The sequence below is a fragment of the Ictalurus furcatus genome, chromosome 27 (assembly GCF_023375685.1).
Source record: "Ictalurus furcatus strain D&B chromosome 27, Billie_1.0, whole genome shotgun sequence".
NCBI classification, from domain to species: domain Eukaryota; kingdom Metazoa; phylum Chordata; class Actinopteri; order Siluriformes; family Ictaluridae; genus Ictalurus; species Ictalurus furcatus.
Genome location: NC_071281.1, coordinates 9,063,623 through 9,135,711, shown reverse-complemented (window position 1 = coordinate 9,135,711; position 72,089 = coordinate 9,063,623). Strand labels below are relative to the sequence as shown.

At 38.7% G+C, this 72,089-nt stretch overlaps 1 protein-coding gene and 2 long non-coding RNA genes across 4 annotated transcripts; all 3 read right to left on the bottom strand.

Moving 5' to 3' along the window:
* Positions 1-25,998: 25,998 nt before the first annotated feature.
* hsd17b12b (hydroxysteroid (17-beta) dehydrogenase 12b) lies at positions 25,999-48,984 on the bottom strand. 2 transcript variants are annotated; one of them, XM_053616954.1, is made up of 11 exons: positions 48,645-48,976; positions 40,811-40,857; positions 40,154-40,229; positions 36,149-36,256; positions 35,760-35,824; positions 34,554-34,598; positions 33,247-33,281; positions 32,361-32,442; positions 28,923-28,988; positions 28,307-28,456; positions 25,999-26,373 (listed from the first exon to the last, which is right to left on the bottom strand). In XM_053616954.1, the coding sequence occupies exons 1-11, from the start codon at positions 48,814-48,816 to the stop codon at positions 26,266-26,268; spliced, it is 954 nt and encodes a 317-aa protein (XP_053472929.1). In that variant the 5' UTR covers positions 48,817-48,976; the 3' UTR covers positions 25,999-26,265. The 2 variants fall into 2 exon arrangements, with proteins under 2 accessions (XP_053472929.1, XP_053472930.1); XM_053616955.1 differs by lacking the exon at positions 36,149-36,256 and having other exon boundaries at positions 48,645-48,984.
* LOC128602862 (uncharacterized) lies at positions 41,697-48,148 on the bottom strand. The gene is made up of 2 exons (XR_008384906.1): positions 47,143-48,148; positions 41,697-46,817 (listed from the first exon to the last, which is right to left on the bottom strand). It is a non-coding gene; the product is annotated as an uncharacterized LOC128602862 (long non-coding RNA).
* A 9,656-nt stretch (positions 48,985-58,640) lies between the features above and the next one.
* LOC128602960 (uncharacterized) lies at positions 58,641-62,006 on the bottom strand. Its single transcript, XR_008384920.1, has 2 exons — positions 61,605-62,006; positions 58,641-58,915 (listed from the first exon to the last, which is right to left on the bottom strand). It is a non-coding gene; the product is annotated as an uncharacterized LOC128602960 (long non-coding RNA).
* Between the last annotated feature and the right edge of the window lie 10,083 nt (positions 62,007-72,089).

Below are 72,089 nucleotides of genomic sequence, written 5' to 3'. Positions count from 1 at the left end.
CGTCCCCTCAGTGTATCTCGACCATTTCCACCACTGGCTATACAGTAGCTGTTTTCTAAGATAGAATGTCATGAGACCCCCCCCCCCCCCCCAAACACCCTCAAATCCTACCTCCACCACCCCCAACCACCCCCAAGTCCCCGTCCCCGTCCCCATCCCCGTCCCCATCCCCCCCCCCCCCAAATAATACTCTATCATTTTGGGAAAGATAAAGATAGAGGTCTGAAAAACCTCACTGCCTAATTTCCTGTTCAGTTCTGACACCTCTGATCATAATGTTCCTTATCACTCATCCCATAGAATCTCATCTCCCATCCAAACAATACTGTAGATTTCCTTTGTCAGCAATCTCAAGATGAAAAGAGCACAAAAAGGGGGGAGGGAATCCACAGAAACACATTTCCTTTATATTAAAATACAAAACATGATAGTTGGCAGTCTAACTGGCATATGATTGAAGATGTGTGAGAACGGGGACTGCTTTGAAATTCGTTTTCCCATTATGCAGGTGTATTTATTCATGAAGCCGTCCAGGGTGTTGATTTCACAAGATGAAACCAAGTTCTATCTGCACTGATGGCTAAACGTTTGTGACAAGCCCATCAGCAGAAAGACTCTGTAGCTCATCACCTGTGATACGACCTCAAAACACTAGTACTAGATCCCTCTATTAGCCAAAAATACAAGTATTGGAACCTTTCAAAGCAATAGGCTGAATTTGGACATTACGCACAAAAATTTTAATTTTTCACTCCAACAGCTGCTGAGAATACTCACTTTTTTAATCTGTAAAAATAACTCTAATTAGAAACTAGTAGAAAACAAATATGGAGGACCAAACCTGCAGAAATTAAATATAGATAGATAGATAGACAGATAAATAGATAGATAGATAGATAGATAGATAGATAGATAGATAGATAGATAGAAAGATAGATAGATAAATGTAATAATAGGAAAATAAATAAAGTAATAAATGACTTAATTTTAATCCTAAATTTATTTTTGTATTACTTTTTCCTTCATTTATTATTTTCTGTATTTATTTTTTAATGTATTTTTATTCTATTTAAATTTTACTTATTTATTTTTTTATTTATTTTTCCATTTGTTTTTATATTTATTTATTTATGTGTACATATATTTTTGTATTTATTTATTCCCGCATGTATTTATTTCCATATTCATTTATTTACACATTTATTTCTTTTTCCTTTTCCATGTGCAACATGCAGATGAGGAGGCAGTCCTTGCGTAGCTCCAGTGCATCACTGGTTGAGAGCTCACGTATAAGCGTCAGGTCTAACAAAGTTCAGAGTTTAAAGTTAAAGAGTTAAAGAATTAAGTAACGGTACCTCTCCCAGATTCTTCTTAAACCGTGGAGTTAGACAGGGATGTCCAGTCTCTCCCTATTTTTGTCCAGTCTCTCCCTATGTTTTTTAAATTGCGACACAGTTTCTTAGTTCACACATCAAAGCAAGTCATCTAAAAGGCATCAATACTGGCAATACAGAGATAATTATTAGTAAGTGAGCAAATGATACTGTTCTGTTCTTAAAAGACTCTCTGCAAATACCAGCAGCCCAATGTGATCTTCATCTCTTTTCTAAAACCTCGGGCCTACATCTCAATCTTAATAAATGTGAACTACTTCCGATAAAAAACAGTATGATTTCTTCAATTTGTGGAATTGCAGTTAAAAACTGTGTTACCTTTTTTAGTATACAAATAACCAAAGATAACTTTAGATGCACTGCAAATTTTAATCCAACTGTTAAAAAACAATGAAAAGGTTTAATTGATGGCTGCAGAGAGACCTTTCTATGAAAGGCAGAGGTTTGCTTGGTAAAGCAGAGGGTCTGTCTCGCCTAACTTATGCTGCTCAGTCACTGCACGTTGATAAGCCCACATGTAAAGTAATTGATGGAATCTTAATTAAATATTTATGGAAAAACAAATACCATTATTTGAAAAAGTCAGTGATACTAAATTCTCACAAAAAGGGTGGCTTAAACTTCATTGATTTTAGCTCACTAAATAACACAATTAAAATAAACTGGGTTAATCAATTCCTTAAAAGTCACACCTTTATTTGGAAGCTTTTCCCTCAGCTTGCCTTCTCACAACGTGATGGAGCAAAGTTTATTCTAATGTGTAATTATGATATTCAAACACTCCCTGTCAAGCTATCTAACTTTCACCAACAAGTTCTTTTGGCATGGACTCTCATTTACAAGCATAACTTTTCTCCTCATCGGTGTTACATATGGAACAATAGGAATATCGTTTTTAAAAAAGAAATCTTTGTTCTATAATCACTGGTTCAGTAATGGAATATTTCATGTTAGACTGCACTTTAATAATGATGGTCTGCTTATTGGGTATACAAAATTTCTTTCAGAATAATATAGGAGTAACTCGTAAAGAGTCTGCTACAGTTATAGATGCTATTCCATCTGGCATACACATGCTTTTCAAAAATAATACTCATATTGGAATGGACTCTTTGATCCTTTAAATGGGAAAAATATATGGTCCATGCAACAAAGATTTTCCCTCACAAACATCGTAAAAGAAATATATTTTAAAATTAATTAATAATATTTATCCTGTCAAAAATTTCTTAAAGAAAAAATTTAGATCTGATTTTGACACTAAATGCTCTTTTTTTCAGAATGACTCTGAAACACCCCCCACCACCACCACCACCCCCGCCTTTCACTTGTTTTGGTCATGCAGTTACACTTTGCAGCTTTGGAAAGATGTTAGTTGGTTTATCTCAAGTAATATCTTGCAGAGTTTTTCCAATGAATCCCAACATTGTTATTTTTTGATTTGTTGAAGCAGATCTAAATTCCTGCTTTATAATAAACCTAATTCTTTTCCTGTGCAGATTTTATATTCATAAATGTAAGTTTTCGAATTGTAAACCTATTTATTTATTTATTTTTATACTTACAAGAGATAAAACATTATTTGGTTACAATTTCATCTTCTCTTAACAAAAAAGCACTCAGAACAATTTGCACGGTGTACACACTTTTTACTGTAATTAATGTGTAATTTTGTTTTAATTTGGGTAATGCCCTCTTTCTTTTTTATCTTTTAGTTGTTTGTTTATTTATTTATTTAGTTAGTTAGTTACTGTGTAGTTCTACTTCTGTTTTGAGCTGTGGTGTTGTTTACTTATTGTTATGTTCTATTTTGGTTGTACCACACTGTAAACTAAATGTTCAAATAAAGCATTTTAAAAAAGTTTTCAAAGAAAATGGCAGCAAGAAGCAATGGATTAAAAAATTTAATTAAAATATCCATTTACCACATTTAAGCAAATATATATGGTAAATCCAAGTGAACTGGAAACAAAACTTAAGTATAGTGAATAGTGGTTCTTTCCTGTATATTACAGTGTGAGGATTTATAAAGAACTACAGTGATGGTGGTGTATTTTATAGTCATCATTATGTATAACCTCCTGAAGAACTAGGCATTCACAGTTCTAATTGTGATATAGTTAATCAAATTTAATTGAAAATGATCTAACAAACAATGTGAAATGTACCTTATGATGATGGAAAGTATCAACACTATAAAATAACTCGCGTGATGATAAAGCGCACACTAACGCAGCAACAGGAGAAAACGGCATGATTTCACGCATGCGCACTGAAGGGGAAATGGCAAACTGAACTTTCCTGAACACTATCTCTGAAAAATCGTGGTCACTACAGAGTAATTCAACATAATTCGAATCGGTGAAAATAATTTACAACCCTCCATTTGAGCTGCCTCTCCTGTAGCAATTTGGACAGTGCATTGCTCCCGCAATTTTATTTGAAAACTCTGATTTCTATCGTTTAAGCCGGGTTCACACTGTACGATTTTGGCCACGATTTGGTCGTCTGAGACACATTTTGAGAATCCTAAAAGATTCCTATAATCCTAGGCCAAAATCTGTAGTCTTTGATCGCTCGTTTGACACGTTCCCTGATAGCCGATTATTAGCCATTGCGAGCAAATTTTTACTCCGATTAAATTCTGGCAGTGTCAGAAGATTTGAGGCAGTGATGTAGTGTGGCTTCTCCTACGACGACTATCAAAGCAAGAACCAATAGGTGGACTCCGTACGAGTCTTCTTGCGTGCTTCCGTTTATTGTGTCTTGGCTGTCATACATTAATGACAACTGAGATCGTACAGTGTGACGTGGCTTACAGCTGGGATCATGTTTGTACAGTCTGACAAGCAACAGTCGCAAAGGACTATTAAAAATCCCACAGTGTGCACCCTGTTTTAGTTAGACCTGACGCTTATACGTGAGCTCTCAACCAATGATGCACTGGAGCTACGCAAGGACCGCCTCCTCATTTGCATGTTGTACACAGAAAAGTAAAAAGAAAAAAATGTATAAATAAATAAATATGGAAATAAATGTAAAAAATAAATAAAAGAATAAATAAATAAAAGTTTAAAAAATAAAAATAAATGTAAAAATAAATACAGAAAATAATAAATGAAGGAAAAAGGTAATTTTGGATTAAATTTAATTAAAAATGAATCATAATTTTTTATCAAGTCACTTATTCCTTTATTTATTTTCCTATTATTACATATATATTTTTATTTATTTTTTTATTATTTTGTTTTTTAAAAATTTCTGCAGGTTTGGTCCTTCATAAACAAAATCAGTGCAGCTGCACTCTCAAATCAGGAGGTGGTGATTAATTGTCTATAACAGCGGCTCTGACAATAGTTCCAGCTGTAAAATAAATTATGTTTATATTAATGCGTTTGTTGTAACACATTGCCGTTCCTATAGTTACAATAACTTGGATGGCAGAGGCTCCACATAATTTATCCATCCATCTTCCATATTACTTATCCTGCCCAGGGTTGCAGGTGAGCTTGGAGCCTATCCAAGGGAACACAGGACACCCTGGACGGGGAGCCAACCCGTTGCAGAGCACACTCACACACCCATCCAGACACTACAGACAATTTGTATATGCCAGTCAACGCATGTCTTTGGACTAGGGAAGGAAACCGGAGTACCCAGAGGAAACCCCTGAAGCACAGGGAGAACATGCACACTCCGCGCACAGTGTGGAGGCAGGATTCGAATCCCCCAACCCCGAAGGTGTGAGGCAAACATGCTAATCACTAAGCCACCATGCTTCCACTCAACATAATCTAAGGCTAATGACAACTGGATTTAAAAAGGTTTGTTGTTATTTAGAAAAATATCTAATCATTGATATAGTAAAGTTTTTTTGTTAGGAGATGTTAATGTAACATTTATGGAAGGAGTCTCGAGTGTCAGCAGTCAGTAAGTTTCCTGACACGTGAAAGTCAGGACAGAGGAGTTTGCTCTTTCCAGTTTCTCAGGCACATGACAAGCTGAGGCTTATTAACTTCAAGAGAGAGAAAACAGGAGACGCTGGTGAGGGAACAGCTGCTTATAGCTGATAACAGGAACAAGCTTGCAATGCAGATGTTTCCTTATATTAAATATAAACAGTTAAAAAGTTCCTTAATAATTAAAAAATTTTAATTGTTGACAACACTTTGGGTCACTTTGGCTGTTAAATGAAAATAATCTACTTTGCGTTTAACACTTTGTGTGTTATTTCTTATATAATATATAATATATATGAATTATATTTTACACTGATCAGCCATAACATTAAAACCAACTGCCTAATATTGTGTAGGCCCCTCTTGTGCTGCCAAAACTGCTCTGACCTGTCATGGACTCCACAAGACCTGTGAAGGTGTGCTGTGGTATCTCGTACCAAGATGTTAGCAGCAGATGCTTTAAGTCCTCTAAGTTGCGAGGTGGGTCCTCCATATTTGTCCAGCACAAATCTGGGATTTGGACACCAAGTCAACACCTTGAACTCTTTGTCATGTTTCTCAAACCATTCCTGAGCAATATTTGCAGTGTGACATGGCGCATTATCCTGATGAAAGAGGCCCCTGCTATTAGGGAATACCGTTGCCATGAAGGAGTGTACATGGTTTACAACACTGTTTAGGTAGGTGGTACATGTCAAAGTAACACATGAAAGCCAGGACTCAAGGTTTCCCAGCAGAACATTGCCCAGACCATCACACTGCCTCCTCCAGCTTGCCTTCTTCCCATACCGCATCTCTTCCCCAGGTAAGCGACGCACATGCACCCGGCCTTCCACATGATGTAAAAGAAAATGGGATTCATCAGACCAGGCCACATTCTTCCATTGCTCCATGGTCCAGTTCTGATGCTCACATGACCATAGTAGGTGCTTTCGGTGGTGGACAGGGGTCAGCATGGGCACTCTGACCAGTCTGCAGCTACGCAGCCCCATCCCCAGCAAGCTGCCATGCACTGTGTGTTCTGACATCTTTCTATCATAGCCAGCATTCACTTTTTCAGCAATTTCTGCTACAGTAACTCTTCTATGGGATCAGAGCAGGGAACCCTTTGTTCCCCACACACATCAATGAGCCTTAGGCCTCATGACTCTGTCACCGGTTCACCGGTTGTCCTTCCTTGGACGACTTTTGGTAGGTACTGCATACCTAATATATCCCATCCCTTGACATGTGCCATTGTAACAAGATAAAATATATAAATAAATAAATAAATAAACAAATAAACAAATAAACAAATAAATAAATAAAACACCTACCGTACATTAATTCTGTTTTCACTCTTAAATACCATTTGTCTCTTGTCATTTGCACTACCATGGCCCTCTTTGCACATAACTGACTAATTACTACATGATACCATTTGTATGTTCACCTAATGGTCACTGGACATATGTACCTTATTTATCTGTACAGTGCACTTTCTATATTTGCACTATATTTCACTATATATAAAAATTCTACGGATGGAGGAGGCACATGCAAAGAAATGCTGTAGAGCAAAGATGCCTTCAAAATGATGAAATTTTTCAAAATTATGAAATTAAATGTTTCTACATTTTAAAAAAAATATATATATATCGTAAAGAGCAGTAAACAGTAGTAAATGAAAGAAAGGCAATATTTGGTGTGACAAAATAAAAATAAAAATAAAAATCGTAGTCTCCAGGACAATTTGTGCAGTTTTATAAGGAAATGAAGTGTTATTGAGCATCTTGCAGAGCCAGCCACGGTTCTTCTGGAGACTTTGACTGTCGCACTTGCTTCATATTTTTGCAGGAAAACCCTGCAGCTTTCTTTAATGACAAACATTTTTCTGTAACATATAATTCTGTGCTAGAAAACTAATGTGTGGGAATCTATATATATATATATATATATATATATATATATATATATATATATATATATATATATATATATATATATATATAGCACAGTGTAAACAAATCTAATAATCAATGTTATTCATTTCACCTGTCAGTGATTTTAATGTTATGGCTGATCTGTGTATATATCTATTTTATGTTATTCTTGCATTCATTCATTTTTTTTTCATTCATCTCAGGCACGAGGCAGTAATACAGCCTGACTGGGACTCCAGTCCATCACAGGGCACTGTGCACACACATTCATAGCCGTTTATAGGTGGGCAATTTAGCATAGCCAATCTATCCATAAGCATGTTTTTGCATGAATTAAACAGGACAACCTTGGGGAAGTCTAAGTGTTTATGGGTAGAACATGCAAAAACACCACACATTAACCAGAGTTCAGAATCAAACTAGAGTTGTGAGGCAGCAACGCTACCCACTGCACCACTGTGCTGCCCAATATCACTTATCACATGTTTTATTCATTTTATATATCCATTATATCTATTATATTTTAAAAATGCATTGTACTTATCCATATTATATATTTCTGCTCTTTTTCTTGAATGGTGGTAATCATTCCAGAGTTGACTGTAGGTACTATGGATAATATGTATGTACATATTATGTATAATGTATAATGTATAACATGTAGCTACTATGCAATAATAATGAGAACTTTGGCAGATATGTTGCTTGCCGAAGCTTTTAAACTTATTACATAGACACGCAGCTATAACCTGCTCACGTACCCTCAAGTCAGTTCGGTCGATTTGACAGCTAAGTCATAACTAAGGCTCCTGAATAGGAAAATAGGGCATCACTTCAGCTAATGCCCGACAGTCTATGAAATTTGATGGTGGTCAAGAAAGGGCCTCTGGGAGACTATTTGTTTTGGAAATTGTCTTCTGGTCTTTTCTATCAAACAAAGGCAGTTGATTGCTTGGACACAGAGGCGTCCCTAGAGTAGGGAGCAATTATTGACTTTGCTAAGTCAACCTTTAATGTACAAATCACCGTACAAGCCCTGTCCTTGTCACCGAGCCTTTTCACTCTACAGCAGAGAGCATTCTGCTCATAGTCAAGTACACATTAATTCCTTTCAATCTTCACACTCAATTTATTCTGAAATGTCCCTGCCAATATGCTCAGGACTCAGATTAGATGAGGTGAATTGTAATGAAAAAAAAAAAAAAACGTAGAAGAAAATGGGAGCTTAGTATTGTGAAGCATTTTTATTCTCCCCCAAGGATATGCTTGGTCAACGGAGGAGTGTGCGCTAATGGATTAAATAAATGCATGCAATGGAGGCAGCATAATTGAAGACTTTAGAGATCATCCTTGTAGGTGAAACATGGAATTTATGAATGGTTCATTTCAAAGAATATTGTGTATTTAGTGTTGTTCTTTTTAAGAGAGCCACTGCTGAGGCATAATTTCAAGGAGTCTTGTTTATATTCCCACCTTTTGATATCCATTTAAATGTAAGGATTTACAGTTATTAAAGTATGAATGCATTGCTTATTCACAATGCATCGCATATTTCCTATTAATTGAACCCTTAAGCCAAGTCTATATATGTGGCGTGTATTGATCATTAGTTTTCTGTATGAATACTTCTGCTAATAATGCTTGTGCATAGAGGAAAAAGGTTGGGGGGGGGGGGGGGGGGTGGATTACCTATAATAATGAACAGATTAACCTCTCTCCTCAGCCTCATAATGGACTTGACCCTGTGATCCAAGCCATCCATCAAGGTTAGACACAGATTAGCCTCAGAAAGGTATATATGAGTGAAGCTTTGTGCAGATTTTGGCAGCATGTCAAAAGGGCTCCATTATCAAGGTCTGGCATGGCACTCTTCTATTTTTATGACTACATCATCCATGGCTAGAAATGGTGCGTTGGTGTGCTTCTGTATCGTAGGGCTCAGACCAGTATCACCTAGGCTAAATTCAACTCAGAGAGCAGGGGTTTGGACGAGCCTTGGTTTTTTTCTTCACCTTTTTCTACTGAAATGATACATCACAGTTGATTTGAAGGTCTTTGTCATAGCAACACATGGACCAGAAGGCTTGTGAAGAGCTGGATGGGAATTCTGACGAGACAACAGTGACACCCAATGGAAAGAAACGCTGCACTCAACAGGTGTGAGAGCAGGGGGGAAAAAAGTTTCAAACAGAGGACACCTGGGATGAATGAGAAAACAAACAGGTATTCTTACACCAACAAGAAATTACATAATCAATCAACAATGCAAATTTTTCACTTGGATGGAGATGGAGTTGAAATAGCTTGCTGTGATTCTGAATACTAGACTGAAAATATAATTACAAGCACACTGATGACTGGCTTTGACATACCGCAGCCATTAACAGGTTGTTGTGAAGTACATTAATAATGCACTGGCAAATACTAGCACCCCTCCATAAGCCCTGTTTTATCATCACAGTGCAGTTTTCAACGCACCTGCCTTGCATGAATAATTAAGCCATTTTCCGCCTTGCACCTTCATGTTCTGCTGCGCAAATCCTCAGTTTGTGTGTGTGTGTGTGTGTGTGTGCTTGACAGATTTCTGAAATGACCCATGCTACAGGTCAGTGCAGTGCAGTTTGAAATGAAAAGCAGCTCTGGTAACCCCTTACACTCCTGGCTTATGAATAATATTCATCTGAAAGCATATTATTCAGTAACTACTATGAATTATTCAGTAACTATAGTGAAACAAATTTTTCAAACAGGGTATGTAGTTACCATTTGTAAGAGTGAGGATTGCAAGGGTCCTGGGAGTCTGAGCAGTTGTGCAGTGCTAAAGAAGAACCTGCAACACTTTTATTCAATATGGAGGTGGATGGAGGTTGTCTAAACAACATGCACACAAGCAAACGTTTTTAACACATTACATGCTACAATACAACACTCAAAATGATCACCATTACAGACTGCTTTGATAACATAGCCAAAGACTCCCAGATGATTTAAGCTTGTGTGTGAGTATATGTGCATGTTTGTTTTCTCTGAAGTTCAGTATTTACTCATCCTCAGACTTTCTGTCAAATTTCAAAAGGGTGTAATTATCTGACATTTTCTCTATAGATCAAAAGAGGTGGTGAGAGTTAATCACTGTGTGGTGTCATAAGCTGAAGCAAATCTGGAATCAGACAGAGGGGAAAAAATCATGAGGAGAGATCTACGCCAATAAAACATGGCTCAGATTCTCAAATATCAACCATCTGCTGTGTTGGACAAGAGATGTAGCGATGGTTGTTTTCACTTCATGATGTTCAGAGAAACAATTGCTCTGGATGCCTGCTGAGAAGTAAATTAACGACATATCGGCTTATTAAAGCACTGAGACTCACTGTTCTCAGTAAAGATGGCTTGTGATGCTGACTAATATTTAATACAACTACAGCAAAGGGAACACAAAGGCACTAAAACCTACAGATATTTATTCAAATACTGTGCATTATCACCTAACTAAGAACAATCAATTGTGATTTATTTCTATGTCTACGCTCTTTATTACACGCATCCTGATCCTATCCTCCCACACAGGAGAGCCCACCTACACAGCAGGATCTGGAGAATTTTGCTGTGTGTGTGTGTGTGTGTGTGTGCTGAGCAATAAGATTACTCATCCTCCATCAGCATCACAGTTTCTCCACCAAGGATTAGCCGAGGCCTGAAAGAAAAATGCATGAGTAGGCGTGTACTATATGAGGGTGCTTATTATTATCAACAATCTAATGTGCTTTTTAAAAGTTCCCTCAAAGGAATAAGTGTTAGGAAATAAGATAGCAGTTGCTGTATAGTAAGGATGACAACTTAAAAGATGGATTTGTTCAGACTTTGTTCATTTATTCAAACGGATCATGAATGTACAAAAAGGTTTTATAAGCATAGCATTTTTGGGATGCCATTCAGTACAACACAGTAGAGTTTATGCTCATTCATTCAGTCATTCATTCATTCATTTGTTCATTCATCCATTCATGTTCTGTAATAGCTTTATCCTGGTCAGGGTCGTGGTGGGATCCCGAGAACCCTTGGCGTAAAGTGGGATGGATGGGACGCCATTCAATTGCAGGACTGAGAGTCTGTGTTGCCAAATGTATCAAGCTACATTCTCTCACATAAGAGGCCCAAAGCCTGTGGAGCATTCAGCACAGCTAAGCAACATGCTACACATTCATCAAGCATATTCAGAAGATATATAATACCAGTCTGAAGGTTTGGTGCAAATATTGTCAAATGCTAACAGATAAATACATGGGCAAATATAATTGGGGTTGGTCAGTCTGGCTTCACTGTGAAGCAACTACCCTGACTCTTCCCATTTCATAATATCACTCTACAAAGTTTCGGTTGTCAGTTCTCAGTTCTTTTATGCTGTCTCGGGGTCACTAGAGTCCACGCTGCTGTGTGTGGAGATGCTGGTGGAGTCCTGATATCTGAGCCATTGCCGTGTCTGAGTGCATCTGCGCAGACTCTCCAGAGACTGTTGGAAGGACCGGTGTGCTCTATCCTCATCCAGAGTCCCCTCCTCATCCACATCCTCCGTGATCTTACTGCAGATGAAGCGGGCCTCGTGATGACGTCCAGGACGGCCATTCTGACACTCCAAAGCCCTCAGAATTCCCACAGGATGAGGGAACTCCTCCATGCCCAGAGCTACCAGGTGAGTAGGCAAAGCATTAAGCTGGGTCATGTCCAGTGAGGCCACTGATGCTGGGCTGGTGGTAGTCACTGAAAAACCTTGCAGATTCTTCTTCACTAGGTGCTGAGGTATTGCAGAAAAGCAGGTCTGCCAAAAAACCAGTTTTCTACTCCTTGGATGCTTGGAGGTCTTCAAATCTTTGGAGGCAGAAGAAACCTGTGAGCTTCAGTCCTTACTGTTCAGTCTCTGTCTTGAATGCTTGTAACAAGCAGCCCTAGAGATGCTTTATATAGACCAGCGCTTCCCACTCACTTCTCCCTCAGTGTCTGAGCTCCCTCCAGCTCCTCCTTCCTCACTGCACCCTCACACTTCCGATTTCCATCCCGATCCTCCGGAATGTCCCTCGCCCCTCCCCGGAAGCTGAACAGCGTGCTGTGTGAAGCTGACAGGGGGCGGAGAGGGAATATTCATTTTCATCTGGCAGTCAGGGATACTAGAAATAGAGATAAAGCTCAAATCATGAAGAACTGGAGAAAACACATGACAGCAAATCTTCCCATGAGGCAATGTGCATATATGTTCATGTACTATACTCCTGTCGAACACTGAGAAAGAGCTGTGGCATGAGATTGCGTGGGTGTACCAGCTGAGCTGACGCTCCAGATCTATTTCAGGGCCACAGATGGCCTTTGGCTGCAGGGGAGAGCAGGAGAGTGAAATTGAGAGAGTGACTTATAGAAAATGAGAGTGTGAGAGAATTTTTTTTAACTATCATATCTTAGGAAATGATACAAAAGCCTTTTGTATCTGTCATGAACAACTAATACAAATTTCTCAAACATCATTACATTCTTCACTTATATAATTAAAAATCAGTCATTACTGCATAGTCATAAAACAGTTATAATGCACCGGGGATTGTAGTAATTGTGTCAATTTCAGGTATTAGTCATTAGGAGGCAACAATATCACTGTGTGAATCAATATACAATGAATATTGTCACAACAGTGTTTAAAAATTGTTTCATACAATTTCTCAAACTGCTAAAAAGATTATTTGTCTTGATTCTAATTCTTGAGTAATAAGTGCTAAAGGACTAGATTAGTTTTGGATACTAGACTATAAACTGTTAGTAGTGGATTCCAACATCCACAATTTATGTCATATCCTGTCTAAATCCTAAAGGTGAAAACAGGGTTTGCTTAAGGTCAGTTTCTCTATAGTTATGTAATGAAGCTGCGTGACTCATACATATGAAAAAACTGGAAGGTTTTGGACCGATACCATAAGCGTCCATTTCACTGGTCAAAGAGGATCTGGGTAAGAGGTCCAGTATTATTACACATATATTTAAAAGCTGATTCCAGTCACTCTCCATTATAAAATTAAACGACTAATTGCAGAGGTCAGGTTCAGATGTCAGTCAGCATTAAATCCAGGAAGATCACATAGGGCTTTTGTAATGTTAATGATAATCTGCAAAGAGTTTTTGTTAAAATGTAGCCTAAAGGTCATTACACTCAGCTCAGCCCACAGTTAGCTTCAGGTATTTAAACTTTGCACCATATTGACCATTTCATTACTATGGCTGCTAGAAACAAGATGCCAGATATGTGCAATCTTGATGAATTTGTAACTGGTTTATGCGCTGATGTGTCCCCAATACACTGATCATCACATATTACTGCGATTGCTTTCTTCTATGTATAAAATACTGGCTAAATATGGACCACTTTATGTCTGGATGTTTCAGTAGCACCCTGAATAAACTCAATGTAGTCCAGAGTGCAACATCCAGAGCCTTTACTAGAACAAAAAAAAAGCCAGATGATATCATCCCTAATTAAACAACACTACTATGGCTTACAGTGTCGAATGCAAAATACTGCAACTGATCTACATAGCTTTAAGTGGTTATCTTTAAGTGGTTAAGAATGTGGGAAACACACACACACACACACACACACACACACACACACACACACACACACACACACACACATTTCCATGCTTAACTTACGCTTCATACTTCATGCTTTCTGTCAGTACCCAGAATTGTGAAAACTTTAGTATAGGGAAACTACTTTCTCCGACAAAAACCCCAGCTATGTGTCCTAGTTTTTATTTTTAGCACTATAAGCTGAAAATTTACTTGTTCTTTTAGATTTAAAAAAAAAAAAAAAGAAAAGAAAAGAAAGAAAGAAAGAAAAGAAAAAATAAAAAGGTGTGTATCTTTGGGTTTATGAGCATAGAGAATGAAGGTGCTAGTGGAATGGCTGAGATGTCAGTACACATCACTCTTATGTGTTTACTCAGAATTGTTGATGGTGGAGCAGAGACAAGCTAATGTCTCAGGGTGCTCTCATGCCTGTGCTACCTTCTGGCTTCCCTTTGTAGTTAAGCTGCTAAAACTAGGCTTAGTGGCATATCAATTGCACTAAGATCATCATATAGACCATATGTCAAGTACTGTGCAATCCAATTAACAAATTAAGGATATTCCTTTACAAAAATAGTACAGATTATTTTAATATTAGATTTTTGTCAAGCTACACATGTGTTCCTGCTATTTAAGATGTTTCAAGGTCATTCCTGCTCTCTGGACCTACATGACCACTTGTGAGGCAGCTGTGTGTGACATCCATCCTACTGACACGATTGACTATTGACTATTATCACACCCCTGTTAAACTCCTGCCATTTTATGATTTGTAATAACCTACACATTTTACTGCTGTAATTACCTACACAGCTTTACTGCTAATTCCCTGCATGAAACCATTCTGTTTCCCTGGTCTTATACACCAATCAGCCATAACATTAAAACCACTGACAGGTGAAGTGAATAACATTGATTATCTCATTACAATGGCACCTCTCAAGGTGTTATGTGTCAGTGTGTTTGCATTTGTGTGCTCTCTCTCTGCTTTTTCCACTGTTTGTTTCCCTTCTGTCTCTGGCTGTCTTCTAATAAAAGAACACCACCATCAGACAGAAAAGTCCCATGGCCTCAGTTGGGGCAAAACCCAAGATAGCATAAGAGAAAAGCTGTTGTTTCAGGGAAGGATTCACTGTGGAAATCTCCATTAACTGGATGACAAGACCTGACCAATAGGAAGGCAGGAACCCAGCCAAAAGAGGTGGAGCTTTACATTTAAAAGGAGCATATTGAAGCCCTTGTGTCACTGGCTCTTGGATCACTGTTAGCCTACTGTTAGCCTACTGTTAGCCTAATCTCAGCCTAATCTTAGCCTAATCTCAGCCTAATCTCAGCCTAATCTCCCTTCCACCCTTATACTAGCTCTCTTGGTTTGAGAACAGGTAAGATTGTGCACGCACCTACATTCTATCATGCAGGTGTGTTTGAATGTCTAGACACACTAGGCTAGAGGGCGGGGGCCACCCTTGTATTTCTTGTTAGTTTAGCCTAGCCTAGTGTAGGTAGCTCATTTTTGTATGATGTTTTTCTCAGTCAGGTTAGCTACTTTAAATACAGCCTAGTGAAGTCTTTTTTGCTGTGTTCATTTCTTTGGCACCGTCCATGCACTCTCTCTTGGGTGAGACTAGTTCCCCTTTTGTCCTTGTTTATGGTTGTCCTGTGTCTGCCTGTAAATGCCAGTCCTGTGTGTTTCAAGAATAAGAGTGATAACCCTACCTTTACCCTCCTGTCCTACTCACATTCACCATCACCATAATCCTATCAACCTGCCATCTTAAATTGTTATTGTTCTTACATTCACCCTAGACCATACTCTCCATGGGAGCGTAACACAAGGGGTGGGATATTTAGGCAGCAAGTGAACAGTCAGTTCTCAATGTTGATGTGTTGGAAGCAGGCAAAATGGGCAAGCATAAGCATCTGAGTGACTTTGACAAGGGCCAAATCGTGATGGCTAGACAATTGCATGTGCATCGCTTACCTGGGGAAGAGATGGCACCAGGATGCAATATGGGAAGAAGGCAAGCTGGCAGAGGCAGTGTGTTACATTTACATTTACATTTATTCACTTAGCAGACGCTTTTATCCAAAGCGACTTACAAATGAGAAAAATACAAGCAAAGCGATATATCAAGCAGAGAACAATACAAGTAGTGCTACCATACAAGATCCATTAATTGAGTTCAAGAAGAAGCAAAGTGCACAGAGTAGAGGTGTAAGTGCAATTTTTTTTTTTTTTTTTTATGAGTTGGTTAGGTGTTCACGGAAGAGGTGGGTCTTTAGCTGTTTTTTGAAGATGGTGAGAGATTCTGCGGTCTGGATTGAGGTTGGAAGTTCATTCCACCACTGAGGAACAGTTAGCGTGAAGGTTCTGGAAAGGGACCTTGCGCCACGCTGAGTTGGAACTGCTAAACGTCGGTCGCTAATCGATCGCAGATTGCGAGAGGGAACGTAGGCCTTCAGGAGAGAGTTGAGGTAGGAGGGTGCTGTTCCTGACAAGGTCTTGTAGGTGAGCATCAAGGCCTTGAATTTGATGCGGGTGGCTACAGGAACCCAGTGGAGGGAGATGAAGAGGGGTGTGACATGGGTTCTCTTGGGCTGGTTGAAGACGAGGCATGCTGCAGCATTCTGAATCATCTGAAGGAGTTTGATGGAGCTGGCTGGGAGGCCTGAAAGCAGTGAGTTGCAGTAGTCCAGTTTAGAGATAACAAGAGCCTGGACTAGTATCTGTGTAGCCTGTTCGGTGATGTAGGGTCGGATTTTCTTGATGTTGTAAAGGATGAACCTACAGGACCTTGCAGTTGCTGAGATCTGGTCTGTAAAGGTCAAGCCGTCATCAAGAATCACCCCAAGGTTCCTGGCCGTCCTGGTTGGCATGAGTGTGAGTGAGCTGAGCTGTACAGTGAGGTTGTGGTTGATTGAGGGACAGGCTGGGATGACCAGAAGCTCAGATCTTGCCAGGTTAAGCTTAAGATGGTTTTCCTTCATCCAGACCAAGATGTCCGACAGGCAAGCAGAGATGCGTGCAGAGACAGATGGATCGTCAGGCTGGAAGGACAAATGGAGCTGGGTGTCATCAGCATAGCAATGATATGAGAAGCCATGAGACTCAATCACCTGCCCTAGAGATGTAGTGTAGATAGAAAAGAGGAGCGGTCCCAGAACTGACCCCTGTGGAACGCCAGTTGTGAGTTGCTGAGTTTCAGAAATACCTCCCCTCCATGATACCTTGAAGGATCTGTCAGAGAGATAGGATTCCACCCAGCGCAGAACCGTTCCAGTGATGCCCAGGCTGGAGAGAGTTGACAGGAGGATCTGATGGTTCACAGTGTCGAAAGCAGCAGAGAGATCAAGTAGGATAAGGACAGATGATCTAGAGGTTGCTCTTGATAGTCGTAAGGCTTCAGTGATGGAAAGCAGAGCAGTCTCCATGGAGTGGTTGCTCTTGAAGCCAGACTGCTTGGTGTCCAGGAGGTTGTTCTGTGTGAGAAAATTCGAGAGTTGAATAAAAACGGCTCTTTCAAGAGTTTTGGAAAGAAAAGGGAGGAGGGAAACAGGTCTGTAGTTGTCAACTATAGCAGGGTTGAGTGATGGTTTTTTAAGCAGTGGGGTAACCCGGGCTTGCTTAAATGAGGTAGGGTATGTGCCAGTAGAGAGTGATGTGTTAAAGATGTGTGTGAGTGCAGGTAATAGTGTGGGAGAGATGGACTGAAGAAGGTGAGAAGGGATAGGGTCAAGAGGACAGGTTGTGGGACGGCTAGAGAGGAGGAGTTTAGAGACATCAGTCTCTGAGAGGGGAAAGAAGGAAATCAGTTGGGAATTACACGGAGGGGGAGTCGGTCTATGCATGTCTGGGGTTGAGAACTGGTTCCTGATTGATGTAACCTTGTTGGAAAAGAAAGTGGCAAAGTCATTTGCAGTGAGAGAGGTAGGGGAAGGGGAAGCAGGGGGACAGAGTAGAGAGGAAAAGGTTTTGAAAGGAATGAGGGTGTTGGGAGAACTACCAATCTTCTCTTGGTAGAATGTGGCTTTAGCAGTGGAGATGCTATTGGAAAAAGAGGAGAGAAGTGTCTGGTAATTGGAGACTTCTGTGTTGTTGCTCTGAGCAATGCTCTGAGTTGCTCTGAGCAATGTTCTGCTGGGAAATCTTGGGTCCTGGCATTCATGTGGACGTTATTTTGACACGTACTATCTACCTAAACATTGTTGTAGACAAGTACTGTACACCCCTTCATGGCAACGGTATTCCCAAATGGCATTGGCCTCTTTCAGCAGGATAATACGCCCTGCCACACTGTGAAAATTGTTCAGGAAAGGTTTGAGGACCGTGACAAATAGTTCAAGGTGTTGACGTGACCTCCAAATTCCCCAGATTACAATCCAATTGAGCATCTGTGGGATGTGCTGGACAAATAAGTCAGATCCATGGAGGCCCCACCTCATAACTTACAGGACTTAAAGGATCTGCTGATAATGTCTTGGCACCAGATACCAGAGCACACCTTCAGAGGTCTTGTGGAGTCCATGCCTCGAAAGGTTAGAGCTGTTTTGGCAGCACAAGAGGGACCTACACAATATTAGACAGGTGTTATAGCTGATTATAATGTTATAGCTAATTGGTGTATTCAGTTAGTATTCTATAGTCTGCATTTTTAACAGTTTTAATTTTTTATGAAAGTTTTCTGCTAGACTAGCTATGAGCATATCAAGGTCTGAATGTCAATAGTTTCAATACGTTTTTTTTAGCACATATACTGGGTTTTATGGTAACCACCGGGTGCTTTAAAGGTTACTTTACCTATTTCTTTAAATAATTAACATCTTTTATAAAGTAACATCTTTCTCCTAGAATAGAATGTTCATTTTGCATAAGTATGTTCAACAGAAAACAGCCCATTTATATGAATGTATTGAAATTGGCTATAATATACAACATAATAAGCATCTCAGTTCTACAGCTAGATTAAATGGATGATTTATTAATGGTAAGTGCCGTACTTTATTGTTCTTTAATGAGATCAGTTCACTGGGACAATTTTAAAAATATATTTAAAAAATAAAGAAAATGCTCTATAAGAAATAATGATATGTCTTCAATTTTGAGGCTGATAAAACGTTTTGATTCACTGTCCTTTTTAAGACATATGAAAGCAGACTTCAGGAAAAGCTCTAAGATATTGTGAAACCTGATTTTGGAGGCTGAAATCAACAGGCAGCTTAGAGACAACAGACAGGACAACTGATTCTTTTTTAATGGGCAATTGATGTAGTGCATTCAGCAGTGAGCTATATTAACTATATGGACCTCACTAAAATTTTTATCCTGCTTATAGCCCTGGCCACAATCCTCATCATATTTTAGAGAGGTGTCTACTGTACTCTGCTTGAACCAAATCCCTTCTAGGCTCACTCACTTCCTACTGTAATTCCACTATTTGGTGCAGAGAAGACTGGTTTTCACTTTTAAGGACTTGTCCTTGGCACTGCTGCCTTTTGTATGTTCATTGAAGTCTAGACCTGCTTTGTGTCCACTGTTCTGACAAGCTGTATTTAAATGATCTGAAACTGAATTTATCTGCAATACAAAGCTATGAAAACCTTGCATGGGTTCTGTCAGTTCAAGCCCTGACTGACCCCTGTACTATTCTTCCCTCTTGTAACATAACTGATTCAGATCATCAAGGGCTCATTAATTAGCTAATGAGCTGAATCAGGGAAAGCATGCACTGCTATGACCATCTTGGAGCTGATTTTGGCACCTTTGCCATACCATCTGCTCTCCTCTACAACACAGGTCCATCTCTCATTAGCCTACCAAGCAGAAAGGCAGAAGCATGCTAGTCAACTGGAATATCTTTGGAAGTTCACACTGCTGTATGTTTTATGCCAGTTCTGTAGTTATAGGCTATATACAAAATAATCATAATGCTATCAATATGTCAACTGATAGATTAAGAAGAAATTGGTAAAAAGTGCCAAGTTATTCCTAATGGTTAAGACAACTATATATTTGTTGGTTATTCACAAAGCATTTAACATGAAAGGCAGCTCCTTAAACCAAAGACTAGACCAGAGGACATTCATTATACAAGATTTGTATGCATGCTAGAACCAGTTAGTGTCACTTAAGAGAAGTTTGCAATATGTACAAATTTTTAATGTACAAAGATATTTACTGCAGAAAAGGCCAGGAGAAATAGGCATTGTATTTTGAAAATTGTGCCTATCCAAGCCCTTATCCACACAAAGCTAGCAAAAGTAATCATATTTATAGGGTGCACGGTGGCGTAGTGGTTAGCACATTCGATATCACAGCTTGCAAGTGCTTTTTGTAGTCAGCTTGGACGCTTTCCCTTTTTTTTTAAACGATTTGTCACACACTTTTCCTTGTTTGTTTGTTTTTTTTCTCCAAACATACCTTTGGTGATTGTTGCCAATGAGTTTCATTTTTACTTCATCAGTCCACATCACTTGGTTCCAAAATGTCTCTGGCTTATCTAGATATTGCTTTGTATACATCAGATGCTCACTTTTTTATAAGCTCTGACAACTCTTCCATGTAGCTCATACTTGTGCAAGCAATGCCGCACAGTAGACCAGTGCACCACGACTCCTATGAGACTAAACACTTCCAGCAGGTCCTTGCTGTCATTTGGGGGTTTTGCTTTGCCTTTCTGACCAGTAGACAGGCAGTTCTATCTGAAACGTTTCTTGCTCTTCCAGATCTTGCCTTGACGTACACATTTCTACTTAACTGCCACTTCATATTGACATTTCAGACAGTGGAAATTGTGTACAAGAAGCGCTTTAATATCTTTTATTATTGCATTCCTGTGCTTTGTAGGCATCAATTAGCTTAATTTTCAGATCCTCAGCCAGTTCCTTAGAGGAGCCCATGGTTGTTGAGTGTTCCCATAAGGTTTGAAGTGTCAGAAAATTTCACTCTGGAATTGTTAACAATTCTTCACTGGTGTAACGAGTAACAACGCCTAACAAGTTAATTCAATTCTGAGACTTTACACCTGGAAGGATGTCTAAACTTTTGCACAAGCCATAATTACCATTTCATTTTTTAGTTAATCAAATATAAAGTAACTGTGTATTACCATTTGCAGAAAAATGTTAGTTTTTAGAAATACAGGGTGTCCCAAAAGTCTCCATATATAGGGGACTGTGTTACCAGTACCATGTTGGTTGTGTCTTCGTCTGTGGATGTTTGTGGACATTAACTTCTGGATTGGTCCGCAACACTTCCAGTCTTTTTGAATTTGAAGTTTGGCAATAGTGTCGTGTGTGATGTGCTTCCCATGTTTCCTGTTAAAGTTCATCGCAACCTTTTGACAGTTTCCCAATTCATCCAGGAGAACGATTTCAATATGTTCCATTTTGTAAGGCATTTGTGAAAGCTATCTGAAAAAAAGAAATAGCACATAGGCCAAATGTGAAACAATTGAGAAACGAGACTTGAGTGGCAATTGATTCCATAGACGAGGGGCAGCAACTGAAAAAGCTCTATCCCCCTTTGTTTTTAACCGGAAACAAGGGACATGCAAAAGAAACCTAACCTTTACTAACTAAATATGTTAGTAAAGGTTCATTTCAGCAATGTCATGAATAGGCTTTAAGATTTCCAACGAAGACACTGTTTATTTGAATGTGAATTCTAAAGAACACAAGACTCATACCAAGCAACAAAGCATTCCAGTTTATCTCTGCAAGTTTGACATTGACATCAGTCATGTACTGTTCTCACTCTCCTGAAGTAAGGCCAAATCCATTTAAATACACGCTGAACTCATACCTCAACCTCATACAACCAATATCACCAATATAGCATTACCTGTTTCAGACACTATTAAGTGTAAATGGAAACATAACTGTGCCCTTAGCTCATTAAGTTCTCACCACACTGCATTAGTAATTCAGTCATCAGAATGCCCTAGTTACAATTATGCAATGTTTAAAAATGTAGCAGCACACACCTAGTGCAATGCAAATGCAGTCTGTATAAAAAGATGTGGTCTTACATAAACACTTGTGTTGTACCAACAGAGCTAACATGCACACTACAACGAATCAGCCGCCAGACTAAAACATACTTCTTTTTTAAAAAATGGTGATTTAAAGACCCCTATTTTGGAGGGGGGGGGGAGGGGGGGGGGTTGAGTGCTATTGTAATGCTATTTACAAAACAAATCTCTTGATTTAACATGACATAAACGTTTGTGTAGATGCAAATCAACACATCATGATGACTGAAAATGTGAATTGTGTGCCATCAACACATCAAAAGGCGCTGTGGGTAAATTTTATTAATCTGTCTAGACACAAAATAATCATACAATTTCAAATAGACATTCGAAAAACTGAGATTCCCAATATTACCATGCAATGAATCTGGGTCATTTCTTTGTTTTTAGGCTTCTGTTTTAAAAAAAAAAAACTCTGCCGAAGCAGAGTTGCTCAGGTATTCCCATTTCCCTTTAAAGGCAATTCACAAGGTTTCTAACATGGGAATGAGATCATTAGGGAAATGGGAATGATTGTCAATGTTTTAATTGGAATTACAATTCTCCTCACAGCAGAGGGCTTTAAAAAATTATAGACTGCTCATTTAATTCAAAATTAGCACAAAATCTGTTTAAGACCAACACCAGAGAGTGAACTGATCAGTTAAATACTCCTGCCAAAAATGATGGAATCACCACACTTGACACAGATGTACACAGGCCTTGTCACAAATCACAAATCACAGCTAAACATCCATCCATCCATCTTCTATACCACATATCCTTCTTCAGGGTCACAGGGGAAACTGGAGCCTATCCCAGGAAGCATCGGGCACAAGACGGGGTACACCCTGGACAGGGTGCCAATCCATCACAGGGCACAATCACATACACATTCACACACCCATTCATACACTATGGACACTTTGGACATGCTAATCAGTCTACCATGCATGTATTTGGACTGGGGGAGGAAACAGGGAGAATGTGCAAACTTCGCACACACAGGGCCACGGTGGGAATCGAACCCCCGACCCTGGAGGTGTGATGTGAACGTACTAACCACTAACCGTGTGCCCTGACACAAAACAATTTTTGTTTAATAGCAGAACATTCTGGCTTCAGAAAACATACCTCAAACAAATTCAATGAAAGTATTTTAATTAATTAATGGAATGACTCAGTGGTGAGGAAAAAATTATGGAATCATCAACAAAAAAAATAACAATTAGTAACGTATTGCTCCTCCTCGGTATTTTATGACGTCTGAATTCTTTGAGGCACAGACTTCACTAAATGAAAAACAATACTCTCCATCAAGATGGTTCTGACTTTCTCGAATAACGGTGGACAGATCAGTTTTTCCGGATGGAGCCTGGTAATGGAGCAATTTTTTTCATTTCCACCATAAATTTTCAATCGGATTGAGATCCGGACTGTTTGCTGGCCATGTCATTGAGTTGATCTGCTTTTCCCGTGTAGACGATTTATAAACTTTGGCAGTAATTTGATTAAGGTTAAAATGATTCGGAATGTGTTTTAGAGATACCATGTGAACTTAACCTGATCATCTAAATGGTAAATGGCACACTTATATAGTGCTTTTATCCAAAGCACTTTACACTGTGTCTCATTCACCCATTCACACACACACACCACTGGTAGCAGAGCTGCCATGCAAGGCGCTAATTTGCCATCAGGAGCAACTTAGGGTTCAGTGTCTTACCCAAGGACACTTCGGCATGTGGAGTCGTGCGGGCTGGGAATCAAACCGCCAACCCTACGATTAGTGGATAACCCGCTCTACCACCTGAGCCACAGCCACCCAATCGAAACCCATCTAAACTGTGTTTACTCAGGGCATCACTTATAACCATATTTCATGGTGTACAATGTGGTGATATCATAAATATCAACAGGTTTAGGAAACAACCTTTACAATATATGTTGCAATATGAGCTCTTTCTCCCAAACACACACACTGGTTTGCATGGGAGACATTTTTCCTTTGATCCCACACACCCATTCTCAGGAATTTAATCAGCATACAGTTCCTTAGGGTGAGCTAATCAGCTGAGGGTCCATCTTGCCATAAAACAATCATTCCCATTTGGTATCTTGGTCACTATACATTTCAAAGAGGCTCAGGGGTATAAGAGGATATACTGGGGAGAACCCAAGGTTGTCTTGTAACATCAAGGAAGGGGCTTATAACATCAGAGGCTGCTTTTTTTGCCATTAATGCTGTAACCTCACGCATCTTATGTCCGTGACTCAGATCAACAATCTTGTAATTTCCATTTGGTTCTATTTCATGTATACCTTCCTTTGCGAGTTTGTTTAATAAATTCATTTTCCATTTCCATCTTTAAATATTCAGTGGTTCTTCTGTAAGAAAGTATGTTGCATTAAAAGTGCATGACTGTATTCCTATGGTTATTAGAAATAGTTTCCTAAGTTAAAGTTCTCATATGTTAGACACGTTAAAATCAACCCCTGACAAGTTAAAGGCTAATAATTTGCAAGTTTAAATGAAATCTCTGACAAGTAAATAGGAAAGGCCTAGGCTTGCACGTCGATATAAACCTGGGAGCTAACAAGAATAACTCTTAATCATAAGCAATATAAAAGCCTCTGACGTAGGAACGTCATTTTAATGAAAGTTTAGTATGAAACTGTTTTAGACTAAATATAATCAGAACATTGAGATATTATACTTCCAGCACTAACTAGAAGATTATCTTTTGGAGTCAGATAATTAATTAAATGGAGTCAGACATATAAATAATAAATTAAAACACACATTCAACCTTCGGCTGCACCTATTTCTGTCTTTGTTCATAGGAGAGCAGTGGGATCAATAATTAACCCTTAATATTTTAGCCCTAGACCTGAAGAAAAGCTTTAACACTCTTTGCTCTGTGACAAGATGTGTTATCATCCTGAAAAATGACTTATTTCTCTCACCTATTTTCTATTGATGGAATGAGAAAAGTGTCCAACGTACACCTGTGCATTGACTGTCGAGGTCTCCCCTGTTCCATTACCTGACATATAACCCCATATCATAAACGAGTGTGGAAATTTGATTGTTTTCTTCAGGCAGTCATCTTTATATGTTTCATTAGAACACCACTAGACAAAAGTTCCATCATCATCTCCTTGGCCAATGCAGATTTGTGATCACTGAATATCACTTTCATCCAATCATCTACACTCCAAGATTGCTTCTCTTTAGCCCATTGTAACCTTGTTTTCTCTGTTTAGGTGTTAGTGCTGGTTTTCGCTCAACTTTTCTATACATAAATCCCATTTCATTCAGCCGATTGCTTACAGTTCTGTCAAACATTTACTCCTGTTTCCACCCGTTTTCTATTTTCAAGGCATATCGCTTTTGTTTTCTATTCTGACGCTTTGACGTCTTCCTTGGTCTACCCGTATGTTTTCCTTTTATAACCTTCCCATTTTGTTTATACTTGCACCAGATTTTAGACACAGCTGACTGGGAACAACAGACACCTTTTTCCCCACTCCGTCTTAGATTTCCTTCTTGAAGGAGTTTTATAATCCTTCCCATTATTTCAATTGACAACTCTCTTGTTGGAGCCATGTTTCCTTTCCAAAAGTCCAAGGTTAAAGTCTGTAAGCACTCTGTTTTAGCTGCAGACTAATTTACATTTTTAGACTTGTGCTGGTATTTGTTTTAGAAATGCAAATTGCAAGGTGATTCCATAATTTTTTCCTCTACTTGACCTGGAAAAAAATATGCCATTAATTAAAATTATTTCATGTAATTTGTTTGAGGTATATTTTATGAAGCTAGAAAGTTCAGCTATTAAACAATAATTGTTTTGCGTCATATCTGTGATTTGTTAAGAAGTAAAAACAAAACAAAACCAGGTGAACATCCTCCAAGTGTGCAATTCCATCATTTTTGCCAGGGGTTGTAGCATAAAAATTGAATACCAGATTAGGCCTTTTTGTGGTTTCTGCAAGTGTTAATATAAAATTAGAGTGTTGATAAAGTGTAAACGGACCACCAGGTGTATATTACAGGTAAGACTAGTCTGTAATCCTGTTCAATTAGCAAAGCCAGGAAGAAATGTTTCTCAAGAAATGCGTTAGATTTATTTTTGTTAGCAATGACAATGAAATGCTTGTGTCTGCTCTCTAGAACTGAAATAAATGTGAAATACTGAATGACTCAAACAAGCCAGAATAAACAAACAATCCTATTAGGAGCAGTGATGCAGGAATTAATCTTGGTCTCAGCAATGAAAGGAAAAGTAGTTTTATGTAATTTTTGGTTGCTCCACCAGTCTTCTCCTCTCTGAAGTCCGCCCATCCTGCTTCATTTGCTGTCCAGATCATCTTAGCCCTGCTTTTGCTTCTTCAGGTAACGCGCACGCTGAGACAGGCCCATGTTCATGACATACTTGGTGAGCAGTTGCGCAGGAAGCAGAGAAGTGGTCACCCAACCCTGCAGAAGTTAAAACACAATGCTAGCTTTATTCAAGATTTTGTCAGCTTTCTTATTCAATGAAATTCGTAGTTAGCATGTTCTCATGGATGCTGCAGTAGGAAATGAAAGATAAATTATAACAAATAAAATAAAGTGTTAAAAAAAAAAAAAAAAAAAAAAACCACAACATTTCCATAATCCTACACAGAGACTGTGCAAGACTCTGTGGCACACTGGAACAAAATAACAATATGCATTAAAATAGGAAATATAAATGCTCTGGTTCAGACATGAACAGTGGACATAGGTGTTTTTTGTTTTTTTACATATGCATGAGGTGTGGTATTGTGCAACTTGTGCAAAATGCAGAGAGAATGTGCACACATTATCCATCCACAAATCAAAACTACCTTCATTACAATCACAAGGCTATCGATTTGTACAGTCCGATCCATAAGTATTTGGACATTGACAATTTATGTAATTTCGCCTTTGTACACCACCACGATGAATTTGAAATTAAGCAATCAAGATGTGATTGAAGTGTAGACTTTCAGCTTTAATTCAAAGGCTTTAACAAAAATACTGCATCAACTGTTTAGGAATTGCAACTATTTTTACAGATCCCCTCCATTTTCACAGGCTCAAAAGTAATTAGACAACTGACACAAGTTTCATGGCCAGGTCTGACGTGTTTCCTCGTTATTTCATGGCCAATTAAGGAAAGAAAAGGTCTGGACTTGATTCCAAGCGTTGAATATGTATTTAGTAGCTGTTCATGGGAACTCTATATTTGGTCCAAAGAGGTGTCGATTCAAGTGAAGGATTCCATCGTTAGGCTGAAAATAAATAAAATAGACCTATCAGAAAGATAGCAGAAACTTTAGGAGTGGCTGAATCAACAATTTGGTACATTCTTTGAAAGAAGGAATGCACTGGCAAGCTCAGAAACACCAAAAGGCCTGGAAGGCCAAAGTGGATGATCGCAGAATTCTTTCCTTGTTGAAGGAAAAACCCCATTCAAAACATCTAGCCAAGTCAAGAACACTCTGGAGGAGGCAGACGCATCATTGTCCAAGCCTAAAATCAAGAGGCACCTTCATGAATGTAAATAAATACGGTTTACCTCAAGATGCAAACCACTGGTAACACTCAACAGAATGGCCAGATTAGACTTTGGTTTATTTATTTAAAAAATAAAACCTGACCAGTTCTGATGCAAGATTGACTTGATGGGAATAGTATAGAGGAGGAAAGGAGGGGCTCATGATCCAAAGCATACCCCGTCATCTGCCAAACATGGAGGAGAAAGTGTTATGGTATGGGCATGTATAGCTGCCAATGGAACTGGGTCACTGGTGTTTTTGCATGCTTTTCACGTATTGAAGACAAAACTGAAGGCAGAAAGACCCACAAACAAGCAGCAACTGAAGGCAGCTGAGGTAATGGCCTGGCAAAGCATCTCAAGGGAGCAACCTCAGCATTCAGTGATGTCCATGGGTTCCAGATTTTAGGATTTTCATCAAAGTATTAAAAAATAATAAAATATAAAATAATAAAATATTTATGATATGTTCATTTGTCCAATTACTTTTGAGCCCGACCACAAAAACGGTTGTAATTCCTGAACAGTTAATGCAATAGTTTGTATTATAATTATATTATATTATTATATTGTATTATAATTATATTATATTATAAAACCCCATGAATTAAAACTGAAAGTCTACACTTCAATCAAGTCTTCATTTCAAATCCATTCTGGTGGTGTACAGAAACAAAATTACAAAAATTGTGTCGCTGTCCAAATATTTATGGACCTGACTGTTCATACTAGATCTGAGCTCAATAGCTCAGTACAACAGCATTCTGTCCACTGAGACAGCATCTTCAAAAGAGACTGAAATCGAGATTGTGTCAAGGTCCTGTGAAGGTCAGCTCAGGTTCTCACCATGATGGCATGAGGCAGATAGCCGTTCGTTTGACTCTGAAGACCCACAGTGCTCAGCTGCGACGCCACGTAGGTCTCCGGAGTGGGAATGTCCAGAGACGCTCGCTTGATCTTACTCAGCTTGGTGGTAACGTAGAAGGGCAACACGCTCTAGATCGGAATGAACGTTATATGTTAATAACCAAAAAAAAAAAAAAGTGACCTTTGATCCTCCCTGCATTTGTTTTTCCACTTTTTGTCCTCAATCTGATCAAAATTCCCACCCAGCAGTCAGCTGTCCCTCCTCCTCCTCGCCTCCCCCACAAAATCATACAACCAACCCCGGGAAGATGAAAGCCGACATGTGCCCTCTGAAATGAATCTTTTTGAACTGCTGATCATGCGGTGTCACAGGGCAGCATAACACACACAGAGGAAAGCTCTATCTGACCTGTTCTGCATACCTGATCTCACAGACATCCACGATTGACTAGTGTCGCTGTGATTGACAGGGGAGAGAGAGTAGGTCCCTCCCAGCCAGAGGGATGCTCCTTTGATGATGGAGGAACACTCTTCTGTTAGCTCCTGGGTTTTTTTTTTTTTTTTAAATCTGTATTTTTGGTGTTTTTTCTCTTACCTGGATGATAATGCCCTTGCTTCTGTACTCCGCATCCAGTCCACGAGAGAAGAAATTCACAAAAGCCTGATGAAAAGTAGTTGAAAGGCAATTTAATAAGGCAAAGTTTTAATTGAAACGAATAGTCAAATGATAAAAAATGAAAAGAGTGAGCAACGGCTTAACAAAATTTCCCCACTCAAAATTGTGTGGTCGGAAACATTAAAAGTGTCAGAGACAATTAAACTCTGAAATTGAGCAAAACCAGCTCAAGGAAATTAGTGCTCGTGTGAGAAGGTGAAAAAGAGGGTGTTAATGAACAGAAGAAACACAAAACCTTTCAAAGACAAGGGCTAAAACTCTCAAGACTTGCATAAATAAGCTTTATAGTCCTATCCATTATGGTTCATTTTTCTTTTTGTCCTTTGTTCATTTCCTTACTCCATCCATCGAAAGTAAATCCCAGTGTTCAGTGGACCTGACAAGTGCAGGTGACAAACTGCTGCTGTTCATTGCTCTGCAAGAGGGCGTTTGTCCAAAAAAGGCCAGTGGGGACAGCCTCAATGACATCACACGCTGTGTGTGTGTTGCTAAGATACACTGAAGTAGGAGACAGTCTGGCCGGCTTTGACTACTGCATGATTTTTCATACATTCACTCAACAAGCCATGAATTGTTGCTTAAAACTACAGCCATCTGATGTACAGCACTGATGGCGTTTAAAGTCAGGCAAAATTTGATTTGAAGGCTAGAAACCGTTTGTGATTAAGCTGCCCACACAAATACAATGCATGAATACATTTGAATGAATACATATTCAAGAGACGTGTATGCTGCCGAGTTGTCCAATCAAATCAGTGCTCATTTTTTTCTTGTAAGAACTGAATGTGCACAGTGCAGCACAGTGACATTTACATAATGACTTATGATTGGACATAATTGACTGATTTTTATATCGACTTTTAGTGGTAGAAATACCCAGCTGACTACACAACTTATAGCAAATTTGTCTCGTCTTTGTCAATGATGAATACAGTTGTGCTCATAAACCTACAAAATGTTCATTTTATTATTATTTTTTTTTAATAAGATGGATTACAATTGCATTTATTTTATTTTTTTTTTATTTTGTACTGCCATGAAGAAGCTATTTCACATAACAGATCTATACATATAGTCCACAAGACACAACGATAACTGAATTTACGCAAATGAACCAGTTCCAAAGTTTACATATGCTTTATTCTTAATCCCGTGTGTGTTACCTGGATGATCGACGACTGTGTTTATGTTTTGTGATGGTTGTTCATGAGTCCCTTGTTTGTCCTGAGCAGTTAAACTGCCCATTGTTATTCAGAGAAATCCTTCAGATTCTTTGCTTTCCCAGCATTTTCTGCATATTTGACCCCTTTCCAACAGTGACGATATATGAATTTAAGATCCATCTTTTCACAGTGAGGACAAATGAGGGACTCGTACATAATGATTTAAAAATCGCAAACAATGAATGCAAACATTCACTGATGCTCAAGAAAGCAAAACAATACATTAAGAACCAGGGGATGTAAACTTTTGAACAGGACGATTGGTGCAAATTGTCTTCAGGGAAACATGTAACTTCTGAAGGGCAGTACTAAATTAACAAAATAATAGCTTTAAACAACAATAACAAATTACACCAATCATCCTGTTCAAAAGTTTACACCCCCTTGGCTCTTAATGTATCGTGTTGTATTCTTGAGCATCAGTGAATGCTTGCACCTTTTGTAATAGTTGTGTTCGAGTCCCTCAGTCGTCCTCAGTGTGAAAAGATGGAGTTTTCTGCTTGGCATGGATTCTTGATTAAAAAAAATTAAAAAAAAAAAAAAAAACACTATACAATTAAAATAAAATTAATAGTAATATTGTGCAGTCCAGGTCAAACAATTAAAACAGCATTACAAGCAAGCACTTTAAAAATAAATTAAAAATTTTTTTGAAAGATGAGTTTGTCTGCAAAATACACTTCCTTCCACATCTGTTCTTTTTTTTCTTCCTTTCACTACATATTGCAGGAGAATTAATGCCCTGTGTCAAATAGCTTCATTTATGTAAATCAGCTTCACTCTTGCTCCAACAGTGAAATAAACAAGTTCCAACATTTTAAAGATGCTTAGAATTGTATTTTTTTAATTGGGAGCATGTAAATTTATTGGATCTTTTCGGAATCTGAAAGCTGACACATGTACTGTATATATTTGAATGGTATGCTTGTCACATTAAGTAAAGTCAGTTTTTCTCTGGTGTATTTAATACATCTGTATTTATACCTAATTTTTCCTTTGTTTTGAACTTGCTGGGGGTACGATTTCATGTTTTAAGATATCAGAACCTTAAATATTCAAATCTCAAACATTTTATGTAAATTAGGTCAAAAATAAATCCAGCCGGGATTCCCGGGGAAAAGTAGATGCTTTCAAAGTGGCCAAGTATCTGTGATAATTGGCGTTTAGTGGCCACAACTGCTGTTTATTATTTTCTACGGACAAAATAATGAATTCTGCTGTGCTTAGTTATAGTACATTGGTGAACTAACCTACTTATGTTGGAGATGGGTGATATAAATAGTGAACATTCACAAAATTCAGTTGTAAGGAATGGGACAGAATTTTTAAGGCTGTATTTGAGGTCTGGAAAATGCCAACTTATCCATGAGTCTGTGCTAAGATGCAGTGCACATGCATTTTTGGACCAAAATAGGTTTGTTTGGGTGTCAACAGTGTGCAAAAAAATTTAAAATATCTCATTTTCTGCTGCATTTTTTTAAACAACACACCAAAACCACTGCAGTGACTATCTTCATACTTGGACATGTCTGTGCACACAAATTAATTCTCCGAAAAGCCAAGTTTTCGGTAAGGCGTCGGATGACCTCATACATATTTCTATGGCAAAAAGAGAGCACTCTGGGTATGGATGAATATGATGAGACCTTGACCCGAGCTCTGCACCACCGCACGCTGCAGGTTTGATGAAGATTTGAGCTCTTGTCTTGGGCACGGGTTTCAGTTTCCTCTGCGCTAACACACTTGGTTTAACTCAAAAATGGTTTCTTAATTAGCGGGATGAATTAAATAATTGAATTAGTTAAAAGTTCGAAATTGAATTAAGTTTTGTACAGCACACAAAGTAAAATGGTAAGCATTGAGCTGTGAGTCTGAAGGATTCTCCACGGCCTTCATGGTTAGTTAAGCTAGAACGGAGAATGGGAACGGAGACCATGGAGGTGCAAAGTAAATTCGAAATGGCTTTACTTTTTTTTACACCACTCCACACAAAGATTGAAAAATCAAACACCATATCACTATCTGTGACATTGTTTTTTTTAGGGTTTTTTGTGGATCTTTTGCTCAGCACAGGGCTTACGAAGCAGGTGTTTGACAGACTGGAGCAGGTGAGGAATTGAGAGAGTGAACTTGCCTTAGAGGACGAGTAGAGAGTGAGGAGTGGAACGGGGTACATGCCGCTCGCAGAGGCAACGTTCAGGATAACTCCTTTAGACCTGGAATGAAACATGGCACACAGCAGAGATTTGTAGTCTGTGCGAATCAGCTTATATTCATGCATTTTTTATTAGCATCAGAGCTCTCTGACTAGTGCTCGTTCCAAACAGGAGAAATGAGCAAACTAGATAAGCTTTTTATTATGCTTTACTATTGATTTCATTCTTCTTCTTTTTTTTTTTAAATCATTACTAAGCTCTTGAAATCTTCAAAAGCTGTTAGTGTTCTACACAACAGGTTTTGCTTGAACATAGAGACACTTTTAAATGGCCCCGTCTAACCACTGCCTACGCACACGGCAGCTCAGCACCCTCTTGTGGTAACATAGCAGACTAACAACAAGTTACATTCCCCTTAGCCAACATTACTTTTTTTTTTTTTTAACTGTTGTGCAGTGATTAAGAATTTATTAGATTTCTACAAGTCTTCCAAAAGCCAAACCACACTTCATTCCTATGTGGCCTAAAAGCAATCAAGTGCACATATCTTATATTTCCGTTCTAATCTGGTGATAGATTAAGTTATTTTTTTATCCTGTGTGTCAGCACAAACTGAACTTTTCACCATTTCTGCCAGGTATTGAACGAATTCAAAAATAAAAACTGTTCTACATTGTACTACAAAATCAATTAAAACTTTGTGCTTTGCGATCTTATCTCTATGTACGAGTCTGTACTCATTCACACCTTACATATGACTGGATGGATTGGACCAGATGCAGTAATTTAAAAAAAAAATGTGTACTGAACATGGTGGCTGTGATGCAATGAATAAAAAGGGTCCAATTTCAAGTAATAACTCACCTCTCAACCATTCTGGGCAGCACGAGCCGAGTCATCTGCAGTAAGAAGGTGGAGGAGATGAGAAATGAAGCACACAGTTTGCATGAAATGACAGGAATTAGGCAAGTGTATAGAAGAAAAGCTTTAGCTCAGCTGCAGTACATACAGTACAGTAGACTACTCCATGAACTATGAGCTACAGTAAAGAATGGTTAGTTGAGTGCTTTAACAATTCTGCTTTTTGTGGCCCAAAGGTGGCAGCAGAGACCATTTCTTTCAATACTACACTTCAATGAGTTCATACAATGAGATAAATCTGTGGATTTATATATAGTGCTATGATGTACACAGGTTTTTCCTTGGTCTCTTAAACAGCATTCACCAGTAGGGTTACCGGTCATCATTACTGAAAACAAATCCTTTGGCTCGGGTTAATGTCTGTGTAGAGTTTCACATGTTCTCCCTATGCCCACGTGGCTTTCCATCCACCTCCCAAAGCACATCGCTGGCTACACTAAATTCCAGCTAGGTGTGAATGTGTGTGTGAATGCGTGTGTGCATGGTGCGCGGTGCCTCACACCCAGTGTTCCCAGGGTACACTGTAGTCAAAACTGCCATCGTGGAGTCAAAGACATGTCCAAGACCAGGACTAGCCGAGATCAAGTGAGGACTGAATCTTAAGTGGGTCGAGTCAAAATCAAGACATCTCATTTATACATCTGAGCAGTTGCGGGTTGAGGGCCTTGCTCAAAGGCCCAACAGTGCGAATACAAATAGCAATAAAACCAAGTCAGTTCAGAAAACATGTTCGGACTCGAGTCCGACAGCCCTAGACTCGGGATCCACCACAACCCTGACCAAGATCCAGTGCTTACTGAAGATGGATAAGTGGATGAAAAACAAGACAATACAAAACAAACTATACTTTTTCATTGCCAACACTAAATAACCTGCTGCTGAATCAGACTTGTGAAGTGCTCTGAACATGCAATTGTGCATAATTTTCACAAACATTGCTGTTGTTATGTGAAAACACTGACATTTAAGACTAAATATAACTATAAATCTCAAGGAAAAGTAATTCCTGCAGGGAATAATTTATCATGTTTATTATAAAAGAACTTATTATTGCTGCAAATTGCATTTTTCAGCCATTTTTATTGATTTTATTCCTTTTTTTTTTTTTTTTTTTTTTAAATGATTTCGTTTCAGCATGGCAGTATTTAACATGTTATCAGAATCAAAGTTAACATGTTCATGACCCAACCAGTCTTCAGTCAGCGTCACAGGATTAATCACAGAGAATACCGAAGAGAAGTGATACTCACCTGGCAAACCGAGGTGATGTTGATGTTGATCATGTTGTTGACGAACTGTAATAAAGACACAGCGGGTTTATTTAGGAACGATTTCAACAGGTGCGGCTCATCCGCAGAGGCAGGTGAGGCAGAGCCCAGCCAGATTTATTGGCTAATCAACAAATGTAAATTTTCTTAAAGTCCTCATTCATAATTCTATACGTTTTAAATTCGATTGAAATATTAATTACCAACGGTTTTAATAAATGTTCCTGTTTGACACATACAAGTCATTTATTTGGTCACCTATCTAGATGTTGCTCGATTGTGGGGCAGCATGCTCAGCCCCCCATTTAGAGTTATTCCACCTAGTGGTAGAGCTGGGTGATATCGATATAATAATAAATACTGTGATAACTGATTAAGTGATAGACGTTTCTGAGATATCGTTGGTATGGTGATGCATTTTTAATCATTACCAATGAAAATGGTACTGAATTGATGGTGTTTATTTGATGTCTTTTGTTTTTTTTTTTTTACTTAATCTTCTTTGTATTTCTAGGCATTAAAGAAAAGTATTGTCAAACTCAGTTTACTGTATTTTGGTTTATTTTACTACTGTTTTGCATACAGTTTGTTAGATAAATGATATATCATGATAGGCATCGTGTAGTTTAGAGATGTCCTCAAGTATCTTGGTGTGATAGTTTTGCCCTACCTAGTGGTCTAAAAATTGGAACTACAATAAGAGCTAAGAGAGGCCCCTTGGGGCAGGAATCACTCTGCCCCATGTTCGATCCCTGAACGTTTTGTTTAACAGTGAGGGAGGAGCACAGAACACGATGGGCATCTTCTTACTATCACTTCTGTGCTTCTCTCACACACTGACAATGATGACGAGAAACATGCCTGCTGTCCTGAACACAGCTGAGCAAAGGTGCTTCTTCAACCTCTCAAAACGAGTGTGCTGGTTGACTTCATGTTGTTGACTGTCAACTGCATATTACAAGGTTGCTTTACAAAATAGCCCATAGCATTTTTCAAGTATGGTCCCCTCTCAGCTTAAATTTTGGTTGAGGCTGTTGTGATTAATGTCGTCCTGCCCCACCAACATCTACCGTCAAGAGCCGCTCCTGGATTTCAATATCAACACATCGGTCCAGACTTTATGGCGAAAAAAATCAACCACAGTGCATTTCAATCTATTAACCCTACATAAAACCCATCACTACTTACATTATCGAGATTTGGAATGTTGAGAAAAAACTCGGGGTAAGAGTAGGACACGCCAACGTTGTTCACTGTAAGAAAAACAGATCAAATTAAAGACAAGAAAACAGATCAGACGTACGAGATGTGCTCGCATCCAGTAGGAGGCAGCAAACACTAGCATAAGGCCAGTGTTCATTAAAGAAACAGTCCTACTGTACTCGAAATATCCACTAGTTTAGAAAAAGAGACACCAGTTACAGAGTCCACGCCTAGAACATTTTGTTCCAGAAGCCCAAGTGACATTACAGGAACACGATAACAACCAGTGAAATACACAAGCTTCCAACCGACTGGCTGGTTGGTAAAATGCAATCACGCACTCAAACACACACACACACACACACACAACCTACCCAAGATCCCAATTTCAAGGCCAGCTAGTCCAGATTCAATCTTGGAATAGATATCCACCGATCCAAAGTCTGCAGAGATGGTTTTGGTCTCAACGTTGTACTTGCTCTCTGAAAGATAACAGAGACGTGAAAATGTGAAAACCATGAACATACAGCAACAGGAAATGACAGTGGCGTCAGAAAAACGATAAGGAGAAGTCAGCGAAGGACGAGTGAGGACAAAGCTGCAGTGTGTGTAGACAACTACAAGAAATCCACCGTGCTACAATCATCCATTCAAGCTTCAGGAATGTTTGCAGGTCGTCGACTACATTTCCTCAGATGATATTAAAATTCTTTAGAGAAGAACATGAGTGGACACAGGAAGTGGGCCGAGCTGTGGCATAGCTGCTCCGTTCTATCAAAGGCAGATAATGAATAAACAAATTGTTTAACAAAATAGAAGGAGCAAGTGAGAAGTTGGGAGAGTGGGAGGGGGGGAAAAAAAAAAAAAAAAAAAAAAAAAAAAAAGACAGGACAAGAATGAAACTGAAACAGAAGACATCAGGAGAGGGAGAAAGGGACAGGGAGAGGGCAGGAGAGAGGGAGGGAAACCGAGGAAGAGCAAGCATAAAAGCAAGAGTAATAAAGAGAGAAAGAAAAGGTTAAAAAAAAAAAAGAAGAAGATTGGGAAGAATAGGGAGCAAGAGAGGAGGAGAGGGTGAGAGGTTGGAAAGAGAAAAAGGAAACTGGGGAAAATTAATAGAAGAAGTGGAATAAAAAGGAATTAAACAAGAGACAAGGAGTGAGAGTGAGAGACAGAAGAAAGAAAGAGAAAGAGAAAAATAGATAGGAAAGAGACTGAATGGTTGGGAAAAAAGTGAGAAGTAAATGGAAAACAAAACAAATGGGGGAACAACACAAAATAGTGAAAGGAGGATAAAGCGTGAGTGAAAGAGAGATGGAGGAGAGAGGTTGAGAGAGAGAAAGAAAAGACGTCTGAGAGAAAGAAAGAAAGCAAGAACAAAAGAAAGAAATGCATTAGGAGAGATGGCAGATGAGAAGAGAGAGAGAGAGAAAGAGAGAGAGGGGAACAAGCTTCCATACACTCCATTCATCTCTGCCCAGACTCGCTGCTCTTCCCAGAAGACGCTGTCCTGCTTCATTCATAAAGATGTGCAGTAACAGGTGAACTGGAGCGACTCAGTCAGCACACAGGCAATTAAAAACATGACCCCCCCCCCACCAAAAAAAAAAAAGAAAAAAGAAATGAAAAAGAAAAAACCTCTCTGTTCAGATTTTACATTTTCAAAAAGCCCTAAAAATGTTCATCACGAGCAGCTAAACTTCAGATGTCCAGTTAACTTCAGCCCAATCATTTTTTTGGCGTCTGAAGAAAACCCGGTTTGTACACCTGTGCCTGAGCAGGAGGAGGAGTCACGTTAAACCAAGCTCCTCCCACACATCATAGAAAACAATACTCCTACATAACATCCTACAATACAGCACTCTTATTCGTGTTTAATCTGGAACATGTAAGAGACTAAAACTTATGTGAAATGTACGTCAAATGAATCCAGTCAAATGTCTACAGCCATGTTTCCTACTGATGTGTGGAAAATAAATCCATTTGCTCTGGCGCCCCACAAGACATATCCCAGGATGCACCTCCATCTGCGATTGTCCCTCAGTGTTGCAGCAGCCAGGCAACTCTGCTGGCACCGAGCCTGTCTTTCAGCGCCACGCTAAAAATAACCCGCTTCATTAACATCGAAACTCATTCAGCAGAGGGAGACACTCACTGCCTCGCACGCAGGAGCAGCGCTTTCCCGCCATCACAATTCACACGCGCGCTCCCTCTCGCACAGACGGGCGGGCGCGCTCCCTCTCGCACAGACGGGCGGGCGCGCTCCCTCTCGCACAGACGGGCGGGCGCGCTCCCTCTCGCACAGACGGGCGGGCGCGCTCCCTCTCGCACAGACGGGCGGGCGCGCTCCCTCTCGCACAGACGGGCGGGCGCGCTCCCTCTCGCACAGACGGGCGGGCGCGCTCCCTCTCGCACAGACGGGCGGGCGCGCTCCCTCTCGCACAGACGGGCGGGCGCGCTCCCTCTCGCACAGACGGGCGGGCGCGCTCCCTCTCGCACAGACGGGCGGGCGCGCTCCCTCTCGCACAGACGGGCGGGCGCGCTCCCTCTCGCACAGACGGGCGGGCGCGCTCCCTCTCGCACAGACGGGCGGGCGCGCTCCCTCTCGCACAGACGGGCGGGCGCGCTCCCTCTCGCACAGACGGGCGGGTGTATTGACTCGACGCCAAAACTTCTGCATCGTAAAATTTACTTCCGGTGTAAATTTTTAGCAGCGCAGATATAAGAGATTATAAACTGCAGTTTTGTCATCATTCCACACAAGAGACATCTTTACACACTGCACGAAATCGATGTGTTTTTCCGCCCTCTTTTGATTGGCAGGATATAATCGGCCCTGATCATCGGATGTTTTGAGCTATGGCCGATAGCGGATAGCGGGAAAATGAGCCTTTATCGACCGATACATCGGTACATCTCTAATTATGACATATTTTCCTCTGCGTTTTCTCCTCAGATACACTAGTGGGGTTGCGCAGGTGCACATCTAAAGACCAATTTTGTTCTAGAATTTTATGTTAGGTCAAATTATTCAGAAACATAACACATTTTCTACTCTTATGATGATAGACAGCCAATCTCGGCCCTGTGAAAGAGTCTCCACAATTAGCTCACAGATATCCGAATTGGTTGGCCAAAAGCACTGAGAAAAATCAGATGTTATTTTATTACGTTGCCTATATTTCCAAGAGGTTTCTTGGAAAACCTGCACTGGCTATCTGATTATTCAATCGCTGTCAAGTTACATATTAAGAATCCCTGGAAACCAGTCGTTCCACTCGAGCCATGGGTAATTGAAAAATTTTCCTGTGATCAAGTACACAAAAAAACAACAACTAACAACTCAAACAGAAAGAGCAAAATGTGGAAATAGTATATGTTTAGATTTATTTTACTTTAATTGTGACAATGTGCAAAGGCAGGCTCCAGAGTAATAAAACTCAATGATCACTGGATAACATCACAATGATCATTATAATTTAATAGCATATACCTCACCAGCCACTTTATTAGGAACACTTGTACACTTATACAGTTACCTAATCAGCTGATCGTGTAGCAGCAACACAATGCATAAAATCATGCAGATACAAGACAAGAGCTTCAGTTAAATGCTCACATCAAACATCAGAAGAAGAAAAATATGATCTCTGTGACTTTGATCGTGACATGGTTGTTGGTGCCAGACGGGCTGGTTTGAGTATTTCAGAAACTGCTGATCTCCTGAGATTTTCATGTCCAACAGACTTGGTGTGAAAAACTAAAAACACTGAGTGAGCAGTAGGTTCCTACAACAGTAGTGAGAATCAGAATGCACAACACACCAAATCTTGAGGTGGATGCAGCAGAAGACTACATCGGGTTCCACCCCTGTCAGCCAAGAACAGGAATCTAAGGCTACAGTCAGCACAGGTTCAACAAAACTGGACTGTTGAAGACCAAATGATGTTTTCCCAATCTCCCAAATCTGTGCAGTTTCAGCACCATGGACAGAGTCCACCTCTGCTGTAGTCAAAGTCTACAGTGGCACGGTCCAATTCACTGAAGTCAGATCGTTTCTCCATTCTGATGTTTGATGTGAAGCTCTTGACTTCAGCATGATTTTATGCAATGCACTGTGGCCACCTGATTAGCCGATTGAATAACTGCATGAATGAGCAGATGTACAGGCGGTCCTAATAAACTGGCTGGTGAATGTATTTTATCATATTTTATCATAACAGGCTTTGATAGTAGGCCACTGTTTTTTTAACACTCTGAAAGTGTGCAGGATTTTTACAGAAGTTGGTTCTAGTGCACACAAACGGGATCAGCGAATACAACATGAATAAAAGGAAAGATGTAGTGAACATAGACTCAGAGGACCAGAAAGCACGTACCGATGGCTTTAGACACATCATCCAGCTTCTCCTGAGTACGGCTGATGAGGACGATGGCGAAGCCTCGCCGTGCAAGCTGAGATGTGGAAGAAACACAACCAACCAGACATGGCACATTATAGTGAATATTTATAGTGTTCGTGAAAAATCTAAAAAGTACAAAATTTTCAATCGTCTGTAAGCATGGTAGTAATAATAGTCATTCCAATGTCTGATCTAAATATACACAGAACTTAAGTATATAAGTTATTACATACATACATACATACATACATACATACATACATACATACATATCAGAAATAAAAGAAGTATAATAGGAATGATTTGACTATAGAATGAATATGGAATAAACACACATTAAAGTGACCTTGATGTAGTACTAAATCCGTAGTTGGTGTTAAAGTTGGTCAAAGCAGGAGACGAGATTTACAAATGAGCAGTGATGTTGAAAGCGTGTATACTATAAGTGGTATGTGTTTTAGAGCGGAGTCCTCCGCTGATCTCTCACTAAGACCTCTCCACTGATGACTCATTGTGATTTCTGTGAAGGGAGACGGGGAGAGGAAAAAAGAAAAAGAAAGAAAGAAAGAAAGAAAGAAAGGAAAGAAAGGAAAAAAAAAAAAAAAAAAAAAAAAAGACACACTGGAATCTTACCTCCTCCGCGTAGGCTTTTCCGATTCCATCGGTGGCCCCGGTTATGACTAGGAGTTGAGAAACGGAAAGAAAGATTAGTTAGAGAAATGGTACATTAACTTCTTAGAGCATGAGACAGACCCACCACCAGCATGGAAAATCCACTACAACAGCATGGTTTCCTTTCATAATGCTATTGCAAGTGACATTTAGTTTGATGAAGGAGACCATATTACGTCTATGGACGTAATAAATTACAGCACACACCCACACACGTCCATGCAACCCTAATGACAACATGAAGTGTTATGTTCATTACGTAGATTCCCCTGAAGAACTGAACTTGGATTGGGAGAATTACACGCTAACAACAGGACAGCGAGTGTGTTCCTCGGCCATTCTTGCTCAGTCGTCCTTGCTTTACCAAGACAACAGTGGCTATTTTAAGCCATTTGCTCCATCACCCCCTCTCACAGCTCACCTCTTCGTAAAAATAGCTGGAAGCGAGGCATGTAAAAAGACAGGCTGAAGATGCACTGTATATATAGAAAGAGCAAGAAAAGCTCCAATTCATGCCCGACCTCGCCCGTCGCCTTGGCGTCGAGGGCACGGCCTTCATGTCACCCTCCTTGACCTTGGCATGGCTCGTGTCAAAGGAGGCAGAGTTCTGATTAAAGATTCACGTGAGCGCTCTGCTTCCACTGGAGTAGCAGAGGAGAGAGTGTGGAAAAGGAGGGAGGGAGAGAGGGATGACGAACAACAAGACAGCACAAGGGTGGGGTGAGTGAGGACTGATGCTGGGGGCAGCTAAAAATAGAAAGAAAGAGTGAAAGGCAAGCAGCAAGTGGAGAGTACAGTCGAGAAGGGTGGTGACACACAGCTAGAGGCGAGGGAAATTTCTGCATGCTTTGTTATTTTTCGGTACGGAACAAACAAACAAAATAAATAAATAAAATCTCCAAGCGTCTTCTGATGAGGTCAAGATGCAGAGGAAATTGGTCAAATTGCTTCTGTTATAACTTAATTGTGTAAAACTGTGATGAATATTCATGTCAATGTGTGGCATCGTGTTCACCTGTTCATTGACCGTGTGCTGTCATAACTCATTACTCTGATTGAGGTTTATTTTAGTTTTCGCAGCCAAGATACAGACCATCACAGAGCGAATCTACACACTCACATCAGTGTAGATCTGCAGAGGAGTCAAAAGCAAACCAACAAACAAATGAGAAGGGGATCTGACTCCGATTCATTTTCCAAATTTATTCATTTATTAATTTTGGCAAGGAGAGAGACGAGTTAAAATATTTTATATAGCAAGTTTGAAAAAAATAAATAAATAAATTGTTTTCATAGTGCTTCTGTGCCCTTCACTGGTTTACCCATTATTTTACCTCATACTAATTTGCATGCCTGAAAGACCCTTAAAATATACTTGAAACATTAAAGAGTTATTATGAAAAACTAGTTCGGACATTTGACCTTGCTGTGACCTTGATCGCGATTGGATCAGTTCATGTGCTGGTTACAATGATGATGCCATATAAATTATACAAACATTCAATCATATTCTCGAGATATTGGGCAAAAATATCTAGGATGGATTTGCACACAAATGGATGGACTTACAGAAGAATGGATAGAAATTTACAAATTTTAAAGACGCAAAATTGTAACATCAAATCAGCTGCTTCCAGTTTGTGTGTTATAATAGAAAAAACACATTTTTAAAAATTTAAAAACATTAAAAAGATATTGAAATTTATATTAACATATCGCCCAGCCCTTTGCCACACTCGTTCCCAAATCCACAAACTAACAGCGATAACCTACAAGCTTGGTCAATAGTCAAAACACAAGAAATCACCAGTTCCTTTCATAATAGTTTCTATTTTATTGTCATACTTGATTGGGTCACTCATTTTCCCAATCCACGCAATAAAAATAGAAGTATGGTGTAATAGTACATCCTCAGACCCTGAATTGCCACCAATGCAGGAAAAATGTGATTTAGCACAGCTCAAGGCAATGAAAATATAAAAAATTATTGGTTGAAACAAGTCAATATCAGCTGAGTGAAATCTAGAGAGGAATCTAGTCAACTCCAGCATTATCTCTGAAGAGTGAGGACGCCCCCTCTCAGCGCACATCGCTGCTGCCGCAAAATAGTCTGAGGGCTAAAAAAAGAATGGGGGATTAAAAATACCAGGCAGGCACTGCAGCCTCGTCTGGAACGGCTGCAGCGCTTGAATACCAACGAGGCTCGGCATCACACTCTACACATCTTCCCCTTGCTTGTGCACACAATGCAGGCTACAGCCCGGGTATCGCCTCCCGCATCAGCTGCAAACGGGTATCCCGCTGCATCTGCGCAGGCTTTACTGCCACTGCAGTAAAACATGCTGTGCATACTGACTGACAGGGACTGTTAAGATTGAAGAATGAAGCTGTGCCAGGCAAGGCAACAGCGGTGTGCATTCATTGCCCAGACAATACCATTCACAAAGAAATGCAACAGTGAATGAATCTATTTTTTTTTTACAGCCCATGCCCTCACTGTCCACTGATGCATGAACGATTCCAGCCCTTTCCACGAAGGACAGTGCTGTGACAAATATAGCCTCATCGACAGGTTATATATATATATAAAAAAAAAAAAAAAAAAACTACGTGTGCCATCCACGTGGATTCCGTTTTCTCCTCCGACACGATCCTCCCCTTTCTAACTCCTAACAAAAACTTTGGGAGGGGGTGTGGGGTGCCATCCTTCGCTGTCCCTGTATGTTTGCTGTGTTATGTAATGGTGGGAGCTGTTCATTGGATGCCGCGGTCGCGGTTTCAAAGGGTCCCCTGGGCCGTGGCTCACGCTAACATTCTGCTTTAAATAGCATGGGATGCCACGTGCCTCTCTCGACGGCTTTATTCGTTCACATCAACGGTGCTCTTCAAAAGCAGGGGTTTAAAATTAGCTGCTCTAAAAATAGCTAGAGATGCATTCAAGTTTTCCCCTGAGGCGAGGTATTTTCAGAAAGGGGGGACAGAATCGTGTGAATGTCTTCTTAGCTCAAGAATGCAGTACGGTTCATACTGCATCAGTTCCTAAATATCTATTAATGAAGCATTCATAAGATCTTGCACAGGAACGTCATAAATGGACAGAAAATGAACACGTGCTCTTAATACATTATTTTTAAAATAACTGAATGGAAAATGGACGGAAGATCTCAACGAAAACGCATTTTAATCTATAAAAATATTTTTGCTAAACAAATGGAAAGGAAAAATTTCAGCATCAACACATGAGAGTGTAGACCTGAGGGGGAATTTAAAAAATAAATAAATAAATACACCTTTTTTGATCTAAAACAAGTCCCATCCTGTCCCCTTCCCAACAACCTTTTGCTGCACATCACAGCTATATACCTTGGTCTTACCCATTGTTATGATTGACTAAGGGAATTTGGCCTATGTCTTACCTCATATTTATACCCCAGTGAAACAGGATGTCATGGTTGAACAATTACCTGTTCCTAGTCACGGAGGTGTACTTAAAAAAAATTTAAAATATCAGTGGGAATATACTTCAAATATAATTTTCTCATATGAATTCATAGGGGTGCAAATAATTGTTACACACCTATATTTAATAAAGATATTTTTGAATAAACCTGTGTTGTGTTTGCAATTGTTTGATATCCATGAGAGCAGAGTACTTTTGTGATTTTTTTTTTTAAACAAAATATCAAAAGTTTAAACATTAAAAACTCATTTTCACAGCCTTCTTTGCTCATATTTACCAACAGTGCCAATATTAATGGAGGGAACTTTATATGGCAAACTGCATAGAGAATAGGACGACAGGATGGCCAGACTGCCTCCAATTAGTCCAAATGCTGGATCCAGAAAATCCAGAAGCCCTTAGACCTAAAAATTGATCCAGAATCTAACTAAGATCCAAGGAGCCATAGCAAGACAGCTCATGTATTTTTAACCTCTAGAGTAGCTTGCTGTAATCCCTGGCCATGTGCCAATTAGTCCAAATTACCACCAGAATCTTAACAAGAACTACAAATACATTAGTCCCATCCTCTCCTGTGTATATTGTTTACCCATTTTGATATACAAAAGTTCAACATGGCTAAACCTGCCAGTACTCAAGTACATCGTAGCATGTAGCATAATCCACATTGCCCTCTATGGTCCCTAAAGGCAGGTATGTTCTCTCTCATCACAGTAGTCTATATTGCAACTAAACTATAAAATAGCCATCCTTCCAATGCTCAGGATACTCACACATGCTTGGTATAAAAAATTGGTGTTTAAGCAAGAAAATATTTGACTTCCTGTTGGAAGAGAGGTAGAAATGGTGGACCAAGGGCATACAGAGGGTTTGAACAATTCAGGTCAGGTTCTCAGGTTTCCTCTCAAAACAATGCTTGTAGCTGAAATGGTTGTGTGTGCATGGTGCCCTTCGATGGCATGGCATCCCTTCCAAGGTGAATTCCCATCCAGTGTTTCCAGGATAGACACCAATAAATGAATGAATATTGGTGCTGTCTCCGCTTTATTCATATGCGATCCCTTGAGTTTGTTAACAATAGAATAGACAGTTCTAGTTAGAAAACACAACAATAAAGAATTGTTTCTTTTACTCAAACAGTTGAGGCCTATGAGGCCTAGTGTTAAGTTTGTGCAGTTTGTGTCTAAAAAAGAAGTCTTCTAATGACATTACCGAGAGCAAAGTGAGAGTAAAAGAGAGAGCAGGGAGTGTGTGTGTGTATTCATGCAGGGACAGCAGGGGAGAAGCACACATTGTTTTAAGACTGGGAGGAGAAATGGGGAATAAAGCAGCTCAGCTGAATGGGACGATATGCAAGAACGGGAGGCTGGGGCACGTGGCAATGAGGGTGCACATCACGAGAGATCCACGTGGCCAATCACAACACTGCCTTCAATCAACCAATTATAGCCTGCAATTTCAGATGCCTTCATTCACAAACGAGGAAACATGAACAGAAAAGGGAATTCACACATCAAGGGAAACTGTCAGGAAAGGGCTATGAATAGCGCTGCTTGTTTTTTTTTTGCTAAGTGTGTGAACCCTCTGCTCGCTTTCTGACTTTCATATGTACTACTCAGACCTACAGGCAGGGGTCTCGATGTACAGGCCATGTGTTAATAAATGAAAGCCCATAAAGCATTCACAGATCAGCAGGAAAACAGCCTGAACTTGTTGTACAAGAACATATTCTGGCCAAATTTCACATCTTATATAGGATCTTGTCTCTGTACGTATAATCCAGTATAACTGCACTAGAGCACAACTGAAATATAAGATCTTATAATATTTTAATCATATCAGACTGTGTACAAATGTTTCCTCGACAGGGCAGTGTTGCCTTTGCATATTATGCGAACAACCATCGTTTCTGCCGTATCCATTATGTAAAATCCAGCAGCTCCGTATAACTGGTGTTGAATTTTTTTTTAAGGCACCAGCACCTCTGTGGCCTTACTGCCAAATAAAAGGAAGAAAGGAACCTGGTTATTATTCGTCTGTCAGGGAGAATGCAAGCTAGTCTAGCTAGTCTGGTTCATAAAATAAAAAATGTTTTCAGTGCAACTGACAAAATGTGTTTACTATTACAGCGCTCACCCACCCCTAATAACACAGTATCAGAGCTTTGACACCACCCCCGAATACAAGTACATGAGCAGGGTATCGGACTGATATCCGATACCAGTATTGATAGGGACGCATCCCTCAATCATTCCATTACTATACACATTTAGGTTTATAAAACGTTAACCAATTTAGCTAAATTACGCTGAAGATAGGAGAAGAAAACCTGTTTGAATTAAAAGAATATAACTTTTCATTATTAAAGCGATACATCTATTGCTCTGTTCATGTTCCTGCAGATTCCAGTCCATCTTGGCAAGTCTCTGTGCAAACCTCAGGTCCTGCATAGCCACAGTTCTCAAAGTGGAGTCGATGGACCCCCAGGGGTCTGTGAAGCACAGCCCCCTAAAAAAAATAATAATAATGCATCCACTGGGCAAATCACTCACACAGTATAATCTGCATGCTGATTAGGTGCAGGCAAATATTATCATACTTATAATAACTGTGAGAAACTGTTATCACATCACAATATTCACACATTCATTTGTCTTCAGTAACAGTTTTATCCTGGTCAAGGTTGTAGTGGATCCAAGACCCAATCCTGGGAACACAGGGTCTGAGGCAGGAATATACCCTTGATGGGACTTCAGAGCATCACAGGACACCATGCACACACACCTTCACACACTCATTTCACCCCTGGGGGCAATTTAGAGTTGCCACTTACCTACCAGCATGCTTTTGGGAGGTGGCAGGAAACCAGATGAAACCCACATGGACACAGGGAGAACAGGCACAGAAAACCCAAACAGATATCGCAGTAGAATTGCTACACATTCATTTCATTACTGATCGATTCTTCCTTAGTTGGAATTGACAGCTGCCGTGTTTTTTCTTTCATAGAACCCTCATCCCCGAACAGAATTGCACTGCTTTCTCCGAAAAGCCCAAAATAAGGAAACAGTTAAGGACGAGAAACTATTCACTTTCCTGATTGGGCCACACATTCAATCTTTAAATTCCAGTGATCATCTCTCGAGTGAACTTCAGTCAACCTGGAAATGACTCAAATATGAGTTATGAGATGGTGATAGGGCTGGGCGATATGACACAAATATCATATCACGATACTTGAGGACATGTCTATGATTTACAATGCGCCTCACGATTTATAATTTAGCTAACAAACTGTCTGCGAAACACTAGTAAAATAAAAAAAAAAAAAAAAAAAAAAGCATTGAAGCGAGTTTGACAAAAATTTTCCTTAATGCCTCCAAAGACAAACATTTTTTTTTTTAAATAGCATAAAAATCAACGGCATCCATTCAGTACCATTTAATTCTCCGAATCTCAGAAGTGTATGGCATAATCATTTATCACGATATCGATATTATAACTACATATCGCCCAGCCATACACAGTGATACATCTCACTATATCAATCACCAACGACATGTTAAGAATCTGATACGTTTTAGATTGGATAACTACAGTACACCAGTGTTTTGGGTATGCAAGTGTGTGACTTTGAAAGCATGCTGTCGGTAAAGGTTGCCGTGTATGAAGATCTGATTTGACAGCATACAATGAAAAATGCTTGCGCAAACAGCATTAATGATGATCTTTTCACCAGAGTTGTGGCTGGCACCATGAAGCGGACTTTTGAACTTCCACACGGTGGCACTTTGCTGAACTGTAGCGGGAGGAGATCATGAAGTGATCCTGCTGAAAGCCTGTCTCATGGAGTTAGAACAATAATTCACATTTCAACTATATGCAATGTCAGTAGAGGTGGGGAGAGGGAGAGAGAGAGATGGTGCTTTAAATAAATAAATAAATAAATAAATAAATAAATAAACAAACAAACAAACAAACAAACAAACAAACAAACATATATTTACACTTTTATTTGATTCCCACCATTTTCATTAAGAAACACCAGATTCACAGAGGGTTCAGGTCAAGGTCTCATCTTGAACAACTTTTCAGTTCATACCATCCTTACCGCTTAACACATCCAGGATAAACCAAAGGAAGGAAGAAATGTTTATTTGTTTGTTTGTTTGTTTGTTTGTTTGCTTTATGTTTTTAAAGAAGAACCTGAGAAGTAGAATCACTTCCAACATGATTGCAGACTCATAACCAGCAGAACATGACAGTAGATTAATGATTAAACTATATTATATTCCCTGTGCTGTATGTAGTGTATCAATACACCTGTTTACTTACCTGCCCATTTCCCGAGTTTGGAGGCTTTTATTAGGTTCCCGTTGCCCAGGACCCACACCCGGAGGCCGTTAAAGAGTCGGTACAGAGTGCACAGAGACACCCAGGCCACTGTCACAGCACCTACCCAAAACAAGAGTACTTTAACCTGCTTCAAAATATCAGCCGCCTCCATAGTTACAGCCTGCACGTCTAAGTGTTTCTAATAAACTCCAGCTTTTAGCTAATCTCTGTTCACCACGCAATAAAACTGGCAAGCTTTCAGCTTAAATGTGAGGCTGAATCCGAAATACCTCTCTCCTCGCTATATATGTGAACTATATAGACTACAAGAGTAATGGCTTTTGTTCCCTATCAAGTGCACTATATTTCTAATAGGAATTTGTTTGGGGTTCAGCCTTCACAACGTTGACTTCCGCATTAGCGCCTGTTTCTGTGTGGCGTGGTGCTGATCTCGAGCTCTGATTGGGTCGTGGTTATGTCAATCAAACTCGAGTTTCAGAGGCGGGTCTGGCCTGGAAGCAGTACCTCGAAAATTAAATGGACAGAATGACGTTAAAAAAGGCAAATCAATAGGTAGCAATAAAGAACAGGTTACTTTTTGAAAGTGACATTTTGTTTAGATTAGTTTGTTAAACAACGTTTTTCTATTTTAATGCTTTCTGAGGGATTAAAACAGTGACTAGACAGGCCTATGCTATATCCTGGCCTGTGACATAGAAACAGTGACTAATCTTCAGTATGTAATTAGTTCAGTATAAAGTTCAGTATCGTGAAATATTTTCGATATTTTTATTAGACAGCTCTGCATACATGCCAATTATCTTTGTGCTGATTACAGCTTTTGATTTGTCATAAAAGCCAAGTGATCATGTCATTTATTTTGAAAGTACTTAGATATGCAAACTTAACATGTATTATAATCACAGTTGGGGGAAAAACAAGCACTGAAAGTTTGGTGTGATATAATTTTATTCATTTAAAAAAAAAAAAATCCTGCCTAAAACTGCCTATATAAAATGTAGAATTTAAATCAAGTACACGCGGGCATGTAGATGCTCATTGTGTGGCTTGTAAATAAGTCTGTTGCTCTAAGAATAACCATAAACCAAACCTTAGACCTAACCATTTCAGGAAATATCTCATGGCTGTAGCACGTAGAGTAAACACTGTACTGTAGAATGCAGCAGAAGGACATGCTATGTGAACCTTCCAACTTGGCTTTAATGCATATTTGTCCTCACAGGTGTAGACATGCACAGTACACATCTTGCTCAACATGCTGAAAAACTCAGGGCATTTTTCACATGCCAGAAATATGGTGTCATTTGCCAGGTTTAAAACATATGTCACCACTTGTAAAGATATTTATCAACTGACAATTTAATTATCTGCTTAAAGGTGCTAAAGTTATTATATGTGTGTGTGTGTGTGTGTGTGTGTGTGTGTGTGTGTGTGTGCACGCATGTGTGTTTGTATAACCTGGAAGATATTTAGGGCTTGAACCAGCACAAATGGACTAAGTGGTTGAAAACCCATTTGGAAACTGACTTACGGCCCAGAATGCTTGTTTGGACGGGCTTCCAGTCAGTCATTTTATAGACACACTATGGGCCACTGAAGATCCTGGGGCAGAGATTTGTGTACATGGGTGGGAACATGGCGGTTAGCTCAAGGAGTAAAAGAAAAAAGATAATATTAATATTTCAGACATCAAACCCACCTACATACCTGTGAGAGACCTAATCTTGATTTCTTTAAAAAATAAATAAATAAAAGACTTATCAGACTAATCTTACCTAATGCACCTTTAACTGTGTCCTGTATGTTGAATCATTTAATTAATAAACTCCAAGGATGCATCAGAGGGTCCAGATTTTCATTCCTCACTGTAAATACATAGTATACTTTTTTTTATTAGTTTCACTGTATTTAGTGAATAACACATAGCAATGATTTAAATGGTAATACCTCCACCAGTAAATGTGTAGGTTCCTTACACCTTCATGCACTTTCTGAATTTCACCCACAACACAAATGTCTCTCCTGTCATCTAAACTTTATCCTAGTATATCAGCATTTTGCCAGTGCACATTTTACATCCAAGCAGACTGGACCCTAATACACTTTTGTGAGCCACTAAAAAAATCATAGTATATACAAGTTATAGTTGATACAGAAATTTACTGAAAGTTTCAATCAAGACCTGGGGATAAATTAGGATGGGGGGAGAGGAGGGTGAAGGGATGAGCTCACACTCCTTTGGTTTATGTGTATAAGAGATAGTACTATAATTGGACAGAAACATAAATCATAGTATGACATAATGGTGACAATAAAAGTGATGTAATACAAATGTCAAAACTGACAAACAAACTGAATCACCTAAAAATTAAGCCCTCATAAATGTATGAAAAAAACTAGTTTTAATCACATTTGCACATGTTGAGAGCTCCATATAATAAATAACACAATACTGAAATAGTTGACACGTGAAAGTATTAGGCCTTCCCCCACTTCCTAAATCTCAAAATAACCCTTAAACAAAACCATAGTTAGAACACATATCACACATCTTAATTCTGTTGTGATAAAAGAGTAAAAGGAGTTTTAAAAAAGAGTCAAAAGTGTTTGTACACTTTCCTAATTTTGGTACAATTTAACACAATTACTGGCACAGAGTAATTAAAAATGGAGAATGTTTTTCCTTACCACCGTCGCTGTCATCTCTGGCTTGCTCATTAGGGACAAATTTATCAATTTAAAATTTAGATTGGAAATTTATATATTTCTGTAAAGCTGCTTTGTGACGATGTCAATTGTTAAAAGCACTATACAAATAAAACTGAATTGAATTGAATTGAATTGATCATTTTTCTGTCATTCACACTGCTTTACATAAATTTACATAAATGACAAATTAATGTCATGCATAATAAATACAATAAAACAAAATACATAATTCATACTGACTGAGAAGTGCGTAGAAAATTAGACTTTTGACCTTTTTTTCTAGGTGTAAATGCATTTTCTTATTTACTTCACTTTCAAGCATTTTTAATTAGAGCATTTCTACTTTATCACCTCAAGAGTCCATAATTTAGTACAATTTATTGTTTCTATTTAAACTTATATGTAATACACATTACTCAATCCATAAGTATGTGATTGGTTTTATCTGTAAAAATGTCAGACATTACTTTAGGTATATTATATGCAATTTATATGTTCAAAAATGTCTCCTCAGCTGCTGTTTAACTGGTCTATTCATATTTTATTAGTAATATAAGAGTTAATCACAGGAGTGAAGCAATTTCACAGGCTCCAGACTCTGCAAAAGTCTCTCAGATGATCTCACAGCATTAAATGCTATTGACAGAATTTTTCCCTTGATTAGTTTTTTCTTTTTTCCTTTTTACAGAATATACATATGCATATATATGTACATACACACCTCAGTCTCTTATTTGATATTTATAATTACTATATAGATATTTATTATATTTTTATTTATCCCCTAAAGCATTGGTTTGCTACAGTTTAAGTCTAGATTTACAGTAAACATAATCTAGGTTTAAAATTATGTCAAAGGGATGCTTTACTAAAATTTAAATAGGATACTTTACTGAGACTTTAAATGTTTTATTTTATTTTGAATATTATTACTGAAATTATACTATACAGTAAAATAATTATATCTTTTTGTAACAGTCTGTTAGTAGTCTTTCAGTCTTTTTAAAAAAAACTGTGGTCATCTACTTATATATATCTGTGTGTGTGTGTGTGTGTGTGTGTGTGTGTGTGTGTGTGTGTGTGTGTTAAACAATATATTCAAAACAAGCAATACATATTAGATCAGCCTTTTTGTAGACTAAATGTTGTAGACTACATTCCTTTTAGATTTTTGCTTCCTGCAGCCCAGCAGACTACTCTGACACTTTACCACTCATTAACAAAAGATTCATGAATTAAGTCTTTGAAACCAGACAAAAATCAGTTTGCAGCACACAAGCAGCACAAAGTTAATGATCAGATGAGGGTTCTTTAGCCATTGTGCACATACAGCTCTGAGTTCATAATCAACAAGGCCAAACTGTTGTTTTGTAAAAGCAGCAGTCTGAGACTGTGGCCAGACTTGTTTACCACAGCAGCATGAACCAGACAAAGGCAAATCACTCAGGTAAAGACAAACTGAGTCCATTAACATGTTTACAGACACCATTCAAAATAAGAGACAAAGCTGGAACAAATAACAGGCTAAATTCAAAATATTCAATATTCAAAATTAATTCAAAGGATAAAATAGCAGATTTTTAAACAACAAAGAGGGCAAATATGTTTTTCAGCATGATATTTGAATATCTGGCTGGAGATAACAATTCAGAAGAAAGCACCAGTGGATTACTCATGTGTGTCACACTGCCAGTTCATTTTTATATACAGCAAATTAATGGCACATATAATAAACAGAATGCAACACAATACAGTAGATAAACTGAGAAAAAACATGCATGGAAATTATACTCTATAGATATAACAGCATTTTGTTTTTCATTCATTCACTTTACTGTACAAGCTTTGCGTCTTTTGTAGCTCGTATGCGATTGCTCTTGCATTGGAAATTAGCAATCTCTCATCTAAACATGCCTGGCTCGCAGACTTAATGTCACACTCCACACACTTTTTTGGCACACTCCACACACCTTTTTCACACACTTTTTTGACACACTCCACACACTTTTTTGACACACTTTTTTGACACACTCCACACACTATTTTGACACACTTTTTTGACACACTCCACACACTTTTTTGACATACTCCACACACTTATTTGACACACTTTTTTGACACACTCCACACACTTTTTTGACATACTCCACACATAAAATTCTATAAATCATGACAAAGTCTGATCTTATACTTTGTCAAGATTCCAGCTATATTTATATCATAAATTAATATACAGGTTATATTTCCTTGCCACATGTATCTCATGTATGTTTTTTTCTCTTTCTTTTTTTTTCCTTATTATTTATCCTTTATCATGCCATTGTTATTACTTTATTATTGTTTAAAATAATTTATCATGGCTTAATTTTGCCTTGATTATTGTTTTTAAATGGAGCCATATATGTTTATGCCTAATATTTGCATATTCTTCTCTCACAAGTCCAAATAAAAACATAAAAAAACATTTTTTGAGTATGAATATACCTCAATCTTTCAGAAAAATATGAAGTTTGTTTTGGTTCTCTTGTAAAAATGTCATGCCTATTTCTATATGAGAGAAACACAAGACTATTAAATGTTTTATTCATAAAAACTCACAAATAGTGATGTGGCAAGAATGATGTGGTAAATGGAATATGAAAGACAATGCATACAAGTGAAACAAGTGGTCTCCTTTTATTTCCCCTCAGGGTAATTGAGATAATACCATGAATTGAAACCTTAACATGCCATTTTCAGCTTCCATAAGATGTAAATACTTTGAAATAATTGATCAGTCTGAAATGCCCAGCATTTTTGGACTTATTTTCTTGGTCTAGGCAATCTCATGTGACCTCTTAGGCCTGTACATTACAATGCCCATGTTCTATTGCACATTACAGTAATAGTGATAATTATTTTGATATTGTTGTTAAAATAATCACTCACTAACACATTTATAATTTTCAGTGTCATATTCAGGCTTATTCTGCACTACGTTATTGATTATTGCAAGGTAATACCTGAAATAGAATATTTAAAATAAAGAATATAGCTAAATCATAAACATGTACTTGTATATAGAATGATGAAACTGAAGAAACTATAGAAATAAACTCATATATTTAACACAACCACGAGAAAGTTAGAATCCAGTCGATAGGCTATGCAGCCAGTAGGCCACAGGGTATAACCAAGCACTCCCAAACTGTGCAAGTAAACAATAAATACAAATAAGCCTTGAGGTTAACTAACACGACAACCTGTACCATCAACACAAAAAGGCATTTAATCTACAGTCAAGGGAACATGAGTTTGAATCCTGAAAATACCATAGCGTTCTGAGTCCAAAAGAGCAAACTTGTTCATGCTCTTTATTTGTGAGGAATGGCATACTCTCTCTTCCCTGTCAATCAGAGCAACACTAGCCAATCACGGGCATCTATGAGCTGATCTATGCTTAAGAGGGCAGAGGGCACGTTCCTCTGAGTGACATAGCGAGGTTCACGTCTTGAAGGAAGCATGCACTCGCTTTTGCCCACCAGTTGGTAGCTGTCATGGGACAGGGCAGAACTAGCTAGTTGGTGAGAATTGGCAAATGACCACATCGAGAGAATAGATTATAAGCAAATAAAATCCTATCACCAGCACTCAAGTGCAGCTCATAAACTATAAGAAAAAATTCTGATGCTAATTAATGTTTCACTTATGGAAACTGTGAAATGGATAGGTAATACTAATCCTATTTTAATTTAATTGTGAAAAAAAAAAAGTATCATGAAGTAAAATCATAGCTCATGATTTTATGCTATGCTAGATCTCTGTCTTCTAATGACAGCCAGTTTTTTGTTCAACATGCCTCCAGCCTGAGGTGAATGATGTGTTCCTCTACAGATATGAACACTCCTGAGGCTCCTTTTTTTAAAATATTTTTGTAATCTGATGGGTTCTGTCTTTTTTTTCTTTACGTATTTTGTAGAGTACTCAAACAGGTTACACATATTGTAACCCACTGTAATAATGGAGTGTACCTTATAATAGTTTGTGTACTTATAATTCTGCTTTTTAAATAGCTGAACACATTTGAACTTTATCTGTATGGCCTACCTCAATTTAAAAAAAAAAAAAAAAAGTTGAATAATATGGCATTTGGGGGAATATGCATCCAAAATTGTCTCAATACTATTTATTCTAAATAGCCCATTTATTTAAGTCTTTCTGATTCATTGATTATTAAAATATATATATATATAAAGCCTTTTTCCAGAAATGTTTGTTTCAGGTTTTTGTTTCAGATAATTTTCTAAGAGTGACACAGACACGAAGCTTAATTACAGGGTATTCTCTTAACCAGCTAATTAAACCTAACTGAGGGACGATACAAGGATACCGTATGTTTCAACTGTGTGTGTTCAGTAAGCATGGATAACCCATAATGCAAGAAATAACATCATGAACTTATAATAAAATGTGTAATAAGGATAACCTAGCTGCTTGAGCTCTAAAAGGTGAAGTAGAAAATGACAGGAAAAAGAGGGAAATTAAAGCTGAGTGTAGCATTTAAAAGTCATTGATGCCGGTTGTCCTGCAGACACATGCTGGCTTTCTGACTCACTGTAAAATGCAAGCAACCTTCTCTGAACAATTGCATTAAGTGCGCTGCAAGCTCTTCAGTTAAACACGTCACTTAAAATAGCATGTTACAAATGGAGAAATATCCCTCAGTGGAAACAGGCACTAGTTTAGAGGGATGACCAATAGAACATCACATTATGCACAGAGGGCGCTTGCAGAAGAGATGAAACGTATAACTACATCCAGTGATTATGGAGTGCAGTGATAAGTAATGCATAGATTATATATAATATATAAAATATATATAATCATATTTATATACAGTATGTAATTAGATTTAATTAATAAAAACTACAGTGTTACGCTAAAGAAAAAAAAGGAAACAGACCTGTACATTATTTGCAGTCAATAAGTTAAAGCGTGTTTATAGGCATACACATTTATTTATGTTTTTATATTTATTTGTTTATTTATTTATTTTACAGCAAGTATAATGTCATCAGGAAAACCTATTAACAGAAACTTATCACTATATTATAGATACATCATATATATATATATATATATATATATATATATATATATATATATATATATATATATATCTCACTATATTATATACACATGACACTATATATATATATATAGAGAGAGAGAGAGAGAGAGAGAGAGAGAGTAATCAGCCCATTAATATAGAGAAACTAAGAATTTGTTTTTGTGTTATCAGATTTCAGCTGTAATGCGTGTGTGGCCTTATTTCACCCTACTGTATCACACTGTTGATTGTTGATTAGGTTGTACGCATGATCTCCAATGTATAAATATGTGGTATCACTTATATCCATTTTATGTAGAGGAAATAAAAAGAAATGTAAAAAAAATGTAATTTAAAATGGACACACTAATTCTCTTTTAGACATGAAACCTAACGATGAGGGCCACTAGTTCTGCATTTAATAATTACTTTTGTACATTCTCAATTATCTCCAGACACCTTATTAAACCTGCAAATTGCAAGTTAAAGATAAATGATGGTGTATTATAATAATCAACTACGTGAGTTCATGTGTTTTATATATACTCAATATATAATAAGTATACACTTACTGTCCACTTTATTAGGAACAGCTGTACACTTTATCAGGAACACCCGGATACCAGCTCATTCATGCGGTTACTCGATCAGCCAATCAGCGCAATGCATGGGCAGCAGCGCAATGCATGAAATCATATAGCTAGAGGTTCATATAGAGAGAGCTTCAGTTACTGTTCACGTCAGACATCAGAAGAAGAACAGTGTGATCTCAGTGACTTTGACTGTGTCATGATTGTTTGTTTGAGTATTTCAGAAACCTCTAACGTCCTGGATTTTCACACATAACAGTCTCTAGAGTTTACACAGAATGGTGCAAAGAACAAATCCATTGAGCGCCATTTCTGTGGACGGAAATGTTTTGAGTTGGCAGAACTGGTTTGAGCTGACAGGGTGGCTAACTCAAATAACCACTCTTTACAAATGTTGTGAGCAGAAAAGAATCACAGAATGCACAAAATGTCAAACCTTGAGGTAGATGGGCTACAACAGCAGAAGACCATATCGGGTTCCACTCCTGTCAGACAAGAACTGGAATCTGAAGCTATCGTGGAGACAGACTCACCCAAACTGGACAGTTAAAGTTTGTAAAAAGCTCACCTAGTCTTTTTCCAATCTTCAACTGCCTCATTTCTGTGAGCCTGTATAAAAATAACAAAACTTCAGTGCTTGAGCCCTGTGTACAGTGAAATAATTGATGTTGAATGATATAGATATATATAATGTTCCTCTGAGTTCTGTTTCATGTGAATTCTGTATGCGTGAATGCTGGATCAAGGATCGGAAACAGTGAGTTGTCTCATGACTCAAACTGACACATGGAATGTTTTTCAAAACTTGCCGTGAATCAGTTTCTCTGTAGGAGCATTTCCATTTATTCCACGTCACAAAATTGATGAGAATGAGAATATAATTGCATTTATAAGCCTTTATTTTTCTACCTCGGGGGCATTGACACAATACAATGATTCAATCGTACTGCACTCACTAAGATTGGTAATATGGTGAATACACACGCTCAGAGCATCTAATCAAAGCAAAATTTAAAAGTGTTCTGTATTTAAATAAAAACTACAATACAGTAGGATGCACAGAGAAAGTGTGAAATTAAGTACGTTTGTTTCTTTCATTATCTTTAATGTTTTCATCAGGGTGTGCTAGTAACAGTTACATATTTTTACACTGAATGAAAATTTCACATATATGCACAGTATATATATATATATATATATATATATATATATATATATATATATATATATATATATATATATATATGAATCCTCCTTTGAATTATCATGTAAAGTGAGCTGAATTGAATTGTTAATTGTTACTGCAGTGCAATTTGAACATGTTTCACGTTCATGCATGAATAATGTAATGTTTTAACATAACTGTTATTAAATTAAATGCAGAATCAAATACAGAATATGTTCAGGTAACGTTCAGTGTTTCAGCGACACATGCACGAGAGACGTACTGGCTCAGAGCTCACTGTTTAATCTGGCATCATTCGTTGTGTCTTAAAAAAAAAACCTCCTTCATGGATGTAGCAATAATAAATAACTAAAGTTCACACTGAATGTGAATCCTTAATGAGTTACAGGAAAATTAAAAAAGAATTGGCTATATATAAACTAATAAAAATTCTATACAATGCTGTAAAGGGTATGTATAGCATATGTGAGATGATATATGACTCGTGATATGAATAAAAGAAAAAAAATGTAATCATGAACAGATATACTCAGCATTCATGTTAATATTTGTGGTATAAAAGAGAGAACTCCTGTCGTCTGTTGGCTCAGGCTCCCCTCCCTCTCTCTCCCTCTATCTCTCCAAGCTCTCTCTCTCTCATCACGGCCACTAGCTCAGACAACAGGGCTGGAATAACCTGCACACAAATCAAAACGCAGGGTTACCACTCGTTTTTGCTTTAGATATACTTTGTAAGAGGTAAATCTGTTGTCTCAATGCATCAATTCCGCTTGGTTAGAAGAGGGGCATGCATTAGCCAGAGCTAAAATGTTAAAATGTCACAAGGCCCTATTGTTTCGGTGCCATCTTGAAAATATTTGGAAAAAAGAAACATTTAGTTAGGAGATGATACTGTGTTACTAATGAGCATAATTGAAATTTGACATAAACAGACATGCATGCACACACACACACACACACACACACACACACACAAACTCACGACTCACGATTTGGGCCAAATGCTATTGCTTTTATTTCTGGTTTCTTATAAGAAGTAAAGCTGGAGGTATCTACAGAATATAAATATGCTTTTTGTTTGTTTTATTAACTAAAGATGATCCTTTATATGCTGATTTTGTAGTTGAATGACCTAACCTCTGTATTCTTCAGCCATCAGGCCTGTAAGAATGGGTGGAGTGGTTCGCTCAGAGGACATAAAGAAATAAAATCTGTTCAAATGCTAAAGTATCTCTTAAAGAGATGCATACATATAGTGGAGGAGAAAGCCTATAAAGAGTATTACGCAGGTGCAAAGACATAAGATTTATCCAGTGCACTATGTTACAGTGCTTAAATTTTAAACTATTACTGTACTTGTGTATTTGTGTACAAAAATGATGTGAAACTATGTTATTATATTACAGTGATCAGCATATCACTTTATAACTGTGTGTGTGCACGCAATCAGGCAACTGTCATGCTAAAAATATAAATGCTTTAGAAACTACAAGGCATGTATAAATACAAACTACATGCTTTATATTGTATTAAAAGAGGAAGAGGGAAAAAGGTCAAGCCAGTGCTGAAAGTTGTGTGAAAGTGTACCTCTTAGTGCTGTAAAGTTACATAGTAAGAGGAGATTTATAAAAACACATACATTTACAAACATCAGAATTGCTTTATTTTACTAAATGAGCATATAACAGAGTGTACAATAATTTCGCAACCAAGCACAAGCATACGAAATGCATGTACATGCTAAAAGAACATACAAAGCCATACACACCTCTGACGTCAACAAGTTATCAATTTATTTGTCACTTGATTGGTGTACCTAATAAACTGGCAGGTCAGTGTATATACACATACAATGTACATATGTTATGCACAAAATATTTATGTACTAAATTGCCAGATTATTAGGTAATCATGTAACTCGTAAACTGCAACTCAGTGTATATGATGATACAATATAAGAAGTAACCGATCAAAACAGATCCTAAAATGATAATCAACAAGAGCCGAGAGTTCAGATGTGTAACAAACAGTAAAAGTAAAGAGAGTAAACTAAATCAGGAGTCTTTTATGACAGCAAGTTGGTGAAGTAAGTGTTTCCCAGTCCTGGTCCTCCACTGTGCCACACCTGAATCAACATGAATCACTTCATTAAGCCTTTTGTGATGATCAAATGGGTGTGTTTGAGCAGGACACACAGCTGTGCAGTGGTAGGCAAGCACTGGTAAATTCTAAGTGAAGTGTTAACTCAATGTCCAACTGTATAGAGATATATGCAGACATTCAGGAGAAAACAGAGTAGCTTGTTTCAGTCTAGGTAAGCAGTGTGCAACAGCACCTGTGAAAAAAAAAAAAGAAAAAGAAAAAAAAAAAAACTCCAGGTGTCACGATCAGGCTGCGGTTTATTTTTGCATTGCGTTTGTCCTTTCGTGCATGTGTTTATTCCCTTACATCGCGATGCCACGTGTAGCACAGAAATGATAGCATCTAATGAACAAAGATCCGCGCGCTTCTGACATTTGCAATTAGACTTCACGTGCTACATCATTCAAAGGCGGGGTTGGACACACCAAATACACCGTTGTGAAGGGTGAGAGGGAGGGGAAAAAAAGACAGGAGCAGATGTTTCAGGTTTTCAGCAGGATGCAAGAATCAAGGCTCGCCAAGTGGATATCAGAAACGTAGTGAAATAAGAGTGGGAATGAGACACAGCCACAGCCTCCTCGTCGCTCGTGCCCTCCGCAAATGCTTTTTGGGGTAAGGGCTTCCCAGGAATAGTCATGAACAGCAAGCCCAGACCGCAAAAAGATTCGTGAAGGACTGATGATCACATAGTCCATGTCCAGTATGCGAAAAATGCATATATATATATATATATATATATATATATATATATATATATATATATATATATATATATATATATGCAGCTCTTGATCATAACTGTGAGTGGCAATCCGTGCTGAGCGCGAGCTCGCCTTGTGCATCAGACTCCCCAAGTCCAAATCTGCACAACTGCAATTGCAGGAAAGCAGCCGGTCTTAAAGCAGTGCGTCCCTAAAACATCCCAACGCGTGACCATGTCCAGCATCATTCTCATTCATCCTACTGTACGCGTTCTCCTGCTGGGGATGAAGAACAGAAAAGCTGATGTGCTCCTGTCACTCGGTGGATGGATGGATGTGTCCAAGGAGGGGACTTCACAGTAAATAAGAGAGCAGTGCAGGATCTGATTGGCGCAAAACCGAGGGAAAAAAATACCGTCATCGGCCAATCGGTGTCCTTCGCACACAGGAACCCCCCTTTTTGAAAAAAAAAAAAAAAGAAAGAAAGAAAAAAAAGAAAAAAGAGAGAGACAAAATACTTACATAGCCTAATGTATAGTCTCTGTCGAGAACTAAAACCTCAGAAGTGCACTAGATCAACCGGGATGGTGTGTCCTAATCATGCGTCCATCATGTGTCTACTAATCAACAACAAAGACGCATAAACTGAGACGCTTTTCACTTAGTTATTAATAAGATGTAGTAACCCTAAGCGTGCACACTAGTAGGGTAGTTACAGTCCTGTAAAACTGCATAAAATAGGCTCTACAGCTCCCAACATAATGCAACAGCGCGCAAAAGGATCCAAAATACACACTTACCAAAATCCAAAATCATCGCAGCTCCTCCGATCTGTTCTGCTCTTACTCTGATCACAAATAAAAAACCCTGTAGTTCCAGGTCTCATGAATTATAAACACTGGCTATATTTAGACAACCCCACCCCCATCTAAACACACATCATATATATATATATATATATATATATATATATATATATATATATATATATATATATATATATATATATATATAGCACGAGCAAGGCAAGCCCACCCCCCACAGACGCGCGCGCACATGGATACACACGAAAGACACATAACAAACTCTCCCTGTCTCTCTGTCCTCTCCGGCACCTCTCTCCCTCTCCACAAAGCCCATACGAATACTCCACTTTGCTTTTTTGGTTGTTGTTGCTCCCCTTCTTCTCTCAACTCTCTCCGGATTCCAAGGTCAGGAGCGCGAGCGGATGCAAAGGGAGGAGAAAAGCGTCTCTTAATCTCCACAGGTTGTGCAGAAAGCGCTCGCGCTGTGCGTTTGGGGTTTTTGTGTGTGTGTGTGTGTGTGTGTGTGTGTGTGTTTTTGTGAAAGTCAGTCAGTCACGATCTCCCTCCATCTGTCTCCGGCGCCCCTCCTCACGCGCGCTCCATTACTCACTTTCGCAGTCACGACTCGCCAAGCCGCGTCGCTTCCGACCAAACAACACGCCAAAAATGAATTACATGGCACCAGCATGACCATATCCACTCGAAAAATATGGAAATGTGGTCTTTTACGTGTTAAATATGGAGCTTTTTGTGTGTGTCTCAGACCAAACGCATGGCTGATCTACCCACGGCGCTGTGCGCGAGCCCGAGCGCTTTGCACATAAAGCAGATGCAATCCTCTTATTATTATATGGAATGTAGGATATCACATTTCAGGCTAAAAATAAATATATATATAACCATACTTCATTATGTACTTGTAGAGGACTAAATGCATGTCATTTAGTAGCCTACATGTAGTCAGTGTTCAGATGCACACAGATGAGGTGCTTGGTTTACTGCAGGTGGATGTCAGTAATGCTCATAAAACACACTCCAGCAAGCAGCCCATTCTCAACACAAAGAGCATATCACTCAATGATTAGTCCAAGTCAACAGTCCTGAATCACTCCCCCATCCACTAAAAAAATCAAACTAACATGATAGGCACGTTGACTAAGGTGTGGTTAGAAAACACCTTAATGCTCCTTAGGAGTCACGCTGCATCTGAAATCGCATGCTTTTACAGTAATTGGGTTGCCAAACTCAGACCATTTGAAGAAGCGGGAAAACCACAGAAGTTGTTCAGTCAGAAGGAAGAAGGTTTTGGGCAGATGTGGGCAAACTGACAAGTCAAATAACAGCTGGTAAACACATATACCTGGTGGGACTGGTCAAGATTATTGTGCAATGCCACTATTAATCAAACAGTGGATTAAAACTACTCAAATTAAAAGGGTCAAACTGTAAAGGGAACCCTTTTCAAGCCGATAATTCCATGGCTTTGGAAGCTGTTGGTCACCTTTGAGCTGATAGAGTAGAGAAAAGTTTGCCATGGTTGTAAAGCACATAAGCACATATGATTACTTCACTCTTGTAAATTCATCAGCATCTCTGTTCACAGATGATCTGATGGTTAGTGGTTGCATATGGCAGGCTACTTTGGTGTCAGTCTGAAAAGTCCCATACTCACAAAAATATTCTGCTAAAAAAAAGCATGTGTAGTATCATTTAAACATGACTTGTCACAAGTCACGGCAAATAAAGCCAATAAAGGATATATTCACCTTACTCCACTATAAAGGTCTATTGCTTGACACATGAAAAACATTGCAACTATATCAGGATTGTTTTGGCCCAGAACAGAGGACAGAGAAGCTTGAAAAGCGTAGTGGAAAAGCCACCCAGCCCACCCATCTCTGACATTTTTTGTTCTAGGACTCATGCTCCAATTCTGAGTCCCATGAATCATCAGGGTTTCCCCCATTACGGCACCCCTGCACTGAATTCATAGGTTTTTACTACCATGTCTTGTATTTATTGTCAAGTCTAGTGTACTTAATTCCATCCCCCTGCTCTGATTGTGGAAATGCATCAATGCTGGTCCATATCTAAGAAAAGCAAAATCCATGTAATTATAGTTCACGCTATGGTGGTAGCCCAGAAGTTATGCTTTTGAGTACTGCCTGGGGAGCCAATGTTGGGCCATTGAGGATGTGCCCTTACATCTTAACTAGATGGTATTCTGCCTAATTTGTCTCTCTGAATAAAAAGATCTTCTAAATGAAAAAATGGAAGATGTATATGAGAATAAAGTTTAATTAAATGGACTACTGTAAATCAACAAGGCACAGTGTAGATAGAGCAAATATACAGTACAGACCAATAAGCCAAATGATGAATGGACACCCAGAGTACTAAATGAATCTACAATGTCAGAAACAGTTATCTATAGTACAACATAAACATATCTTAAAAAGCACAACAGTGGTTTTTAAAGTCTAATTATGAGTTTTATAAGTAATAGTGTTGCATTAATAGGTCTAAGTTAAGTGACATTACGTCTTTGAATTTTACTCAGTCTCCCTGTCCCTTACTGACTGACTGTATTGAAAACTGCATCTACCTGCCTTTTTTTTTTTACCATTCATTCATTCATTCACTCTTTCATTCATTCATTCATTCATTCATGCATGTTCAGTAACCCCTTTATCCTGGACAATGTTAGGTCAGGGTTATGGTGGATCCAGAGCGTACCTCAAAAGGGCACAAGGCAGGAACCCTTGATGGGATGGCAGTTCATTGAAGCATTTGTAGAATTTCTATACAAAATTTATTGAACACATACTATAGCTATACTATAGATTTTAAATTAGGTTAAATAAAGACTCAATAGAAGCAAACAAGCGCTGCATTCATGATGATGACCTATACCATACAAAACACAAAAGTGCATTATGAGTGTTATTTACTTTATAAAAAAGATTCTATCTAGCACCCTAAAAGATTAATTGATTTGTCCCTCTAACAGGTTTCCCTATTAGAACAGGTTCCAAGTAGAACCCCTCTGTAAATCTACAACTGTTAACCAGGCGAAGAACCCTTGAGTGATTTCATAAGCACACAAAAATGGTATAAATCCCAAATTAGTGCACTGTGTAACATAATCGGGTGTAGTTTTGCTGTTTCTGATTCCAGGTATATTATTAAAACTCAACAAATTCAACAAAAAAGTTGAAAAAAGCTCCTTGAGCCCAAATACAGGTAAATATGACAATGAAATATCTTGAGGACCCACGGAGAACAAAAATGAGGAATTGCAATGACGGAACAGTCGCAATCCAATAGTATAGATTTAATGGTCCTATATTGAGCACTCGTGTCCTGATTGGATAAGCACACACTAGTGAATCAGAGCACATCTGCTGTCTATGACACCTAAGTATTCTGTTGGACATTGTAATTAGCGCAAGAGTACATGATTTGAAATGCATCTGATTAAATTATTATAAAGCATTATAAACCGGATTATAAAGCATTGTTAAACAGAAGGTGAATACAATTCAGGTGTTTTATTCCTCTTTTATCTTTTTTTCATTCTAAGGGTGATATCCTAGTCTATTTTTAGATCACGATCAAACTCTGTTACAGTTTTAGAGCCCACTAGGAGAAGAGGAAAAAGGAAGTGGCTCCCCCACAAGCTGTGTGCATTAAATATTCGTGACGCTCTGCTATGTGAATACAGGGAGAGATTTAGAAATTCAAGACCAGGTGGCCAGTAAATCATCATTTACCACACACCGGTTTTCTGAAATCATATTGAATTTAATATCAACATTGCTTTGTTTCTACTCTTCTGCCAGCACAAAACATTCGAGGGTTTGTTTGACTGCTGCACCCTACACACACTTGTTTGTGCCTATCCCTCCATATAGCTATTCAATCTAGATAGGTAATACAGTTGTGTTTTAAAATAGACAAAAGTAATAATTTTTTTCTCCTTATTTTTTTTCTTCTTTTTGTACAGGGGTGCGTCATTACCAGGCATTGACGTCAAGTTCAGATGAGACCCCCCCCCTCCCCCTCCCCTTCCTCCCTTGCCCTGATTTAAAGACTCTTCATTGCTTTCGGTGGCTATTGTAGTGCTAATGCTATGATCAACTGTTTGGTGGCAACAAGATGATGCATTGGTAATAAATTGAAAACAACGAGGGGGGTTTGCCACGTGTGTTAGATTTCATTAAATATCAATGCTCTCTCTTTCAGCTCCACTGTTCTCTTCCCTTTATTCATTATCCTTCCTTGTTCCCTTTGTCCTTTCTTCCCTTACATATCTATCTATATATCTTAAAGGTTCTGCAGCAGTTTCCCTACATAGAGCTCATTTAGAAACCCTTAAATACACAAAGAACCCTGGAAGAGACCCCTTTTTAAATAAAGATCTAGCCTATCAGTGATGCCATTAATTCTTCTTTGATATTTGACCAATAACTTGCAGACATGTTTCTAAATAGGGCTCAGTGAATGTATTGTTCTATTTTTGTTCACGTAGATCACATATAACTCATACTTGTGGAAAGCTGTGAGGAACACTGAGGAATACTAAGCACAATGGTTTCTTATGGGTTCTTTGGATAGTTAAGGGGTTGTTGCTTGCTTACGTTCTACTTGGAAGCTCTCTCTCTCTGATAGGTAAACCCTCTGTTGTAGGGTTCTGGCGAAGGGACAAAGAATCCCTAATTAATTTATTGTTTCTTAGATTAGCATGCCATCTGTAACCTTAATAGTTTGACTACACACCTTTTTGAGAAAAGTTCACCGTTAACAGTTCTTACCATTCACCACATAGGGTCCTACATAAAATTGTTGAGAGTTTCCCCCAGAAGGACAACCATTTAATAAAAATGTTTTTCATCAAATGACCAGTCTATGAGCTGGTATTCTCTGCCTACACACAAAAATCTGCACCATTTATTATTACAACCACAGTCAAATGAATGCACATTCATAGAGTATGTGTTGTATATGTGTACATTTCATTTGCAATTGAATGCTTGCTAGGGCTTAGAGAGGAGCACTATGGTACACATGTATAACATATTGAAGGAAAAAAGAAGGGGAAAAGCTGCTTGTTTTTGGTTTATGCTGGTATAAGTGATAGTAAGTTGGCGTGTGGACCAGAAACCCAGCATTCGTGACTCTTTCATGAATCAAAATGGCATCTTAGTCATAATTTAGTCATTTTTAAAGCCTGTAGCAGCAGATTTATAGCTTGCATGTTGGCCTGTGAAGCTAGTGGACAGGGTTTTAAACACGGTAGCTGTCCACGGTGCTGAACCCGGGCCGCTTTTAAAATCAGATCAGCTTTTCATGGCACGTTATGTAGAATTGCTGATATTTTGTCATTAGTACCTTAAAAATGTTTTAATACAATAACAGAATTTACTTCCTAACGTTCACTCCTTAAGAAACGTACACTCTCAAAAAAAAGGCACTAAACTGCACTTTTCCTTGTGATTGGGATGGTCCTCTCAAGGGTATCTCTTTTGTACCTTTAGTCTTTTACCCTCGAAAGGTGCCTGTAGTACCTTTAAAGTATTATTCTTAAAGCTAAGACTGATCCTTAAAGTATAACTGTCTTTAAAAAAAATTGAAAGGCTCACTACGTTCACATTACCATGTAATACAAAAGAAGTACTCTTAAAGGCACCACCCAAGCGACAAGCCAAGATCCAGTTTAATACTCTTATAAATGGGTTCTTTACGGGTCCTTTTGATAGTTAAGAATTCTCGAATTCCTAACTGAGTTCTATTCGCAACTCTGATGGAGAACCCTTCATAGGTTCTTCATAGAAACTTTCAGGGTTCCCCAAAAGCACAGCTGTGTAAATGTAACTTTAAGAGTGTGCGCCTCAATCCCGTCAATTTGTCTGGTTATATTTTAACTACAAATTTAAAATCTGATGTTGAGACGCTCTGGTTTAAGCAATGTAGTCTTATATTCTTTCTCTTTTTCTAGTTTTTAGAAGAAGAAGAAGAAGAAGAAGAAGAAGAAGAAGAAGAAGAAGAAGAAAAGTGCGCAATATGTTCGGTTTCTTCTTTCCTCCCTAATAAACATGGATTGGTAACGCTGAATTGCCCTCTGTGTGTGTGTGTGTGTGTGTGCGTGTGTGTGCACGCGCGCGCGCGCACTGTGCCCTGTGATGGAGCTACTGGAGTTCCATCCCTCCTCTCACCCAGTGTCCGACTCTGGATCCACCTTAAATCTTAAAGAGCTTACTGATGATGAAGGAATGTTGAAACAAAAACACTTGGTGTCCTTTATTTATTTATTTATTTATTTTTGTCCTACAACGTGAAGTGAAGTTTCCTATTAAGACCCAGAAGCATGATCGAGCCGCCCGAGTCGTGACTAAAGCAACTACACTGGACTGGAACTGCGTGTTCTTCAGGCGGGAGAGCTTTCCACTGCGTGATCAAGTTAAAAACAAGACTGTACATTTAGTCCTGCTGACACAAAGGTCTGCAAGAAGTCTGCAGTGTAAATGTCCTGGTTTTAAAGGCACGTGTGCTGAAATCACACAAATCGCACGCAAAGAAAACAGTTCAGCTTGGTTGTTTTGCCTCTGTTCTGCGTCCTGCTCAGATCACAAGTCCAGACCAGAAACACAGAAAGCACTTTCTGAACTCTCTGAACCTTCGCTCGGTACTGCTGTTACCGTTAAGGATACATCTTGATGCATGGAGGATAAAGCTCTACCATAAACACTAATTATGTACCTTAAATCAATTTTACAGGTATAGGCTACTATAGCCACATTTCTAGGTGAAACATAGATATGCGCGCGCGCGCCGCGCGCGCGTGTGTGTGTGTGTGTGTTGAAGGAAATCCTCATCACTCACCTTTCTCACGGTGAGAGTTGCCTGGCTCGCGCTCGGTGTGTCCATGTTTTAGTTATTAGACTAAACACTGGACTGAAGTTCAGCCACTGCAGAGCTTACACTGCGTGAATGAGCTCTGAGCTCTGCTCGCTTTTCTCAATGAGGCAAACACACTTTGAACGGGAAGCCCGACATCCCCACTGTGTGTGTGTGTGTGTGTGTGTGTTTAGGAAGGCAGAGAGAGAAAGAGAGAAAGAGGTGAAGGAGGGGTGCCACGTGATTTCTGAACGTCGGAAAAACTCTTCGTGATGATCGGAGCTACTGATAATAACACACGAGCACAGTATTTCTAATTATAGAATAGCATTATATTATAGGCTGTCTGGGTTTAGACTTTCTTATTTCTTATAATGATGTAATATAGTTTATGAGTGAGCACTAGCTTTAGATCGACATTATTTTTTTTAAATTTGATTTGAGTACTATTATTATTAGTAGCCTAGTTGTTGCATTTTTGTGTTTATACCGTCTTAAACCCTCAGTAGTGTTGCCTTCCCGTGTAGTTTTAGGCTCCGCCCTCATCGGAATCATTAGCCAATCGGCGGGCGGCTGGCCTGCATTGACGTCACTGCGTCATTAGGTATCCCTTAGAAACACAGACGTTCAAAAATAGCATCAAATTAATTCAGCTTGGGGTGGAGGGGAGGGGGGGGGTGTGGGGGGAAAAAGGTGAAGGGGTGGATTTTCAATGGGTAGGAGAGAAATGCATATAAGAAATATCACAATTTATATTTACATAGCCTATAATTATACACAAACAATCATGTCGTGCATTTCAGCTAAAGGTAGGTTAATGGCTGAGACATTATCTACAGCACTAAGCAAACTTTCCTAGGAACATTATTTTATACGCATCTTTACCAATTTTCTTTCTTTCTTTTTTTTTTTTTGTCTTATTCCCATCAGCAGATTGTAACCACTTCCCAGGATCCAGACTGCATAACAGTAGTGCTCCTTTTGTACCTACAGTCCTTGCAGAGCTTCGTGCAAGAATGCAGAAGGATGTCAGAGATGGAGAGCATTTTGGAATCCACACTGGATCCAGATTTCAACAAGGAAAACAATAACATTAAGTGCAAAATACATCACTGAAACAGCAGTTATGCTCTCTCAGATTTGTTGTAAGATACTGCATATTGCATACAGTATTTCATACTAAAGCAATCGCTGATGGTTAAGCAGTGTGAGGGACTCCATGTTACCTCGCATCACCCTGTATCTCTAGCTGTATTCCTGTGTGTGTGTGTGTGTGTGTGTGTGTTTCCATGGATGGCTGGTTTGGGGAAACACCTAGTCAGGGTTTGGTTCAGTTAAGCACGTAGCCCTCTAGTGGCTGGTAGTGTTACTTTACAAGACAAAAACAAGAGCTTAAAAAAAAAGAAATTTTAGACACGTAGGAGGCATAAAAATGTGTAAAATATATTACACTAATATTGTGGTTTATAATGCTTATATTGTACACACACTATATATATATATATATATATATATATATATATATATATATATATATATATATATATATATATATATATATCCATACATTCAATTTCTATACTGCTTATCCTACAGGGTCGTGCAGAACCTGGAGCCTATCCCAGAGAGCATGGGGCACAAGGCAGGGTACACCCTGGACAGGGTGCTAATCCATCGCAGGGCACACTCACATACACATTCACACACTCAATCATACATTACGCACACTTTAGACATGCCAATCAGCCTACCATGCATGTCTTTGGACTGGGGGAGGAAACCGGAGTACCCGGAGGAAACCCCCACAGCACGGGGAGAACACGCAAACTCTGCACACACAGGGCAGTGGCAAGAATCGAACCCCCATCGAAAAACAATGTTTTTTTATGTGTGTTCAATGAACCATAAACAATTATTGCACATGCCCCTGTGGAACAGTCCTTAAGACACAAACAGTTTACAGGCGATAGGCAATTAAGGTCACAGTTACAATAACTTAGGACACTAAAGAGACCTTTCTACTGACTCTGAAAAACACCAGAAGAAAGATGTCTAGGGTTCCTGCTCACCTGCATGATCATGCCATAGGCCTGCTGCAGGGAGGCATGAGGACTGCAGATGTATATATATTATATATATATTATATATATATATATATATATATATAGAGAGAGAGAGAGAGAGAGAGAGAGAGAGAGAGAGAGAGTATAGTATAGTATTGTTCAGTGGTCTTAAGTTTAAAACAATTAAAAAAAAAAAAAAAGTTGCCACATCATACTCATTATACACATCATAATTTGTCTTTGCATTTAAAAGTTCAAAAATTCTCTTGGGTACACTGTCATTCAGTTTTATAAGGAAGAACTGGCTGGTGAATTGTTCCAGGCTTCTAGACTAATACTTCACTATATAACACTATAATACAGTTCTATACTGTATATAACATACTATATTGAAGTATAATACATTAATGTTACAAGAAATGGCCAAAAGATTGTGGACACCTGACCATCACACCCATATGTCCTTTTTGAACATGCCATTCCATATATAGTCCCCCTTTGTTGTTGTGATTCAATTCAGTTTTTATTGTATTTGCAGAAAAATATCAATTCAGTATATACATTTTTAGATTTACACTTTGATCCATAATGAGCAAGCCAGAGACAACAGTAGCAAGGAAAAACTCCCTGAGATGATATGAGGAAGAAACTTTGAGAGAATCAGATTCAAAAGGGAACCCATCCTCATCTGCGTTATACTGGATAGTGTAATTATAAATAATTCCTTCTATAACAATGAACTACATGGCAAAATATTGTAATTGTGTAACCAGGAAATTCATATAGCCAGGAGACTTGAGTGCAGAACTTTTCATGGTAATAACCTCCACTCTTCTGGGAAGGCTTTACTCTAGATTTTGAAGAGTGACTGTGGGGATTTGCCCATTTAACCAGAGGGAATTAGTGAGGTCAGGCACTTATGTTTGGTGAGGAGGCCTGATGTTCCAACCCACCCCAAAAAAACAGTGAACACTAAACAGTGGGGTTGAGGTCAAGGCTCTGTGCAGGACACTAGAGTTCTACCACTCCAACCGTGGTAAATCATGTCTTCATGGACCTCTTTGTGGACAGTGGTGCGGTCATGCTGAAACATGATTGGTTTTGACCCCTTAATTCCAATGAAGGGAAATTATTAAGCTAGAGCATACAAAAACATTCTATACAATTGTTTGTTTCCAACTTGGTGGCAAAGGTTTTGGGAAGAACCACATATGGGTGTGATGATCAGGTGTCCACAAATT

Coding starts and splice junctions, on each gene's coding strand:
- hsd17b12b (XM_053616954.1), bottom strand. CDS start 48,816: ATGGAGGCGGCTGATATTTTGAAGCAGGTTAAAGTACTCTTGTTTTGG. Junction 40,858..48,644: donor CAAACTCGGGAAATGGGCAG/GTAAGTAAACAG, acceptor CTCAACTCCTAG/TCATAACCGGGGCCACCGAT. Junction 40,230..40,810: donor GAAAAGCCTACGCGGAGGAG/GTAAGATTCCAG, acceptor TCCACATCTCAG/CTTGCACGGCGAGGCTTCGC.